This window comes from Stigmatopora nigra, chromosome 7 (genome assembly GCF_051989575.1).
Source record: "Stigmatopora nigra isolate UIUO_SnigA chromosome 7, RoL_Snig_1.1, whole genome shotgun sequence".
Taxonomy (NCBI): domain Eukaryota; kingdom Metazoa; phylum Chordata; class Actinopteri; order Syngnathiformes; family Syngnathidae; genus Stigmatopora; species Stigmatopora nigra.
The window spans coordinates 4,639,477-4,707,500 of record NC_135514.1 but is presented as its reverse complement, the minus strand read 5'-3'; the positions used below and the strand labels follow the sequence as shown (position 1 = coordinate 4,707,500).

Sequence of the window (68,024 nt, the reverse complement as noted above, 5' to 3'; positions counted from 1 at the left end):
CTGGAACAGAGCACAGCACGAGTGCCACAACGCGTTCTCACGGCAGGTTGTTTTGCCCTGCTGCTCATTTGGACATTTTTGAAACGGTGGGGGATTTGGAAACTTAGAAAAAGAGCTGCTTAGTGCAATGTCAATGTTGCCCTACAGAGCCATCAATTATTACGAGAAGTTTTCCCTTTGAATGAACTGAAATTACCTTTTGTACTTTTAATTGTTCAATATGTGTAATCACAAAAACAATAATTCTATGGAAAACCACCCACATTTTGAGATTTTAGAGGCAAAAAACAAGTCCAGAAAGGTTTCCTCCGGGTACTCCAGTTTCCTCCCACATCCCACAAAACATGTAGTAGGCTGGTTAAGAAGTTTAATTGCTCCTTTGTATGAATGTGAGCATGAATAGTTGTCTATCCCCCTATCCCCTTGTGCCCTGCGATTGGCTGTGAGGCCAACACACTAACCACTTGCCCCACCGGGCCGCTCTTCGAAAGTTTTTCTTAAAAAATAATTTCACTAGCCCATTGTGATGTTACTTGTTGATGTATACAATTAGGAGCCTGTCATCCAATTTTCCCACTTTTGGAATATAATTTCCTGCATAAAGTGATGAATTCAGAGTCCTATCCACACTATATACTGTCCAATAAATGAGAAATTACGCAATTTTAATGAACACTTACTGTCTTTATTTAGTTGTCCACTTATGGCATTATGTTAGACATCATATGTAAACCCTTCTAATTATTTTTAAAATTTAAGGTAGCACCCTGAAACTCCTCTATTGACCCGCCACTGATTGTAAAAACAAACAGTATGTATTTTTATTTTGTTTCTATCAAATAACATGGCCATAATGATAAAATAATTTAAGATTAGCTTATTTATAACATATATTACAGCAGTAGTTTAAGCAGTGTGTCCCAGTGTTTAGTGTGTATGCCTCACAATTCTGAGAGTTCAATCCAAAATCCAGATCTTACTGTGCGGAGCTTGTTTGTCCTCACCGGGTTTGCATGGGTTTTCCTGGGGTACTCATGGTTGGCTAGGATAGGTTTGAGTACCCTAGTGGAGATAAGCGGTATGGAAAATGAATGAATGATTAATAGTTCATAATTGAAGCATTTGTGGTTGCTATACTATATGTAAGAGAAGATACATGCATCTATGAATTGTAAAATAACATTTAGCGCTACCCCACCTTAGTAATTTTTAGTCCCCAGAAGGCAAAAGCAGGTCACAGTGTCAAAATATTCATTTTGAGACTGAAGCCCTGGTACAATCATCACATTTTCCCAGTGCTGAGTAATTGCCCATAATTGTCAAATTGACTGGTCATTAATTTATTTTTAATTATTCATATTTTTTTTTCCTTAATATCATCCCATCACTCTTCTCCATATTGTCCAGCATAAAAGATCAGGCCTGTTAGGTGTGTCATCTTTAATAAAGAAAGCAGGCTTTGGATCCAATTAATTTCATAAGCTGAACTCTCCAAGAAAAAAAACTGAAGGGCGAAAAAAAATCTAACAAGGCCATTTCTACTGGACGTAATTGAATCTGATTACATCGGTTTTAATCTGAGAAATGCTGCCCGCAGGCTATGCATTTGTCATAAAAGTGACTGTCCTAAATAACTGATCTCACTCTGGTAAGCTCTTGTACACACCTGTTAATGCTTGCCATTCAATAACTCATGGATTGTAGTTGTAATATTTCCTTACTGAGAATATCCACATTATGTCGTAGGCTCATGTATTATTTTTATATTTTTCTTCATATGGTTGGGCTCTCAATTTGAACCTTTAAACCTTACAGTGCTTGAAAATGTACTGTGGTTTAACAGAATTAAAGTCATCATCGTAAAAAAGAAGCCCAAAACAAAAAAAAAAGGAGAAGGCAGTTGAGTGGTCTAAAGTCATTAAAAAATATGCTTTCCCCTTTTAGCTTGACCCTCCCACAGCGTGTATAACATTTTCTTGGCAGAACGGCCTTCTAGGGTCTCTGCATGAGGAGCGCTTGAATCAAATGGCCCATTACTTTTGCAGACTCTTAAAATTGTAGCCTTATGATCCTCGAGGCCAAATTCTAAAGGGACACCAGAGTCACAACCCGTCCCAACCAGTTCGGCGGATTAGATCTCCTCCAATTCCATCATATTTCGAGCCATCATCTCGACCCTTCAGACCAACTAACTGCAAATCAGATGCGGCACCTCAGGCCCAAGACCTGCCCGAGTTTATCCATAGCCTTGAGCCACAGCACTTGACTGACCGGTCTTGATGCCCTCAAACCTTAAAAAGTACAATGGCAGCAAGAGAGCGAGACCGGTCGACCCAAAAAGACCAGCATGAGCAGACAATCGAGGGTCACATGATGATTGCTTCCTAGTTCTTGGTGATGAAGATCCCACATAATGAACATCTGGATGCCATTGCAACATTCAGCAACAGATATGACTTTTGCAGGATAGAGCTGGTTAACAATGGCTAAACACATACAACAGTATAGTACACATACTGAAGGGTGTAACTGTGTTAATAAACAGAGCTCATTCAGACAAAAATATAGTACAGGGTGACCCAAAAAGATGCGTACCCATGAAAATTTCTATTTTGACTTTGATTAAAAAGCTATTTATTTCAAATTACAACCAAACATTATTCAGTTTATGGAAGACCATTCAATAGAGTTTCAGCTATTTCTGTCAATTTTTATTCAATTTATGGCTTTCCCAAGATGTGTTCCAATTGTCCACCATTCCATTGCAAGCAAACCTGTACTCGTCTGACAAAGTTGTCAGTCACTTTTACACACTCCTTTTTCGGGTTGACTCTTATTTTTGCTGTGATGGCAGTTTTCAGTTCCTCAATTGTTTGTGCATTTCGTTAAAAAATGTTTTTTTTTATCCAATAAAATATGGTTACAGATCTTTTTGGGTCACCCTGTATATAAAATATGACATAATTTCTGAACTATGAGATGTACTTTGCCTGGTCGGACAAGCGGATAGCTTGTTGGTCTCACAGTCCCGGGGTTGTGCACAATTTTGCACTTATCTCATGTTCTCTGTGCACAGCAAATATATGCAGCTCACAAAATAAAATCTAACCTGAATTGTAAAAAAAAAATGACACATTCCAGTTTTTTTCTGTTCCAGCAACACAACTTAGAGAGTTGCAGCCTGTCACTGACAAGACAACAAACGGCAGTTACCGATAAAATTATGATTAACACTGTGTCCAGCCAATGATATGAGGTTTACGCCATGTGTAGTTACTTCCACGACATGAGTAAATGTTAACGATATTGATTGGCAGCGTTATTTGCGCGTTATGCCTGTGGTTTGCAGGTTAGATGGTGGTGCTGAACCCAGGCTGTGGCAGAGTCACTCAACAAGCCAAAGTAAACAAGAAATGCAGTTCTTTTAACATGGAATGGCTGTCAGAGTATGAGCAAGTAGAAAAACAAGCGGTGAAATTGGGTGAGAACGTCTCCTCTGCAAAACAACACAAAGCAAAAGTTCTAGGCGAGTTTTCCAATGTAAAAATATTGCATATAAATGTAGCCTTGACTATCTCAAGTGACACATTCAGCAGAAAAGTAGTTGAATGAGAATGAGAAGTGAGAAGGACAGATGTAAAAAATAAAGTAAAATTTCAGTCAGATTTGTGCATATTCTAGTGACATTTATTAAGATGTTTTATTCATAGATGTCATTTATTAAACGTTATTATGACTAGGTCATTTATGGGTAGTATACATGCACCTGCTCAAGGCAGGTGTGATACTGGTGTTTGCCCATAGTGAGCACTTATGATGTTGCTCACTCGGGTCCTCAATCTGCTCTGGGAAGATATCTGTATGCCTAGACATATAAAAAAATAGAAGGAACATTGGTCTAGGGCAGACATGGGCAAACTATGACCCGCCGACGTTGTCCAAATAAGGTTTTCTTTTTTTTCCCCAAGATGGCGCTGTCACGCGGAAGTCAGTGGCAGTAGCTCTGTCCACTCTTATTTGTTTTTTGTGTTTTACAGCCCCTCTATCTTTTTTTAAATTACATTTTAATATTTCTTAATACACATTCCTTTTTACTTTACTTTGTACTTTAATGATGAGTGATGAGTATGTTAATATTTTAGTCCTTTTTTTCTATTTATGTTTCATATGTACTGTTAACGGTTGCAGTTTTTTATATGTATCGTATCTTGTGCTGACACGGCCCATCTGTCAAGTTTTTAAAGTCAATGTGGCCCCCGGGCCGAAAAGTTTGCCCACCCCTGGTCTAGGGTGTAGTGTATCTTTTGCCCGAAGTCAGCTCGATTCCCGCTGGTGATGGTTTGATTCGGAGGAGTGCGGATGGTCTCTCTGAGTGCCCTATGACTGACTGGCGACCAGTCTAGGTTGTAGTCTGCCTGTCTCCCAATGACAGCTGGGTTCGGCTCCAGCAACCAATGCAACCCTTTCGAGGATGTGAGGTATGGAAGATGAATGAATGAATGAATGAATAAACGAATGTTATTAAGGTACTCACTACTGCAAACAAGAACCAGAGCAAACGTCAACTGCTGCTAAGTATATCTTTAACACTTGCAATAATTATTGCCATTTTGAAATGCAGATTATTCTAATTTAATGGTTTGATTCGGTTGTGTAATGTTTTGACCAGTCGGAATATCCGGTATGTTCTACAAACTCAGTCGAAGGCAGGTGTCCAAAGAATTAGGTCCACAATATCAGAGTCTAGCATAACGGAAACCAGTAAGTTGACAGCAGAATGGCACATTTGTGGTGCAGAGGAAAGAAGGAATAGCCAGCAAATCAAACATGTTGACCAGTCTTTTATCTAATTGGATTACTGTTAGCCCATGTATATTTTCTCAAAGCATGATAAATACGGGGCCGCTTCTATTTTTCTGTGTGTGTGCTTTCACCGCCTACATTTTCTAAAAGCGCTTGGTGGGTAGATGTGACGGATGAATGTAGACTGAGTGACCTATATGAAGAAAATTACCAGAAATGTCATTCCAGTGTATATAGGCCTCATTTGGAATGTTCAAGACAACTCATATATTTACGATTTCATTGCTTCCAGACATACATACTGTTGTGTATACATGCCAGATCAGAATGAGGGGTTAATACATTAGTGGGATAAAGGAATCACATTATAAATACTATCAAACTATTGAACATATTTATGTAATGCATACCAACACAAAAGTCTACAAGCAACAAAAAAAAGAATTAGTTTTGACGTTCTTAAGATAGAAAACACATACTGACATTTACACGGATATTACTTTTCTCCTGCAAATTTGATCTTTTTACTCTTTTTGGGACAATATTTGATGTAGTGAATGCAGACTGTTATTTAATTAGGTGACTCGCTGTTTACAGGTATAGTGCAGTGTGTTGTCAGGCCAGCTCATTCAGGCCATTGTTCCTGCTCAAAATACTGTAGATAATGAGCTATATGCAGACAAATAACTGGCGACATTTATACAAGTACACATGGACACAGATGTAAAATCACAAAGAGTATGATTTCACTGTGACAAGGAGACGTCAATTTTCTGGCATAGATTTATCTCACGCTTGCCTACCTTTATTATTAACCATTTTCTGTTATTTTAGTCCTTGAATTTTACCCATGCTCTGCAGCTGGTTTGACCCAGTAGCAAAAGAACGTGATAAGACAGGTGACCATTTCATTAAAATTGAAAAAGTTTAACTACTCAGTGCATCGAAAATTAGGTTTCAGTTAATAACCGGGGATAATTTTACTGAAATTTCCCTTTGCTCCAAATGTGAATACAAATGGTTTAAAGTTTGTGCTCGGGTCCACCCTTACAATTTTTCTGGTCATATGTTGAAAGGTTTTTAATTTTTTTTCCCTATGGAATAGTTTGTGCGTAGTTATGTAGGCAAATTTCAGATTCTGTTTCGTGTTTCAGTGTAAGTGAGGCACCAAAGAATGTAAAAACATTCTATATACAAAGTTTCAAGAATTATATTCACTTATGTACATATTGTCATATACAATTATTTTTTTCAAAACTATTATACCCATGGTGAACTGATGGTTTGGGTGGTTAGCACATCTGTATTACAGTTCTTGTGTAGAAGGTTTGATGCCAGGTAGGTCCTCACTTTGTGAACCCCAAAAACTAAAGAAAAAAAGATTTTAGACGAAAATAAAGACAATTTTTCCAATTAAATACAATTTATTTTTTCTAGGAATACATTTAGCAAAATGTACTTGTTTTTATTCACTATTATTCATGTTTTATTACATGTTCTCTTTTATATTCATTACAAATTAATTATTGCCCATACCCCTAATCAACACATATTTCAATTAGTGAATTCATTTGATTGAAAACCATTTCTATATAGTTATTATACTTTGCAAAATATGTACGTGAGACACTGGATCTCAAATGTGGGTCCCAATACTGTTCCCTGTTGTCAATGGGCAATGCCAAGTTTGAGAATTCGTTTATAAAACCATTTCAGGTTAAGAAAATTTGAAATAGTGCATGAAATGAGTAAATACTTTGAGTAATAGTCTTTTAAATAATAGTCTGTATGTCCCTTTAAAAGGAAAATCTGTGCAAATCTTCCAATGTTGAGTCATTTTTTTTTTTGAGACTGTCTTGCTTTCATGTTAGAGCAGAAGTGAGGGATTTAGGTCAGATGCAAATCTCTTCCTTGTAATAATTTCAGCATGTGTTGATCCATCTGGAGCCCACAGCAGAATAATAAGCACAAGCCATGCTAGCATGTGCCGACATTCAAAAGGCGGCAAAGACATGCTCAGCAGCTGAAGGCGACGTCGTGTGCAGCTTAGCCTAACTAAAATAAAACACGGCAAAATCATCTTCACAAATATGAGCTAAACATGGCCAGGCCAATATCAAACTTACATTTCATCATAATGTGATTTAATTTGACGATCCTTTGAAATAGGAAGCTGGAGCAACTCATAGCTGGTTCCTTTTGCTGCAGCAAAAATTAATTAAACACGACTTTGGGTTAAAGTCACACATGTCATGTCGTATTTCAGGGAAAAAAACCCAAGACCAAGCACACGGCCTCATATCTAATTATGGAAAAGTTGCTGAGGCGTTGGTGCTTCTGCTTGGTATTTCTGTATGGTACCCGCACAAGGAACAACAGGCTGTCGGAAAAACTGCACTCATCACTACCTTGGAGGCTAAAACCTGTGCGACCTCGACAAACCGTGAAACATGGAGGTCTCTGCAAATTAGTGGAATGATCATTTACATGAGCTAAAAAAATGGATGGCAAGACCATGTGCAGGAAGAACTGACTTCTTCATTCCACCTCGATGACCTAATTAGCCTTATAACATAATGCGGGACATTCATGTTATCTATTTGTGCATTTATTCAGACCATTGTTTCCTAAAATGGATTCGATCAGGCGTACATAGAGTACTAAGTCTAATGGCTTCAGACATACATGTATATAGACTGACAAAAATCTATCAAAGTACCACTATGGCAGGTTTTGTGCCGAATTTACAGTTGGATTCAACTTCTTATAACTCCTAGTCCTCTATCTGATGCGGAAAAACACTGAAATGCTCAGTATAAGGTTGGCTTTCACTGGATATAAACTGTGATATCCCAACTTAGTGTTGAGATTGGCTATTTTTGGAGTATCGGAGAGTATTGCTTTTATTGTCACAAGATCGGATCAGATCCAGTAGTTGCATGTTTTTTGGGACCATAAAGCTTTTCGACTGCAGTGAATCAAATCACGAGTCAAAGATGTCTACTGACTTGGACAAATTTCTCTTTGGGGACTACTGATGGTAACTGAGCATGGAGTATAATAGAGCATTTCTTATTGAAGTCTTATTAAAGTGAGTCCTGGTGGTATCTCTCCACAACGAGGGCTCATTTAAATATTTAGACTTAATACTTCATAATTAGACTGCTTAGACTTAAAAAAAAAAAAAAAAAAACTCAGAATATATTTCCTTTTCTTTTGTTATTCCAAACTCGTGACTTTCCAAAGCAGGAAACCTTGAATGACTTTAAATTGGTGTATAGTCAGATTAAGAAAGATATTCACAAAATGTGGCGGACAACAACGTTTTTTTATTTTGTGGTATTTGTGGTTTTGAACCTGCGTGAGGTTGAGTAGTTTAGGAGATAAAGAATAAGCACAAGGATGCTTCAGGGCTTTTTTTTGGTTCATGTAAACAATCCATCCATGATAGCCAACAGGGGTTTATCCCCCCCCCCCCCCCCCCCCCTCCCCAACTGAGCTACAACTTACAATTCTAAAGGCCATTATTGTGCATTAAGTGCACTTCAGTTAGATTCATGGCAAAGTATTGAGCAATACTACAATGCTATCTTCATTGCACATACTCCATTGAAAATATCTTATGATACAGTAAATACAAACCATCTTGTGGATTTTCCTTACATACAATTGCACCACAAACAATTATTTTGTCTCTAAGAAATTGAGTATTTGAGCGCCCTCTGTTGCCTGCTATCAGCACCCGTTTCACTTAAATTTCGTTGAAAGCCCCATTTCCCTCATGTCACATGAATGACCTGTGAAATACCCCAAAATGCGCCAAAACGTGCTCAAATCACGCGGAAAACAACATTTTCTGATTAAATTCAAATTCTGGAGCTTTTCAGACACTCGAACCGAGCCCAGGGGACTTATTTCCCCGTCAAAACACTACAATACGTCCAAATTCGCCAACATAGTAATAGTTTGACTTTCAAACAATATCCGAATGAACAATTTTCATAAATGTTTACATCTCGAGGCCTAAATACTATATGAATGAACACAATAAACCAGTGTTTTGAAAAAAATGGACAACAAGTTGGAGAACAACTGTGATATTGAATAAATGGGAGGAAATTAGGAGAAATACACAGCTAATTATTTCAGCAATGGTTCTATCCACAACGTTGTGAATTAAAGTACGGACATTGCTTGCATGCACATGCTGGGTGAGAGTTGGTGGTAACGCAAATACGAGCTGAGCATAGGCCAGACGAAAGGGAGGATGGGCAGACAGAGACAGGCGGCAATCCCTCAGGGCCTTTTGCTGATTGGCACTGATCACAAGGTCCTAGCAAGGTGCAATTTAACGTGAGAGAGTAAACAAGGTCAAAAAGATGGTGCTGTCACCCAGGCTGACTGTGACAAAAAAGGTGGCAGCAAGTGTTTCAAGGTGATGACTGAGGCACTTTGGATCATCACTATGATGATACTTACAGTAACTTTTATTGAAATCTGAATATGCAAGTAAAGCTTGATCATTTTTTACAACTCCTGTCACCACTGTGTTTGGGTTTTACATTCATTCATCTTCCATACCGCCCATCCTCAAAAGGGTTGCGGGGCCTAGGCCAACTGTCTTCAGGCAAAAGGCAGACTACACCCTACACTGGTCGCCAGTCAGTCGTAGCCCACACAGAAAGAGAGACAACCACTCACACTCCACCGACTGGGAATTAAACCCAGACTGCCTGTACTAAAGTCAGGCGAAAGAACCACAGCACCATCAGGTGACAGTCGGTTTTTACAGTTTTTCATCAATGTTAAAGCACATTTCACAAATGTCTCCTCCATATTACCCAATGTCTAAAAATAACACACTTTTCTAAAGCTACATAACCATAACCACACCTTTCTGCTTCGGAACTCAAAGTTTCACATCAAAACAACTGCGGTTAAGGTGCTCAAAAAAGATAAGACTGGCATATTCATACAATACAGAAAAACTATTAAAAATACAATGTTCACTTGGGTAAAAACATGCAAACTCCACACAGGAAGACCTCAGAAGGGTGAGGCAGGGGTTCTAACCGAGCCATCCTTGTTCACTGATTTGAACAAAAATTATTTAGATACACAGTGGTACCTCAGGTACCTTAAGAATGTTTGTACAGGGTGACCCAAAAATATGATGTACCCATATTTTATTCGATAAAAAAATCAATTTTCTAACGAATGTCTCAAACAATTGAGGTACTGAAAACTGCCATCACAGCAAAAATAAGAGCCATCCCAAAAGAGGAGTGTCTAAAAGTGATTGACAACTTTGTCAGACGAGTACAGGTTTGCTTGCAACGGAATGGTGGACATTTGGAACACATCTTGGGAAAGCCATAAATTGACTAAAAAATTGACAGAAATAGCTGAAACTCTGGTGAATGGTCTTCCATAAACTGAATAATGTGTGGTTGTACTTAGAAATAAATAGCTTTTTAATCAAAGTCAAAATAGAAATTTTCATGGGTATGCATCCTTTTGGGTCACCATGTACATAACACCTGTTAATCATATTTCTTTAAACAATTGATGACACTAATTTAGTGGTGCCGCCTGATGGTCTAGTGCAGGGGTCGGGAACCTTTTTGACAGAAAGAGCCATAAACAATTAATATTTTCAATTGTTATTCATTGAGAGCCATACTCAGAATTTACTAGAAGTAAAAATACATGAAAACACGTGCATTTTAGTCACTTCACAGCCTTTAAAGTAAAAAAAGTCTCAGAATTATGTTGACAAAATCGTTACCCTGATGCTAATCAATGGGATGGATGCATGCAGAAAGGTTTAATTAAAACCTGGAAGATTAAAGCAACTCTACACGTAGTATCCAGATTTTAGCTCACAGTTTAGCGGAGAGCCATAAGCACCCATCAAAAGAGCCACATGTGGCGGTATGATTGTGAATGCGAATGGTTGTCTAGGTTGTAGTCTGCCTTTCGCCCAAGGTCAACTGTGAAACGCTCCACAATCTCTTGTCAGGATGTGCGGTACAGAAGATGAATGAATTAATTTGTAGGCCCAAGTTAATTCAAAATAAAACAAGCTGGAGCCTATTAGGGAAATACCGAAAACTGGTTGCCAGGCAATCACAGGATAAAAACAAGTATTCACCCAGATTTCTGTTTATATTCCAGAACTAATTAAGCAGCCGAGGGTTATCCCAACAACCTTCTAGTTGTAAGACAAGCACTCTAACACCTGAGCCGTGCCTTTCTGATGAGCTGAGATGGTGCATGATAATGTATGCAAAAAATTTGCATAGACTGGCGGTCTTGCAATCCAAAGGTTGTAAGTTCAACTCTCTGACCTTGTGACAATGTTAGTGTCCTCATTCAAAATACCATCCCTCAATAGTTCCTGTTGTTTGTGTTATCAGCAGTTTAAAACATGTTTTAAGGAGCTTTGAGTAACGCAAAGGAAAAATAAATACAAAATCATATTAGTGGAAGGGTTTTTATCAAATAAATACTGTCATTTGCAATCAAATACTCAAATTTTATCTCATTTTCTGAACCGCTTTATCCTTACTGGGGTCGTGGGGGGTGCTGGAGCCTATCTAAGCTTATTTCGGGCCACACTCTGAAATGGTGGCCAGCCAATTGCAGGCCACAAGGAGACAAACAACCATTCACGCTCACACTCATACCTATGGGGAATTTAGAGTGCCCAATCAGTCTACCATACATTTCTTTGGAATGTGGGAGGAAAACAGAGTACCCGGAGAAAACCCATGCAGGCCCAGAGAGAACATGCAAACTCCACACAGGTGGACCGACCTGAATTTGAACCCAGATCCTCCACTGTGACGTTGACACGCTAACCACTCAGCCGCTGGACTGCACTCATTGAAAAAGCAATAAATGAGTTTATTGAGCTAACTTTATGAAAGCTAAATGAATTGTTGTCATTGGTTTACTTAAACCAGTTGAGTTGAATTCATCATCAGGGAAACACGCACAATTTATACATAAGCATCTCAAAACTTTTTGGAGAATACAATACCAATACGCCGCTTACTGATGATGGTTAATGCATGAACAGTGGATGGTGTTGACATTGAGACATATCGATCCACATGTGAGAGCAGTAGGTGCCCAGGGCACTTTTAGTCTATTTGAAGAGAGAGACAAGCAAGTAAAGTGAGTGGATCAGCCTCAGGCGAGACGCTGAACACTGAATACTGACTGGTTTAGTTGCCTCCATATTGATTCCATACTGGAATGGCCAGTGGGCCAACCAATGCCTCTGGTCCTGACTGTCTGATTGGGCATCGATTTACTAACGTCAAATCATATTTACTTTAAACCCGACAAACTAGCATGAGACTTTCCTTTGTCACTGGCTGTACACCCACCATGTGCCACCACAGGTCCATTCCACATAAAAAAAACCCTCAATATATTCTGGGTGTAACTCTGAACTCAGACTTGAACCACTTTGAGATAGAAAAACTGGCATTAACATTTGCACAATGTATGATTTCAGCTACTTTAATCAACTTGAGCTTTCACAACTTCTTTTGTCACTCAATATGTGTGCCACCACAGGTCCATTCCACACAAAAAAACTCAATAGATTCTGGTTGTAACTCTGAACTCAGATTTGAACAACTTTGACATAGAAAACTTGCATTAACATTTGCACAATGGGTGATTTGAGCTACTTTAATCAAATTGAACTTTTACCTTCAAGTTAAGTGTGTACAGCCCAACCATAACAGGCCATGACTAATGGAGTCCCAATTTAATGAGTCATGGCAACAGTGTTATTTTTCCACTAAAAACTGAATTAAAAAGTTTGACGTGCTGATATGACAATAAGACAAAGATGGGCAATTACTTGATGGTGTAGTTGTTCACTTTTCTGTAGGCAACATGGGATTGATTTCCAAGCAGTGGCGGTTTAGGTTGTAGTCTGCTTTTCAAACGTCAGCAAGGTTAAGCTCGAGCATCCCCCTGACCAGGATTAGCTTGTTGAAAATGAAGGAATGGCTTCAAATAAAAGAAAAAAAATCAACTCAAAGATGAGAAGGTGGTAAACCCTAGTGGAAAATAAAATTACTAATCACAGTAAGGCAAGAGTGGGCTGCTGTGGGTGCAGGTTTTTGTTCAAACCATTCCAGCACAGACAGTTTAAGTTTAACCAATGGGGTTTCTGCTGAAACAAGAAGCACCTGACTGCAATCCACTGATTGCACTTCTAAGATACCAAATTTGTGGAAAGGTTTCCTCTTTAGAGGTTGGAACAAAAGCCTGCACCCCCTATGTGGAATAGTTTGCCCACCTCTGGCCAAAACAGGGATTTAACAAATTTTAAACATTATGCACCTGCAATTTAGTAGGACCCTTTTCTATTATTTTGGCAGGTTTAAAAAGTTCAGGCTAAAAAGACTATTACAGCACAAGATACTTTTTTTTTTAAATGAACACAGTATTTCTTAAATGCTCAGCATCTCGGGTATTATTATGATTTGAAAATAGTTTAAAAAGAAAAACAACACTACTTGGAAAGAATAGAAGTTCAACACAGAATATCTTCTGGGATGTGAGTGAATGACTGAAAGTGATAATTTTGCAAGAAGCCAAAACATTTTGATTGGGAGTCCTAGCCGGAACCATTCAATGTCAGCCGATCCCAGGCAAAATGGATTAGTTATCTATTGTCAATAGCACTTACTTGAGTGGCTTGGTGAGGTGAGTGGTTTGTGCATTGGTCTCACAGCTCTAGGGTCCGGGGTTCAAATCCAGGTCATCCACCTGTGTGGAGTTTGGATGTTCTCCCCGGGCCTTCGTGGTTTTCCATTCAGGGTCTCTGGTTTCCTCCCACAATCTAAAAACATAAATGGTAGGCTGATTGGACAAACTAAATTGCCCCAGATATGGATATATATATAGATATGGATGAGTGTGCATGGTTGTCCGTCTCCTTGTGCCCTGCGATCGGCTGGCCACCACGCCTCTGGCCCGGAATCAGCTGGGATATGCTCCAGCACCACCCGCGACCGTAATGAGGATAAAGCGGTTCAGAAAATGAGATGAGCTATCACTCTGGTACCCTGTGTTCATGTTTTTGTGACCAAGTCCTTTTGGGTAGTAAGATTTATTGCATTTCATTGCTATTTCAGATATTGGCCCACAGGGGGAAATAAATCACCACAATTAAATTCTTCTATTAAAAGGGTCGGCAAATTTTCAAACATTGTGGTCGAAAACTTCACATTTAAGACAATTAAAATGTTTTATTACAACAGTAAGGTTCAGACAAAAACAACAACAATAAGTAAGATATTTAGCCCCCTCGACCACCCTCCCAAACCCCACCACACCACAAAAAAATCAACATTAACAAGATGGTGTCATCCAACTCCATCAAAACTAATATCACAATACAGTTTCACAAAACCAGTGCATTTCTTTGATCCGTCTTACACACTGGAACGTTAAAATACATACTAAATTCCAGCAAAATTCTGAAGAAAAGAAAAATAAGAATCTGTTTCACTTACATATCCACCTTTAACCCTAAATCTTCTAAAATAAACTATCAGAAACGCAATGCCCTTTACATCCTGCACCTTATTCACGCAGAATCAGAAGATCACTGGTTCTTTAACTAATGTGCATATGCATATACACACAAATACAGTGCAATAAGAATACATTCTTTACTGCTTTTACCCTTTGAAGGCTCACATTGTTAAAGTTTGCATGCCTGGAGTGTAATGCTATCTGCAGGCCAGCACTCCGAGTCCACAGTGTGTACATAGTCATCGTAGTCAGTGGAGAATACTAGCGAGTGCACGTATGCTGCTTTGTCTGAGGGCTCTGGATGACCGGTGGCAATGTTGCACTTGTAGGCATATTCTATTACCTGTAACACATGGGTTTCAGATGTGAAGAACCGATAAATATTGGTTGCGTATCAAAATAAAAATCATCATGCTGTACAAGAGCTAAAATGTTACCTTGACAGCAAGTTCGAGAGAGACCTCCCTGATGGAGCTGAGAGGTGGGTACAGCCTTCCCTCAGACAGGTCCGTTTCTGTCACTTGATCAGCAAGGGCCTTTTGTACAGAAAAGATTCAGATTCATTAACATCAGAATATTCCGCACAGACACAAACCATCATGCCTAAGATAAGTACATTGTCCTTTTATTGTGCAGTGAAATTGTTTTATAAACATATATATATATATATATATATATATATATATATATATATATATATATATATATATATATATATATATATATATATATATATATATATATATATATATATATATATATATATATATATATATATATATATATATATATATATATATATATATATATATATAATCTTGCAAACTACGCAATAGAATAAGATTCTTGCTATAACTACATTGTTCTCAGCCTGTGCACAATCCCACCATTTCATGTATTTAGAAAACCAATCATCAAAAATATTTGACAACTATTTGCATTTCATCAATGTATTGATTAGGTACATATAGTTGCTGCTTGAAAATATTTATTTCATGTATGTTGTTTTCGTCAGAAACTATATTAGAGGCTGCATTGTTGAGGTTAGTATATAGATGCGGCTATTATTCAGTGTATATGTGTTGGTCATTATAACGAAAGAAATGTATTGATGAATGGAAACAGTAGTGGCTAGAGTCAAATGTCAATGCTACCTCTGCTGCAGTAAGAAAAATATCTTCAGTGATGTGTGGAATACCGCAGGCGGTGACGCCAAGGCCTACACCGGGGAAGATGTACGCATTGTTTCCTTGACCAGGATACAATGTCCTCCCGTCCGGTAAGGTGACAGGATCGAATGGACTGCCACTCGCAAAGATGCCCCTTCCCTGCAGTGCAAGGCCAGCATTGTCATTGAACTATTGCAAGTGCATTTTCGATGTAGAATAAATGGCAAGCTTTGATATGTTTCCACAATACCTCGGTAAATGTGTAACATTGCTCTGCGGTGCATTCAGCTTTACTGGTCGGGTTGCTGAGAGCAAAGATTATAGGTTGTTGGTTGAAAGACGCCATGTCCCTGATGATATTCTCTGTGAAGGCGCCAGGAACGGCGGCCACACCTGAAAGACAGATAGTGACAAACAATACAGAGGGATAAAAAAAAATGATGTTCCTAAAAAGAGGCACGCTTTACTTGAGTATAAATTTGAGCCATTAAGGTATTTTCTGGTCAATAAATTTTGAGTAACTTGGTCGTTACTGCTATTTTAGCAATTCTGGAAGGCAAAGTGAAAGATCTGTCTGACATATACAGCCTCAATTCAAATATTAATTCCGTTAAACACGATTTATTCCTCCCCAGTTGTCTATTCTTTTCCTTCAGTAGTATTTCTTTTGGCTGCGATGCTTCCTGAAAAACGAAATAGCTGTCTTCACAGCTGTTATTATAAAACTCCCTTTTTTTTTTTGGAATAACCAAAGTCGCGGCCTTCTTGTGCAACAATGAAAAATAAATGTATTAGTACTCGGGACCTCGTTTCCCTGGCAGCCTGAAGGTCTGTTCTTTGCCGTCGAGTTGCATACCTAGTGACTGCATAGTATACAGCTGATATACGCATACCAAAAATAAATAAATATTAATATATATGTATGTGTATGTATGTGTATATATATATATATATGTATGTGTATGTATGTGTATATATATATATGTATGTGTATGTATGTGTATATATATATATGTATGTGTATGTATGTGTGTATATATATATATGTATGTGTATGTATGTGTATGTATATATATATATATATATATATATATATATATATATATATATATATATATATATATATATATATATATATATATATATATATATATATATATATATATATATATATATATATATATATATATATATATATATATATATATATATATATATATATATATGTATATATATATATATATATATATATATATATGTATATATTTCATCTTAGTTTGTGCATTTGACAGACTTTAAACAACAATTGTCATGTTTACCAATTAAAACTGTAGGTTTCAGTTCATGAACCACATCCTCCAGGTTTGCCATCTGGGCGTGCTCGTGCGCAAACATCTCCTTTTCATGAGTCAGGTGATCTCGACCCTTAAAAACGTGTAGAATGACAAAGAAAAGGAAAGTAACGATGGGTGATTCACAGAATGGAAGTAATTGCTTGATAATTGTTTTGAAAAAGGCTTTACATCCTATTGAAAAATGCAAATGACTGTTTCAGCTTGACGCTTGTGTTGGTACTTAAACCATTTAAACTATTTGATATTTAATATGCTTGAAAACATTTGTGATTGTAGATAAAATGAAGCAATATGGATCCAGAGTAATACATCATTTTTCATTCATTTTCTGTACTGTCTGTGGGCAATGTTCCCCCTAAGATGCACGCATGCCCAATTGTGCACTACTTTCGTGTTCTCCACACCCAGCAGACATATGAAGCACACAAAATAAAACTGTGTCTGCCCATAGCGAGCATTTATGATGTTGCTCTCACTGGTCCTCAGTGTGCACAGGGAGGTTGTCTTATTGCATGGACATATGAAAAATCAGAAGGAACATTGCTTGTGGGTCCTACTTATCAAAACACACATACTGATGCCCAGTCAGAAAGATGGGCAATTCTACACAAATAACATTGAATTGAAAGTTAACTTCATTTCTTTCACTTTAGAATTTGGAAGTAGGGGAAAACATGTCAGAAGTAGTTGAAAATGCGTGACCGGATGTTTGGTCGCCGGTCAAATGTACTTAGATATGAAATAGTATTTAGATATTAAACTCTCTCTCTCTCTCTTAGATATTAAACTCTATCTCTTAATTATTAAACTCTCTCTCATGAATATAATTTTGAGAGCTGGGCTGGCTTCAACAGTAAACTCTCTGTCACCATTTGACCGGCGACCTAAAGACCGGCGACCAAAAGGGAACAAAAGACCGGTGAACAAAAGGGACCAAAAGACCGGCGACCAATAGACCGGCGACCAAAAGACCGGCGACCAAACGTCCGAGCACCAGAAAATGGAAACGCTAAACAGGCAAGTGTAGATGAGTATTTTTTTAGGATTTATGTATTTCAATAAAGACACCTTGACAATCAGGCCCTTGGAATCAACCATCCAGATCTTCTTTAAACTGTCTTCCTTTAAAAGGCCTTCTTTCTCCATGGCCAATGTTATAAGCACAGCAATCCCCATTGCTGCCTGGTACAAACATAACAGTGAAGGATACATTTAACAATTAGATTTTAACATTTCATATAACTGTAAAGGTAAAAAGGACTGAATATTGATTGACAAATGAATACAAACAAACAAACCCTTATTTGACTGATGCCAAACCTACCTCCCCTGCACCTTGGAACACAATTTTATGGTCACACATTTTGCCCCCGGTGATGCGGAGGGCTGCTAAAAGACCGGCAACTGCCACTGCAGCAGTGCCTGGGAGAAATTACAGGGGAAAACCATTCAATTAAATATATGAGGTAAATACATTACCTGCAGTCAAACTATATATTAGCAGTATGTAAAATTAGCACAGGTTGACCTATGGAGCGATGAGGCCTTCTATTCATCATTTTCATGTTACATGCTGTTGAGGATTGTTAATTAACTGCTCCAAACACTTTAATGTTGCCTTAAACAATAATTAAAAGCGAATAGATAGAGGGGACATTGCATTAGTTTTTTTTTCTTATTATTTTTTGCAGAAAATTAATAGTTGTTTCTAAATAGACCAACAGTTATATATATGTTAAATGCAACACACCTCGTTAGTAGCCAATATTAAGTACTATTCAAATTGAAAGGGGAAAATAAGCAATGTCGGACATGTTTTAGTTCTATTAAAGGAAGCTATGGAAGTACACCTGAATGAAGTGTACACTTGGGATTTTATAGAGTACATAGATGAAAAATAAAATGTGTATACATGCTACAAAGCTGAGATGAGAACCATATTAAGTAGACTTAAAAAAAGGTGAGGAGGCAGAATTTCAGCAATTTTCCCAGTTACCTTGGATGTCATCGTTGAATGTGCAATAAATATCTCTGTACTTGACAAGCAGGCGGAAAGCATTTAAGTTGGCAAAGTCTTCAAATTGAATCAGACATTGCAATCCATACCTGTAAACAAGAGAGCGTAGAGAGTTTAAATATTTTGTTGAAAAATATTGTTTTAAAGAAACAATGGATGTGAAAAAACACCCAATGTTTCACAGTGAAGCGCATGCAGAAAGTGCTGTTTTGATTAAAATCCAGAGGAGGGCACTCTACACCACAGTTTTGAGTGCTAAATGACCGCGTTGATGCTCACGATGTAATGCTCGGTTTATGAATATGCATGTCATCCATCATGTCTAATGAAATTGTTTAAAAAAAAACACCTCATCAGTCAAAGCCACAATACAATGGCCAGCTTTTTGAATTTCAAACTAATGCCGGCGAGCCAACTGATAGTGTAGACCAGGACTATGGCTCGGAAGCCATATTTGGCTCTTTTGATGGGTGCATATGGCACTCCACTCACCTCTGAGGTAAAATATGGACTCTTCTGCATGAATACTCTCATTGATACTCATTGATTCGCAAGAGCGTAACACTTTCGAAAGAATTCTGGGATTTTTGTACTTTAAAAGTGATGAAATGACTAGAAAAAGGCAGACTTTTTTAATTTTTACTTTAAAATTCTGAGCGTGGCTCTCAAAGAATAACATTTGAAAATATGAACTCTTATGGATCTTTCTGTTAAAAAGGTTCACGGCTCCTGGTGTAGAGGTTCAATCGTCTGGGGGCGTTATGATTGTGGTTGTGAATGGTAGTCTGTCTCTCTGTGTGGCCTATGGCTGACTGGCAACCAGTGTAGGGTGTAGTCTGCCTATCGCCCAAAGTCAGCTGGTAGAGGCTCCAGCAACCCCTGCAATTTTTACATTGTAAGGTTTGCAATGATGTGTGGAATGGAAGCTGAAGAAAAAAAAATGATGCCTGCTTCCCTGACGATGACTTACAAAGAGAGGTCAAAGGTGACAAAAAAGAAGAAAAGAACCAAGACAAAAAGGCCACAAAGTGCTTTTCCTCACAAGCAGTGTTAACCAAGTTTCTTAGATATGTAATCAAATATTTGATATTGCAACATGGGTGCCAATGTAAATAATAGATGTTATACAGAAAAAATAAACTCAGCGTTATGAGCCGTTAAATTAGATTTCAGAGTGATATCTAGTTGGGAATGCCAAGTTCCCATGACTTTCACCAGATGGTCCTTCTGTGAAGGAATTCACAGAATGTTTACAAAGACTGCTAAAAGTATGGTGTAACAAGGGGGAAGGATAGAATGAACTGGATGAACGTGTCACTCCAATGACTTTCTGTCCCATACCTGTCAACTTGTACATTTCCTCTATTTTATAGTTTTTTTTTTCTTAGTTCAAATTGTGTACGCTGTATAACAACTTTTCTATGGGAATTTTTTAAAGTATGTTTTTTTGTAAAACCAATCTCGTTTCAGCTATTTCGGCTCCACTTTGGGGAAACTTTTAGACCTTTAACTGTGCCCTATGTGAGTAAATATGTGCTGTGTTACATTTGTATGGTTTATTATCAAGGGGAGCAATTGGCCGAGGTTGACAGATATGGTGTTGGAAAATTTTATATTGTATGGTATTATTATATTAAGCATTGTATGAATTTTCCATAACAACAATTGTCATTGTGTGAGTTCTACAGTTAGAATCAATGTGAGGCTAACTCTTTTACAAAATAATCAATTCATTCAGTGGCCATAATAACTAAACATAGCATTTTTGAGCGCATCTGTCAAGCTGCAAATATCTGCACATAGTACATAAGGCAATTAGTTTCTTTCTATTCTACTGATCACAGGGTGATATGGATTTGCTGTGTCATGTCAGATGTTCAATCATATCAATCTGAGTTATGCTATTGACCTAAATCAATTCCTCCAAGATCTACTTTTCAAGGAGTAAACCTACCACGATCTACCTGTTTTGCAGACCACCGACAAAGCAATAATAATAATAATATACCCCGCATTATACTCTATCAACATGTATGGCAGTGGCAGGGAATAAAGGTGAAAATCTACTCACAATTCATGGAAAAAACTTACTCCTGACATGCTAAATTCATAAGAGCTTAACTAAGGAAACCGACAGAGGGTAGCGATCAAAATGTTATTGTCGTACGATCTATAAATAGTTCCTTGGCAATCTACTGGTAGATCTCGATCTACCCACCCCTGGACTAAATGCTAAAAGTTTCTTCAAGTTCCCACATGCAGGGTAAGCTGCTTGAACACTCTAAATTTACCCTAGGTGTGAGTGTGAGCTTGAATGGTCGTCCACTATCTTGTGCCCTGCGATTGGCTGGCCACCGATTCAGGGTTTATCCTGTCTACTACCCGTAGTTGGCTGGCATAGGCGTTTCAGAAGATGAATGAATGAATGTTTTGTCTTAGGTCACCATCCCGTTATAACAATTGATGCCCAAATCCAGGCAATTCCTTAGTCTCACCCATAGCAAACATACATTGTGACTGGATTAATTATGATGACATATCATTAAGCTTTTTTTTCCCAAAATAAATGTGTGGAAAACAAACAAAGATTGAGCAAACAAAACAACAACTCTTTTCACTCTCCTGAAATGTAGTCGAAAAACACAGAGGGTACAAGAGGACAGGATAAAACAGCAGGGCTCATGTTTCAGTGAGTGTGTGAGAAAGAGAGGAAATTGGGACAGGTCATGCAAACAGAGCCAGCTGCCACCAAAATTCACTACACACCTGCAATGCTGTCATGCAAACATGGAGGTGAAATCTTTTTTGTCATCATCCCTAGAAACGAAATATTTTTCTTCTGGCTGTCATATTATACTATTTTCCCTTCAGTTTTCTGTGAAAATGGAAATGTCTTAAAGAGAGTGCCATTGGTTTTTCTCTTTCTGCAGCACTACAAGAATTTGATGCCTAATTCCGGGATTGAGCGCTTGGCTGCCAACACAGCAGTCGTGCTGTAGAGAAAATCTGTTTTTTATCAAGCAAGGAGCAGCTCAAAAAGCCCTGCACGTAGACTGCATGAAGACAATGAATAATGGGACAAAGAAGGGGGCTATAAACTGCATTGGGGCTTGTAGGAAATGAAGAGAAGCAACTGAGGGCGCTGACCTTTTGCGGTTGTGGCTTCCTATTTGGCAAGGTCATCAAAGTTCACACACACACAAACATGCACACACAAACACACACAGACACACACAGACACACGCACACCAGGGTTACCAAATATAAAATGGTCAGCTGTAACAGGGCAACTCTTCTCCTGATTGAGTTAAAAGAACAGATTATGCTGTTTAGTTGTCAAATGGAGGAGTATCATCTTTTTTTAGGATGAAATGAGAGGGTTTGAAATCGTATGCACTTCAACAAAAATATGATGATAGACAAAAAAATCTGAACAGACATCATCTAACCGTAAATGAATTATGAGGTTGTGGAATTGGAAAAAAAAGACAAAATCATCCCAGTTTAGAATCTTTTTGGTGTTAGAGTTTGCCAATGAAGATAGAGGGAGTGTTTGGGTTTTTATAGTTGTCTGTCTGTGCGCGGGTGTTAAGTGTATGCAAGACATATGTGTTGCCTATTTAACTCCACAACAATAATTGCATTGAATTTCAAATTGAATCCTATATACTCATGATTTGCCAATGGTTAACTGAGAAAAAAAACTGTATAAGATGATATAAATTAGTCAAAACCAGTACCTGCATTGCAAAATTGAAAGGAAATACATTTATTTAACTCAGTTTCAACTGTGATGCAAACACTTCTACTGTAGAACTAATGAGGCCAGACCGACTGTATGCATTGTGGATTCATCACATTTTTATATAAACCCAAGTAAAACAAAAATTCTATTGCAATCCATACTTCATCCAACGACTGCAAATATTTCCATGATCAGTAAAAAAGAAAATATCTGTAAATCCCACACATTACAAAACCATTTTTTCCTCCTGCTGACTAGAGCCCAAGTGTTCACTTACACTGCAATTTGACTTTACCCAGTCTGAGTTTGTGGCTGCTATAAAAAGAAAAAAAAGATTTCAGAACACCAGCAGATTTATGGACTGAAGTTTAATATGTGTGTCCAGTTCTTTGTCAAGAGTGTGCTAAGTAGCCAGGTGGGAAAGTCCTCATTCTATTTGTTGGAGTTGAAATGGCTACAATTTTAACAAAACCTTCTTAAAGATGGTGCACAGCATAACCTCATTTAGTTTTGTCTTTATCTGAGCAGTTTTTTAATATCATTTTTGTGTGTCCACAAGTTCTTTAATATTAGTTAGTTGGTAACTATATGTTGAAGAACAAGTCAAGATTCTCGACTTTTTTCTATTCATTCATTCATTTTCCTAACCGCTTTATCCTTCCAAGGGTCGTGGAGGGTGCTGGAGCCTATCCCAGCTGACTTTCAGTAGACAGACAACCATTTACGCTCACACTCATACCTAGTGGCAATTTAGAGTGTCCAACCAGCCTACCATGCATGTCTTTGGAAAATGAGAGGAAACTGGAGTACCCAGAGGACACCCACGCAGGCCCCGGGAGAACATGCAAAGTCCACACAGGCCAACCGACCTGAATTTGAACCACGGACCCCGTAACTGTGAGGCCGACGTGCTAACTACTCACCCACTGGCCTCCCAACTTTTTTGTATTTATTCATTTTTCAGTTTGAGTGCAATCCTCCAAGTTCATGCTGCAATTTTCATGCCATTTAACCTGAAAAGTGAATGCACGTGTGTTTCGAATCCCTGTGAAGCAAAAGTCTTCCAGTGTCACTTATATTTAGTATAGTTGAACCCAATGGGGCATGATGAAACATGAGGCAGATCACTGTCAGAAGTTTTGTATTTGTCACAATCTTGCCGGCACTTATTTTTCATTAATTTTTTTTTACCGTTTATTCTAATTAAGTCGTTTAGGGGAATCGGCTATCCCCAAGGTGTCAAAATAATGGCTAGCGGAATTCGATCTGGCCTTGGGGTTATATTGCCTAACAAGCACTTTGTAGCTCATTCATACAGTACATACCGAAGCAAATGCTTTTATTTTTTCAACACTGGCAATGTAAAACCAGAATTATGGTACTTTTGTGATCAAGCACGTAAAATGGTGCACTTTACTCAATTTTCTACCCACGGTTAAAGTCATTCTTTCACCCAAATTATGTTCTGTATCAGCACAATGATCAGTTACATCTAACCTAAATCAAGAACGAAAAATAAACCTGATGTTGTGACATTATTGTTGATGCAAGATTTCAGATATTTGAATGGAAACCAATCTTCCACACTAAACAGCATTGCTGAAGTTACTAAGTTGATTGATATTGTGCATTTAGATCAATCAGATTGGATAGTTACTTAGCTATTTAGCTTGAATAACTCTGAAAATCAACAAATTTTTCCAACTGCCAGGTGGGAGAGGTACGTTTGCCTCTCCCACCTGGGAGTTGGAGTACAAAGAATGACCAATTGCTGGTGAAAAGATGGAATGGCGAAAGTAGGAAAGAATGCTTTTGTGATGAGGGGAAGGGTTTTAACAACTGAATGGTGCTTGGAGTTATTGGCGCCTGGGAGAAAGAGAGTGGGTTTGTAGATTTATTAAGGCCTCAGTCTTGAAGCTACTTTCGGGATGGGTGTGACTGCTACTTAGATGCCGCTTGATATCTGTGTGCCATTCAGTGGAAAAGTTCTAGTATGATTGTGTTAAAAGTCATAGTTATTTTTCAACATTGGTTTCAAAATCCATATATTGCTGCTATGGCTAAATGGGAGTAGCAGTCAAGGAGTTCATGCTTTTTGTGTTTGTCAGAAAAATAAACATGTATATTACTTATAAACCCTTAGAGCTATAATCACCCAGTCTCTGAGCCTGTAATTATTCAGTTTCCACCAATCTGGCTACCTTTCAGGAAGAATCTCTGATGTTGCCTGTAGTTAAGAAGCTACCTAGTTATTAGAGTTGTGGCCTCTTTTTGCCGATTCTATTTCTGTTCTTTCCTGACCTAACTTTGCCAAAGCAAACCAGTGGCTCTGATGCTTCTACAGCTCTGTGATATCTATGAGTATGCTCAGACATATAAATAAATACAATTTACAATAAACTGTCCTCAAGGACACGGACTCAGTGCTGTGACCTAATTTAATGGCTACGAATAAAATCTCTAGCTATAGGTAATGTCTTTTTTTGTGGCGCTGTGATCGCTTTTCAATAAGGTTTGCTCATCGGGAACAAAGCTGGTTATTATGCACAGTTTTGAAGAGCTTGGAAGCCTAAATTCCACTCATAAATGTTAAATCGTTCGCTGGTGATTTGCTCACCAGAATTCTGAATCTCACGAAATGTGTCTGCGTTCCACACCGTATGCATATGGTAAGCTTCAAATGACTTAAGGGCACGTATGTCTTATACATTTGGAGAAAGCAGGCAAATGAGGATTTGGCAACTCAAGTGAACATACCTGTCTGACACTGCCTTCATGAACTCATCCAGCAGATCATCATATTCCTGGCCTCGCACCCTCTTATGCCTATTCCCAATGTACAGTGGATCCTGCAACAGTGTCTGAAAAACACCAAACAACACGCGACATGTTTGTGGTAAGTCTTGATGGTAATGTTAAGCATGACGAGAACAAGCCACAAAATTTGTTTCGCAATTTAATGCTTTATATACATGTTTTATGTTCTTGCAATTTTCCCTAGGCCGCAAGGCCAAATTCTTTCAGATTTAGTAGTTTGAACTTTTAATCCCAAAATCTTGGCAGTTGCGTTCAAGCCTAATTTGAGGACGCATCCTTTACGTCCCATCCAGTTTGAATATATAATTACACAGTAGCTCTGAAATAAGTAAAGCAATGAGAGAGAAGTCGCCACCATTAGGAGGTTAGAAACTATCCCAATGATAAATTATTGGAGGGATGGCGAAGTCCGGTCCTCAAGAGGCCATGTCCAGTCTGTTGTCCATATCTCCCTCCCCTTCCACACCTGAATCAAATGATCAACTCCTTAGCGAGCTGTCCAGAAGCATCATACAGATGTGGAATATTTGATTAAGGTGTGTTGGTGGAGGGAGAATTGGAAATGAGACTGGATAGGGGCTCTCGAGGACAGGACTTGGCAACACCTGCGCCTAACCCTAACTCTAACCTTAACCCCAAACCTAACCATAAACAAGGTTTAGGTTTATGGTTAGGTTTAAGGTTTTTGTAGCTAAACCCCTTGGTTTAGTGTTAGGCTAAACCTAACTAGGGTTAGATTAAACCTAACTAGGGTTAGGCTAAACCTAAACCTAAACCTACACCTAGGCCTACACCTAGACCTACACCTACACCTAAACCTAACCCTAAATGTCACCCTAAACCAGCACGTTAAAACAAACCCTAATGGTTAGGGAGACATGGGAAACAGACTGGTTAGGGGCTCTCAAGGATCAGACTTGGCCATTGGCCAAGCTGACAAGTCTTTTCCTGGCGGGCATATATTGGACAATCACAGGCAGCAGTTCGCCAAGGTAAATTGTAATTTAAGAACGCAAAACGTGATCTCTTGATGTTTCAAAGTGGAGCAAGAGCAGTGCCACTTTGGTGGTCATTTCAAAAGTGATGCAATCGCGTGCAATGAGAAAAGTCATGGGCAATAATACAAATTAATTGCTCCAAGGTTTTATGATGTCAGTCATAGTAATTGCTGTTGTGCTTCTTCAAGGCAAGAAAAGAATGGTAATTTTAACAAAACAGACCATCACAAAACCTGAATCAATGGAAATAAGACTAAGGATTCATTCTCCCTTAACCAACCTCCCGACCTTCTTTCTCACTGTCTCAATCAACTTCTAGCCCAGAGCTTAAAAACCCAAGGAGTATAAGTGCTCTATTCAGCCCCACTGAGCTCTTTTGGGCTGTCATCTCTAAAGAAAAACACAAACATGGAAACTTCAACCACAGCAATGCACACTGAAGTCTAATCTGTTAAAAAAAAGTTCTGAAAAAGTGGCATGAGTAAGCTTGAAAGAATAGTCTTGCCCTGACATTTTTCTTACCCATTCTGGCTTTTTGTAATCCTAGGTTGAATACAGAGCATCAAAATGAACACAATTGACTTGTAATTTGACTATAATAATATCAATATTTTTTTTTCAAATTGCATTTTTTTTACTTCATTGTCAAGCCTACTATGTTCGAATCTTGGCTCAGGCTATCCTGTGTTTATCTACTTTTGCTTGTGTCTTTTCATCTCCCTTATGAAAATATAATTTCTATGCCAACTCCGATCGCATGTTAAAGTATAACGTGTTTGAAAAGCATGAAATGAGAAGGTAAATGGATATTCATTGACACTGTGTAACAGTTTCAAAGAACACACAACAAAAGCAAATGTTGTTTTTTTTAGAGCATGGGTCTCCAAACTATTCCAGAACGGGCCGTAAAGGGTGCAGGTTTTCGTTCCAACCAATAAGAGTAAACCTTTCCACCAATCTGGTATCTTAGAGGTGCAATCAGGTGCACACTCACACCCATCCCCATGGGCAATTTAGACTGTCCATGTCATATTGCCGATGTGTATTTCTTTAACCACATTTAAATTTGGAGTGATTGAAGTTGAACTGGACGAGTTGAGGTCTGTCTTGGCAAAATAAATGACAGGCTAGCTTCATCTGTGTCACACAGAATCCTTTAACGTTGCTATGCCTTTACCATCATAACATGGATTACATGTATACAGAAAGATGTGTAAACATAGACTTAAATGCTAGCAATTTTTAGTCTGTTTAAAGCTACAGACACATGTGGTACACAGTTTTGAATATAGCTCTGTTTGCTGGCTGGCAGGTACTTACTTACACGAATTGGCACTGCTTTCCCAGCTGGCAATCATCAAGGGTAATGTTAATTCTCTAAAGGGTGTTGCCTCTTTCGTGTGAGATTAAGTGCGGATGGTTGGAATATGTGCCTTCTAACGGAGGGCGTGGAAATAATCTATAATTTAAGGAGCAATTTAAGAGTTTCGTTTCCAAAATTATCCAGTTTATTTTAAACATGATCACAGTCCTTTCCCCGCTAATGCACATACCAATCAACGGAACTATTTATTCATTCACTCATAAGGGGCCTGTCCCGGCTGACTTTTGCAGACTACACTCAAGACTGGTTGCCACTCAGCAGCAGAAGGACACACATAGAGACACACACTCACAATCATAACACCACCAGTGGGAATCGAGCCGGCGCCCTAAGTCAGGCGAGTCAAACCAATTCCGCAATGGGCCAAATGGGTGCAGGTTTTCCTATCAAGCAATGAAGATGACTCCTTGCCACCAATCTGTTCTATGTCAACTGTAACTAGTTGATTGCAGGCAGTTGATGTTTGTTTCAGCAGAAAGCCCATTGGTCAAACTGTCTGTGCTGTTTGAGCTGAAAGGAAAAAGTGCACTCACTTGAGCCTTTGTGGAATCAATTTGACACCTGTGCTCTACATCATCAGGCGGCGGGAAGTGTGTATATTTTCTTAATATCAAACAATGGAGAAAGGCAATTGATTAGTTAAAACTTAATGCTCCAATGTAAAATGTCAAGTTTTTAGTGTAAGTGTATATAGTGGCGTAGGACCAAAAAACGTGCATACTTTGGTTTTGTTCAAACCAACCAAGGTGAACACTATAGCCAAAAAAACAAGTGCTGAATTGTCCTCAGTCTCTACTTTTTTCATCACGTACCTTCATTTGTTTTACAAGTAAAAAACAAATGACTGAAAGCACTTTGGATTAAATGAATGAATGGCAAACTCTGCCACAAACTTTTGCAGTAAAAATGGTATTACAATTCAAATGTGGTGTATGAATTATTTGTTTCGAGCCGTTTTATTCTTTTCTCCCAGAAGTTTATCCCTATTCCTCTGACTTTGTGTAAATGGTCTAATGGAACTATAAGGCTACATTTTTATCGGTGCGACTTTATTCATTCCCATAAGTGTCGCCATGCAGAATGAATAATGGCAGAAAAATCTATAACCAAAACCATAAAACATAATATATGTTTTAGAAATGGGCAGCCCAGTGGATGAGTGGTTTCCACATCAGCACGTCAGCCTCACAGCACCAGGTTCCTAGGTTCAAATTCAAGGTCATTCTACCTCTGTGGAGTTTGCATGCAAAAGGCAGACTAGACCCTAGACTCGTCAATAGTCAGTTGTAGGGCACTCTACAGGGTTGTGTTCCATGCATGTACCTAAATCAGGGGTGGGCAAACCGCCGTGGGTGCAGGTTTTTATTCCAACCGATCCAGCACAGACAGTTTAACCAATGGAGTTTCTTCTGAAACAAGAAGCACCTGCCTGCAATCCACTGATTGTACTTCTCAGATACCAGATTTGTGGAAAGGTTTCCTCTTTAGAGGTAAGAACGAAAGTCCACACCTACTGCGGCCCTTTGTGGAATTGGTTGCCCACCCTTGGTCTAACTGCTTAATTTTATTTTATGGACAGCTCCTTAAAGAGTATAATAATGTCATAATGATCTAATTCATTAACAGCTCTAAGTAAGTATTTAAATAAGTATATTTTGTCTCTTAATCTCACCTCATTGTCTGTGCCCACATCCAGCATAACAGGCAGGCATTTCTGAGGGGAAAAGCCTCCACAGGCTGTGTAGAGGGCCAGTTTCCCCACTGGAATTCCCATGCCATGGCAGCCGAGGTCTCCCAAACCCAAGATCCTCTCACCATCCGTCACGCACACAGCCTGTCAACCATCAAGACAATGTGACTTGCACTTAGGAGAATAGCATTTCTGTCATTGCTAGGGGTAAAAATGCATCCATTCTGTCATAAATCAAAACTATACTTTTCATTAGTCCATGCCAAATGGGGTGAAGTGAATAAGGGCATATTCGCACAAGGAAAGTCCATAGTTCTCCTTCTTTTGTCCAGACCATAATTAAATGGATGCTTTTTTGGTTTGGTGAAGTTTCATTTTTACATTTGATAGAGTCCCAGGACTTGGTAACAAACCAAGGGATTTATACAAACATCATTCTATCATTAAGGAGGCCCGACAACTTGTGTGATTAGTGTATCGGCCTCACAGCTGTGGGGTCCTGGGTTCAAATCCAGGCCAATTGACCTGTGTTTAGTTTGCATGTATTCTCCGAGCCTGTGTGGGTTTCCTGCAGGTACCCCCGGTTTCCTCCTATATTTATGTCTATGGCTGCTGGGTCAACATTTAAGCCTGTTGGTCAATTTACTGTTCTTACATTTTTGCAACTTTCTACTGAAATTTTAGGGGTGGGTTCTGCTCGGTAGAGGACAATGGGTTGTGGAATGTCTGTGATGAAACAAATACCCTACTGTTGACAGCTGTGGACAGGTGGTTGAGGTTTTAGGTACATTGAAAATACCAAGAATAGTTACTGTTTTCATCATTTGGCTTTAACCAGATGATCACCAATATGCATTTTAACCTCTTTGCACAGGTTGATGTAAGCATATAAAAGTAATTTGGATGACAATATTATCCAGAAATGAATGGATTATGCTACGATTATCCTTAATCATGGACTTGTCAAAAATGGCACATGTTAGTTGAACGGAATCTGCTGTAATTATGGACTCTGCCTATTTCATGTAAATGCAAAACTTAAATTTTGATTTTTGCGGAAAAGGGAAATGAGCAAATATGTCCATTGTTGAATGAAAATGTGTTACCGCTCTACCTTGAGAACATTTCATCTCGGTAATATGCTGCTTTGTTTATTTACTTTTTAAAAATCTGAGATGATGTAGAAAGCTATAGAGTATTTTCTGTCTCTTCCTAATGCCCTCAACTCAAAACCTTCAGTACACAGTACAATGGAAATGTATTATGACCAAATACTGAAGGCTCCAGGCATTGCCACAGTTTGACTGGTAGATTACCTTTACATTATTCTCTGGCCAGTTTTGTAGTATTGATGCAATGTGACCACTGTCATGGATGGAAATGTATAGCCCCCTGGAACACAAAAAAAATGTCATTAGCATATTGCTGCCTCTGACGTGAAGTCAGCTGGGATAGATAAAAATTCAAGGAAAACAATAAAATAATTTTTGTTCACTTTAAATATGTTTGTGATTTGAAATGAAAACAGTAAAGACACCCCTATTAAAACCTTAGATGTCATCACTTGAGGCTTTTTCCTCCAAAGCGGGGCCGTATTAAATGTTAAAGGCATGTTGGTGCAACAGGCTTAAATGTTGAGCCTGCAGCCATGAGCCACTGTGAGGAGTTTACTTTGGATCTCTGAGGCTGCCAAAATTTTCATTCATCTTCATCATTCCATCTTCTGTTTCCTATTGGAGGGGAGGACCAATGTCCTTTGCTGGGAGACAGGTCTAAGATAAAGAGATCATGTCTACGTGTGAGGTCTGGCTAGAGTATGTTTTTTCCCCAGGAAACCCATATGTTGATGATAAGGGACATCTCATCCCTGTATCAGCAATAGTAAAACTGTCACTATTTGTAATATTCATTTAAAGTCAGTGCCAAATGAAATAAAGAATACAAAATATGCAATTCAAGAAACCTGAAGAGTTGTCAAAGGGTTGTAAAAAGAAAATAAAGCAAGTGTCCCATAAAAGTGAATTTGCAGCTTTGGGGAGAGGAGAGAAATGTTTATTTTTCTATGTACTGTAACTATCAGTAACTATCATTAAATCAGTGGGGGGGAGGAAAAAAAACAATAAATTACAACATGCTACTCTAGTAAAATAGTCTTAGTACAAAGATCCATCCAGCTGCCATACCATCCATCATTGAAAGGGTTGCGGAGGTTGAGGGAGCCTTACCCAGCTGTGTTTGGGTGAAATGCCGACTACAACCTAGACTGGTCACCAGTCACTTGTAGGGCACACAGGGAGACAAACAATCATACGCACCCACAATCATACTGACACCTGCAGGAATTTGAGCCTGCGCCTGCATGCACCAAAGCCAGGCGAGTGGACCTCTACAGCACGAGGCGGCTGCACTATTACAAGTGTGAATATCAGGATTTTTGTTCACTTTATGGTAGTCAATAGTTGGCAGTAAAATATTTACAGGGCCTCTAACAGTTATACATTTGTCTTCATATTACGTAAAATGTTCACTTAATACAAGTAGGTGCAGGTGTGTTCATAATCCATGTTTTACTATACCACTTGCCTGAATTAGACCCTTTTCTATCTGAATTACATATGAAACTACATTTTAGCTGCCCACTAGGCAATCCCAGATTATAAAATCAGATTATGTGCAAAATAGTAGCTAAATCCATACAGAAGATATTTTCTTAAAATTACATAATGTAATGAGGGGCGCCCTGGCGGCTTGAGTGGTTACCACGTTGGCCTCACAGCTCTGGGTTCAAATCCAGGTTGGTCCACTTGTGTGGAGTTTGCATGTTCTTCCCAGGCCTGTGTGGGGATTCTCCGGGTACTCCGGTTTTCTCTCACATTCCAAAAACATCCATGGTAGGCTGATTGGACACTCTAAATTACCCCTGGGTGTGTGTGTTAGTGTGAATGATTGTCTGCCGGCTTGTCTCCTGCGATTGGCTGGCCACCGATTCAGGGTGTCCCCCGCCCCTGGCCTGAAGTCGGCTGGGATAGGCTCCAGCACCCCTTGCCATCCTAGTGAGGATAAAACCGTTCTGAAAAACAATGAATGAATAATGTAATTAAAATATTATGATGGACTTTGCCTTTGATCAAATGATTCACAACTTAGTAGTAAAATCCATGCAAAAAAATGTGACACCTTATATTTTATATGATCACCACGCATAAATAGGCATAATAAAATTATACCCACACACAATTTAAGGACCAAATGCAACTTTTTATGTGTGTTGTATACAGGGATACCTAAAATTCCTGCAAGGCAATTATGTGGAATGTGAAAAACTGAAATAACATTGAGAAAGTTTGGCCTAAAAGTATGACATTTGCAAAACAACTGTATGAGAAAATCAAAGCAGACAAGCATAGAGCTGGCAAAGCCTTAATCTCTGTCTGACAATGTTCACGAAAACATTTCAGTTGACGTATCCCTCATCCATTTCTCATTTTCGGGCCCTCTGAACTTCAATGTGCCGTTGAACTCATACCATTTGACCCAGATAAAGTAGAGCAAAGCTGTTTTAGTAGATGACACACCACAATCCCCCTCTCCCTCCAACACACACACATACACACTCACACACACACACACATACACATACACACACATACACACATACACACACAACCAAGTTACTCTTGGCAAAAAAAATACAAGGGAAGCAAAGAGGCCAAAGAGAAGTTGAATAAGTGACATCATCCATCATCACTATATAAAAATATTACCTACAGAATAAAAAAAGGGTATAAGAAAGTGACAGACTCATTTGTGTGCATTGGCAAACACTTATCTCGTACCTCTAAGGAGAAAGTGAGACAAAGGCTAGGATTAGAAAGGATTTCTGTGTGAATTTTTATGATATTTATTTAGTAATTGTAGTCTGTCTACACTTCATAAATGGATTGTTATTAAAGGAAGAGGAAAGCTTTGTATTCGGCCCATCTGTTCAATCGCATCTATCAATCAGAAAAAAATTATATTCAAACAATTTAGTAAAAGATCGCGATTCTAATGTGTAATGGGGGAAAACAACAATTAAAACCAATATTAATAGAAGTATGCGTAATGGCTGTGAACTGACATCAAGCGTAGGTATACCGCACCTAGTGAGGGAGTTCATGTTGTGAGAGTTTAATTGTAAAATATTCATAATGTACAGGCAACAATGGAGTTGGTCTCTCGGACCTAAAATTGCTATAAATTGCTTATTTAATACCACAGAGAAGGAACTGTTTTTGGTGTTTTTCCCACAATGGGTGAACTAGAATTTTGTGTGGAAAATATATACACATAATACATTAAATTTTGTAAAATTTTACAGTAGTATTCGATTTAGTGTTTGATGGACAAAACATGTGCAATGGACTGCTGCTAGGGAAATAGCAGTGCTTAATGGCTTTTGCCTATTTTCTAGATGAAAGGAGGACCACAAAGCAATGAACTGCCATGTCTGGTTTCCCTTGTAAGAGCGTGGCGAGAACAGAGAGGGTAAAGCAAACAACCTGATGACATGAAACAGCATAGAGGCTGACCTGCAGCTCGGCACAAAACCCACTACAGAGACTGGGGAAAAGTGGTGCACACTCGACCCCCTAACACACTGAGCCCTAACCAAAAGATGGCCTCCAGTCTTTGACCCATGTCCAGACTAAACATAACCAGTCACCATACTTTAGGATCAATGCATTTCCTTAACCTTCAGTGTGCTGGACACACTCCATTAGTGAGCCACATGAGGTTGAGCTACCTTACTTTGAACCATAAGAAGGGTTTGATTAGAGTAGCAGGATAACGCATTAACGTCACATTCTTTGACTATGATGTCATTAGGCATGAATTCTACATAATGGACGTCAATTACATGAAAGGAAAGGGATGAATGAATAAATTCACATGTATCCATTACAATATGCATCTGCCCTGGCGGTCCGGCAGCTTTAATGGTTAGCACATCAGCCTCCCAACTCTGGGTTCAAGTCCGAGATGACCTAGATTTTGTGAGAATTTATGGACTGGCTAGATGAAAATTGAACTTTTTGAAAGGTGTGTCCCTCAGTACATTTGACATAAGTGTAATACAGTCAAATAGCCAAACACATTAGTGGTAGTAGGACCTGGACGGCTTCAGTATGGGATGAAATTATAAATTATTTTCACCATGACAATGGTTGGTTGGTAGTCAGTTTCTGAGCTCCAGCTGATGCACACTCGGGTTCTGCGGCAGGCCAATGAGCCAAAACATACAAGCAAAGAAATTGCTGAAGAACAAATTCATTTTTGGGAGTCGCCTAGGCAAAGTCAAGACTATGAAAGCAATGCTGTGACTGGGGGGACAATGCCTTAAAAGGCTGTTAATGCTCAAAAACCCTTCAGTGTTTCAATACAAAAAAAAAATATATTCTGCAGTGTTCCGAACTATCTCCGTGGAGATGTGGAAAAACTCTTTGCCTTTAATAGAAAACACTTTAGTATTTCAATTGTTGCTGCTGGAAGGATCCAACTAGGTTTTGAAGGGGAAATTACATGTCCAACTACACTGGCTAGACAGCTTTGTTTTTTTTTTCAATTAGGGAATCACATTTATAAACTATTTTTATGCATACTTGTTATGTGCTTGATTAGGTCAAAGAATAAAATGGGTAAAGTATGCAAAAAAATAATAAAGATTATGGGAAAGGAGCAAATACATTTTTATGGCACTGTGGCTTCAAACATTTTTTCCTAGAATGAAAACAAATAAAAAAAACATTTAGGAACCCTTTATCATCCATCCCAAAAAAAGCCTGACAATTTGAGAAGGGGACAAAATACTTTCTCATGGCACTGAATATAATTTGCAAGCACAACTAAATAGCATAGTCATTGAAACATCATGCTGATTTTCCCAGTTGGAAATCTTTTTTTGTCAAGGACTAAGGAATTGTGAACAGATCCAAATACTACAAGAAAAATGACTTCAAAATATTAGAACCTGTTCCCAAAAGTAAAAAGGAATTTCACCTTTTAACTCAAGAGTGACCTAAAGAATATGTCTAGATAAAACATTCACAACCATGACTCTAGAAGAAGGATAACACCTTCCCACAGCACAGCTTTGATTCAAATTGAAACTCTTTACTGACCTGAGTATTGCTGTGTACAAGCTTTGCCATCGAGGGTCATAAATATTGTGCATAGTTTTAACTGATTCCTGCCACAAAACGTCTTCCTGTCATATGCTGTTGACATTGTAGATTTATGTAAAACATTTTGTGAAACATTATGGAAGCTTTTTGTTTTTTCTTTGGCATTCATGAACTGCAACGATGCGTGCTATTTAGAGATGAACACACATAAACGGCCATTGTACTCAAAACTGCTCTCTTCTACAGTGTGAAAGTATGCACAGTATGACATTTTGCAATAGCACTCCAAAATGAACACTTTAGATTTGTCTGCCAGACTTGCTGCTGGGATGCTGGGATTAGTACCAATGTTGGAAAGTTCAAATGGTCCTCACTGAGAAAAAGGCCTTTTCCAGTAAAACATTTAACAGGCGATGTGTTTTTTTAAATGAACACATTCAAGTGACCACAAATAACACTGTTGAAATGCAATACAAAACCACATTTTAAAATTTGGCACAATTTCTTACGAATAATTTTACTTTGTTTGCCTCTTTGGACTGGGGTCTACTTGACAGGGTGTTGATATGTTTTTAGTTGTTTGATTTAAAATGTGCTTAACAACCACATAAATTAATAAAAGTGGAGTCCTGTATAACAGTGTCTGATGTTTGCAAGGGCCAAATGTGATGCTCAAGGCCACTGGATCACCTGTTGTACTGACTTCCTATATATATACACATCCCAAAAACACGCAGGCTGGTTGAACACTCTAAATTGCCCCTAGGTATGAGTGCGAGCATAAATGATTGCCTGTGTCCTTGTGCCCCTGCTCCTTGCTACCGATTCAGGGTGTCCTCCGCCTGGTGCCCATAGTTAGCTGGTATAGGCTCCAGCACCCCCCACAACCTTTGCGAAGATAAGTGGTTTGGAATATGAATGAGTAAACCACAATTGTGCTTTTCACTGGTTCTGCCGTCTGCCCATCAGGTATGGTGGCCTGTGGAGGCTGTGTAAACAGTGGGCTAGTTGGAAGTGAATTTCGGGTAGCTGGTGGGTTGGTTAGTCATTTTTGTGGGGATAGCAAATTCTGTGGAATCACAAGACTATTTGATGATCATGCAAATAAAATTATGTATTATAGTGACCATTTTGAATATCTTGAATTCCTGCATTAAGTAAAATCCCACACTATATCAAATGAATCACACAAGCACGATATATGGCGTTATTCAATGTGGTGCGTGACCTCAAGTTACTAAGTGGATCAGCAGCATTATACAACTTGTGTCCTTTCAAGACGCATTCATAGTTTTCCATGAAGTGTCTAAGAAGGGTTTAGAAGGTTTGGTTTTACATAAAATGAAATGTTTCCATGTAATATGAGAGAAAGTAGCTTAGCCCGGGCCCATCATTTTCTTACAAATGGATTAGACAAAGCAGACAAGTAGTCTGTGATACAAGATATATTTTGAACTTTTTTGATGTTGTAGTTCAAAATCATTTTGGAAAAAATGACTAAAATACTTAGGATACAGTGCAAATGACCAAATACTGAGAATCTGAACACTACTGATTCTTACAAAAACATAACACAGACTTATATTCATAACCTTAATTCATCTTCCATGCTGCTTATCCTCACAGGGCTCACGGGTGTTGGAGCCCATTCATCTGGATAACTATGAGCCATAAGCAGGGTACATCCTGATTTGGTTGCCAGCCAGCTATTTTTCTTCTAAAGATAAAATTAACATTCATAGTAAACTAAATTGCCTTTTTGGAGCACTTAACATAACCAAATGTTGACAAGATTTGGCAGATCAATAGATAGAATGAACATTTACAAATGGTGGTGGTTTGGAAAAATGCTAATATTTCCTCAAGACCACTGTTTCTTTCCTCATAGCACTTTCCTAGGTATTAAAAGCAAATTGAACATGTTACTCAACTCTCTTATCACTTTGACATGAAATGTGACTGTGCTGAAGCTGTGCTGTACTTTCTTTCCTGAGAGTTCTACTTACTTTCCCTTTACACCATCTCCTCAGTGTTCAACCCTCCAAAGACAATGCCCTCTTCTCTTCTACGTCCACCCTGCTTAGTGTGCCCACATTTTGAGGTTTTTCCATTCTACCACTCAACACATTGCCTGAATCAGCCTGTTTTTACACAGCCAGTTAAAGCCCACACTTCATTCCACCACAGCCCACTGAAATCAGCACAGTCTGCCAAACAGCAGCATATACTCCCAGTTAAATAGAGAGTGTTTTGAGTCATAATGCCCACATCTGAATTAGCTTGATCGGTCTTTCATCGTGTCATAGGAACACTGACTGAGTGTAAAAAAAATATAGTATATAAATATATATTAAAAAAACACTCTTTCCTGAAGGTGAAGAAAACAAGAACCTGAGTGTAAAATATCAAATTTGGACATCAACACTGGATGACTGTGTGATGTCAAAACTTTAGGAGTCAAGACAAGGGGTGTGAATTTCCAATTTTTCATTCCAGGCTTACATAAGAGGGAAAGCAGCCCACCACAGCCGCGAAGGTATTATTCCATTACAGGAAGGAAGTGCAAAAGAAATCAGAGCCACAGTTCTGATGAAACCAGATGGTTATTAGATGAGTTTCAGCCCAATGATTTATGACATTTGCCCAATAAAAATGTCTTCGCCTTACCACTGACTTTTTGAATGGCAGGGAAAATTAAAGCAGCATAATCCCAACTATACAGTCTGTACAATATTTGTAAATGATGTAGTGTATTCGCTGCCACACTTTGGCGAACCACAATATATGAGACTACTAGCATCCAGACAAAAGGACATAAAAAGACCAGACAGAGTATGGCTGTTTCCTTTATGACCTAACATTCCCAATTAAATTCTCAGAAACGTATATTCCCTGTGCTTATAACGCTGGCAAAAAACACATAATTCCCATGTTTTCTTTAAATAAAAATGCAAAATAAATTGAATTAAGTTTAGTGTAAGGTTAGATTAAACTTATTTTTGAGTATATCTTCAACATAATTCAAGTTCATTTAAATTTGTTTATGTTATATTACGATTCACCGGTGCTAAAAGTCTGCCGCACAGACCCCTAACCCGGATAAACATATACATTATATTACATTATAATTATTATTGCGTTTCATGATAAAGTGATGAAAATGTTTAGTCCTGAGGGTACACTAATATTTGTTCTTTACACTAAGCTTGGCTATGAGCTGCACCCACCAAATTTTAGAAAAAACACTGTATGAACATATAAATAAAAATGGCACTTGACTGTGATCTGATGTTGTCAATATTGTAATGTGGAATATTTACATCAAAAGACATGCAGCTTCTGCCTGGAATAACTCAGTTATTTGAGTTATTTATTTCAGGTAGTTGCATTTTTAAGACATATGCAGTCCAGCAGTTCTCAACTGCTTTAAATTGTAAGTAACAAAACAACCAAAACCCCTAAATTCCAAGTAGGAAGGAAGATTAACAGGTTCTAGATAGCAAATCCAGTTAAAAATTGGCAGTTCAAAGAAAATGGTGCAAGGGTGTTATGCTTGAGCCTAAATATACAGTAACTAAGCACTGAGTTTAAGCTGCTTCTGTATAGCATAGGTACTGAATGACCCTGTTTGGAGGTTCCCAATATAAATGGTGCAACCTTGACTTCTTTATATGCTTATTTAACCTGCTGTCACAGTTCCAGTGATGACCCATAAGATGACCACCCATCTGAATCCACAAGGTGAAGTGTTTGATGTCACTAAACCAGGGAGCCCCTGGAACAGCCTAAGTTTCTTTTGAGCATTTTTTAATTTGTGCATTCTTTGGATGGGACACAATAGCCCCACTGACTAGCTTTTCTAACTAAAGGCAACAATCATTCGTTGTTCAACATCCATAGCATAATTGTTTTGATGAGGTAAAAAGTGGCAAAAAAGATTTACCACCAGACACTGTCTTGGGTCTGAGCCAACACACCTATAAAAGTAAGCATGCCTGCTAATCCTCTGATATGTGAATGTATGCCTTTATCCTTCCACCTCTGCCCCATTAAAAGATCAGTGAATCCACCATGTTTTCACACTTAATAGCGCTTGACCTTTAATCTTCTGTACAGAGCTGATGTTGGAGTGTTTAGACTCCATGAGGCAGATTAACAGGTAAAGTCAAGCAAGAAAAGAAAAGGCTGTAGTTTCTGCACAAAAAGCCTTTATACCTGAGTTTGACTGATTAGAGACTGAATCTGAGTAGTGCTGGTGGCCCTACTTATGTAGGGGACACGCATTCTGCACATCCATAGAGGGATTGTTGTCTTTGTCATGCGTACTTTCACACAGCAGATAAAGTAGATTTGGATTTACTAACTTGCACTGCAAAATGAACTGTCAGTAAATGCCATTTAAATGCATATTTCAATGAACATCAATTATGGTTGTGTTGACATTCACATGACATATGAAACAAGATGCATGCATCTGCAGATATAACATAATCATAAGTGATCAAGGTTACGTCCATTCAATTTCAAGGAGTATAAACGTTTTCTTTTCCACAGTGAAATTTCATAAACTCAATGAACTTGAATGAAATAAATTATTGTAACTAATGGTGCACCATTGTCTCTGTTGCAGATCTCTTAACAGTAAACCCTGAACTGATTTTAGGAGTTTACTGCAGTTCGCCGTTATCTAAGCTGCCCAACCATGTGTTGGCTAAACATTCAACCACAACTTCCAAATATGAATCAATGTAGCAGATCCGCTTGTGTGCTCCTATTTTGGTATTTATACATAGTGATTAAAGGGCCACAGAGTGGATTTTTTTTAGCGAGATGTCGTTTTACAATTAAAAATAGAAATGGTCTTTTTCTAGCATCCTCACTATTTGTAGGAATCAAGACTAAAACCCACTGGAAATAACTTTTATATTGACAGCGTTGAAGACAACTTTCATTGGACAATAACGCAATCTCAGTGCACTGCGGGCGCACCATATAATTCAGGGCAATGTGACCTTAGAGCAGCTTTAGGTAAACTATTCCCCAAAGGGCCGCAGTGGGTGCGGGCTTTCATTCCAAATCATTAAGAGGACACCTTTTCACCAATCTGGTGTCCTACAAATACAATCAGTCGATTGCAGTCAGCTGCTTCTTGTTTCCTGCATGAATCTCATTGGTCAAAGTGTCTGTGCTGGATCGGTTAGAACAAAAACCTGCACCCACAGCGCCACTCAAGAACCGGTCATTTAATGCAACCTCACAAAGACCAGTCCTTCTTTTGGTGTCTTTTTTTCTCTAGACATTTTTTCTTCTATTTAAAGATTTTGGGTTACATCAGTTGCCAAGTCTCTGCTATGTGGGTGTGTGTGTGTGTGTGTTACCTCGGTCTTCTAAATATCAGGCCATATTGCTGGCAAGCAAGGCCAACAGTGGGGGTGTAAATGATGGGCATGAATCTCTCGATGTCTGACATGATCACACGGTAGAAAAGCTTTTCACTCTGTTCCTGGAGCCCCATCAAAAACACATACCTGGAAATGACAGGGCACATGTTAATATTTAAACTCTTACAGACTTATTTTCACTCAACAAAGGAGGGCGGAGATATTGAAGTTTTATTTAAGTCAGATGTAACATTCAATCACATAACAGACAAGCCGCAAAGAGACTCTCGCGAGAGAATACAGTATACGAAAGACAACTCGTGAAAAAGTGATTTCATTCGGCAAACCGGATAAAACGTATCAGCTGTGCATGCAAATGACTACTTGTATCTTAAAAAAAAACTGCACATTTTTTTTATTTATTGACTTTCTGGACAGGGAAATAAACGGTCAATATGGCCCAAATTCGGTGCAAAATGATCATTTCTAATCAGAACAGCTCCCGCAGGTTCTCAAGCACAAGGTGACTCTTGTTTAGCGGATGAAAAGATTCCAGACCTTCTCCGTTATTCTCTAGGCTGCAGCAGCTGCGCAATGAATGGACTTGAGATAGTTTGGAAAAGCATATAAGTTTCTGCCATAAGTAATGCCTCTTATTTCTCATCTCATCTCACTTTCTAAACTGCTTTATCCTCATTAGGGTTGCGGTTGGTCCTGGAGCCAATCCCAGCTGTCTCCAGGCCAGAGGCAGGGGACACCCTGATCGGTGGACAGCCAATTGCAGGGCACAAGGAGACAGACAAGCATGCACACTCACACCCATATCAAGGGGCAATTTCGAGTGTCCAATCAGCCTATCACGCATGTTTAGGTAATACGTGCGGAAACCGGAGTACCAGGAGGAAACCCACACAGGCCCGGGGAGAACATGCAAACTCCACACAGATGGACATGACCTGGATGTGAACCCAGGACCCCAAAGCAGTGAGGCCGACACGGAAATCACTTGCTCCACCAGGCCGCAGCTCTTATTTGAACTAAAGAACATTTGTAGACAGTTAGACATTGACTGTAATAGACTAAGACCTGACACCTATCCAGGTATTTTAGTCCACTAGCGAATCAAAGACTTAGATACAGTAAGGGCAGGTGACAAATGGACATCCACCCATCAATCATTATCCATCCATTTTCATTCTAGTAAGTCAAGATTAGCTTGGCGCTTAGCCCAGCTGACCACAGTTGAGGTACACCATAAGGTCCTTGCATTTATATGCTGCTTAAGGGTTTTTACATTTGTGGGAGCTGAATCCTATACTAACACGCAGCTTTTCCTGTAGACTAGGGTGTTACCAGCTCCCTGTCTGTTTTAGATTAAAGGCCAATTTAAATGTTAATGTGGCCCACATCCAATCTTGACAATATTGAATACATTTATATTATATTGCTTATGCTGCCAGGAAAAGTCATATTTGAGCAAAATTTATACATTTTTAAGCATCCCACAGAGGCATACTAAAACAGATTGCTGCATACTCATTTTGAGCATTCATTTTATTTAGCTGTATCTTTGTTCTCGTTTTCCTGGCCAGCCAAGAACTAGGTTTAATCATGCATGGTCAAGTTTGGTTTGCACATTTATTATTCTGCAATTGGTTACTAATCAGACCTTTGAGAATAGCCCTTGCCGTGGTATTCATACTAATTTCCTCTTTATGAAAGCCGGTCCAGTTACAAAGTCCTAACTCCTGACATGTGTTGAATAAAGAGACATTATAATTCTTAGTGCTGTTGTGATCATACAAAATAAAAACTCAAGATATGGATGAGGACTAAATCACAAATAAGCCATGAATGAAACAAAACAGCCTTTAATGTCTAGTAGTTAAGGCCAGTATACACTTTGTCCATCGTAGATTTGAGGATAAGGTGCATGAGAACCAAAATAAGGATTCATTAAGCATGTTGTGTCGTTGGTACTATGGTATTGATCGGGAGATAAAGTGCATTGTTAATATCTTTTTTAGTCATTATCAATGACTATGTAAATAACGAACCATGCAATGGTTGACTAATCAAAGGGAGCCTGGAGACTGACGCAAGTTGACAAGCAGATAATATCAAGGACTTGGCTCACTATTCAAAGGAGTGAACCAGGGTCTAGTTCAACTTGCGGTCTCTTATAGTGACAAACAACTCAAGTTTTTTTTGTGTGTGTACACATTGCTGAGGGATGAAGCATGCAAAATGCAGCTGATGTTGAATATTATGGTTCCCTGTGGGAGTAAAAGGGAGGATACATGGAATTTAGGGCATGGGATCTGTTTAAAGGAATATTTTACGTCCACGATGAAACTACACAGATATAGATTGTGCACGAAGCCAGCAGAATCCTCTGGGAGGTCTATCAAAATTCCAGCCACACGATAAGAACGCACTCAATGAGTGTGATTATCCACTATGGAGTAATTAAATCTGTTTTTAAAACTTATACCTGTCCAGGTCATCTTTCTTCATTTCATAGTTCTTAAGTACTCTGAGGAGCTGAACTTCCTGAGTAATGAAACAAGGTGGAAGCAAGCCGTGAATCCCCATCTGTTTACGTTCCTCCAGGGAGAAGGCCATGCCCTGCAAATACACACACAAACAAAAAACACCCACATTTTAACCACCATTAATGTCACGGCAAGGCATGCAGAATAGTATAAATACAAAAAAATAAATTGAGTGGAAAAATCAGTAAGAGAAGCTGCGTGACTAGCGCCTGAACAAATGGCAAAATAACTGACATGTTTAACACAAAAATCTTTACAGCATCAGCAACAGCGAGTACGTCGACAGGCACTGTATTTTGTTTATTAAAAGGGGAATCGGAAATCTAAAGGTGTAAAAAGTGTAATTTAGCGGTTAGTCTGCATCTCTAATTAGCATTCATGCCTCTTTGTACATCTTGAAATGACTACTCTTCAATGCAAAATCTCAGATGACTAATGGAAATACAGTCTCCCAGAAAGAAGAAAAAAAAAAAAAAAAAATTAAAAAAAAAAAAAAAAAAAAAAATATATATATATATATATATATATATATATATATATATATATATATATATATATATATATATATATATATATATATATATATATATATATATATATATATATATATATATATATATAATATTAACTAGCTAAATACCCCACATAAATCCTAAAAACTGAATAAAAAATGTTTTTCTGGTCTGAAAAAACAGCATGGGGCAGGTTTATATCGGTGCATCATTAAATAAAAATATATTATTTTATAATAACAAGAGCACGGTATTGCTTTTGGACATGAGTATGAGTTCGTAAGCACAAGGGTTGCTGAAATGTTTTACAATGCAGTCTGTACTTAAGAAACATCAAATTCGCAGATCCGGAGTTGAACAATTATCAGAAAAGATTTCGTTTTTCAAAGAGCCAGATGTTCACATAAAATGTTTTCCCAAAAAACACTGACTTCACATAGGACTTGCTTGCTTCATTTGAGACATTAACTGGCCCACAATGCAATTCTTTCAGAGCTCATTGCTATCTCTGAACATGCAGAGCATGTGGGAATGTTACAAGCACATGATAAATTAAAAAAGGCAATTGTGGACTATAATGTCCACATTGAAGATGACAGGGGCCTTCATCTTGGAGTTTGGAAAACCCACAGACCCTGAGCAATACTTACTCTTTGACTTACAGCACCCACTGGAACATAAACTGGGCGTTATCAGAGCCCTACAACACTGAGCTGGTAATGTGCCAACCAGCCCACAGGCCAAAATGAAAGAGCATAAACACATGAGGGAGGTCCTCAAAACATGTGGCTACAACAGATGGTCACTTCTGAAAAGTGGATCTAAATCCAGTAGAGAGAGGTGGGTGAGAAAGAAAAAAGTGCCAGATGCAACAATGTTCTCACGATGTACATATTGGGTCTTTCTGAGTGAAAGAATTCCAACCAATTTAACAGTCCATTTCAAACATGCTAACACTTTGATATAAAGGCTGGTCAGTACAATCTAAAACCCAAACAATCCATATACCGAAATATAATATAGTGCATGGGTGGCCAAATCCGGTCTGTTTTCTATATCTCCCTCCATCAACACACCTGAATCAAATAATCTGGATCGGTATCAAGCTTCTGGTCAGCTTGCTGATGAGTTGATCATTTGATGTGATTGGTGTGCTAGAGGAGGGAGATAAGGAAAAAAGACTGGATGGGGGCTTAGCAGTGGTGTGCCGTCAGGGCCTTCAAGGGCTTCTCTGCTGGCCTAAGAAATATCTGAATCACAGACTGATGTTAATTATATTTTGCCCATGAATACTTATTAAATAATTCCAAATTGTCTGTTAGCTTCTTTTCATTGCTTTTCCTCCTGGTTGCACTGCTTCTAGATGTGTTTTCATATTGAAGCATTTAACCAATCACATTTCAGCCATTATTTGTTCCCAGATTCAAAAATCGACCTCAAGGCCTTCAAAATCAGTTCTGCGGGCTCTGCTGCATTAAACAAGCGTCGACCAATCAGATTTGGGCTCACCACAATGCCTCCTCGCAGGCATAGGGATATGCCATTGCCTTCTCGCAGGCGTAGGGATACGTCATCGCTTTCACCAACTATGATTGGCTAATGATAGAGTGGGCTAGCCAGAGCTACTGAACTGTATCTGGAGCAAGCTGCAAAAGCAAATATATTTTTGTGTTGATTTAAAGCCATTTTCAAGACGGACTTTTCAAGAAAAAAAAGCTGAACATCATTAAGAAAGGTCGGACAACTCCAAAGCAAGCAAGCCTGTCACAACCGTGAACCAACATTTTCAGCACTAAATATATCTAATATATAAGTTGTATTTCCACAGGGGAAAAAAAGAAAATGTGCTGGCAAAAACTTTATGAAAAGCTTTGTGAAAAAGGATTAACTGAGAAGCCAAGGTGGATGTGTGAAAACAAATGATGCCAGGTAAGACTTTTCTCTCTAACTTCAGGTTTGCAAAAAGATTTTCCCATGCATTGTACTGCTAATCATTTTATTTTTTTAGATATTCAGTCTAAAAAAAGTATTTTACTTTAAAATATGTTCTCGCTTCCTACTTGAATCTTAGTTCTTTAAACTTTAGTGTCTTACAACTGTATACGAAAAAGAGTGAATACAAATCAAAGCCTAACGATTCCTCTACCACAACATCCCACAAGCATCAACTTGCCAGCATGACAACATTTGGAAGTGTTGCCATAACAGCATTTATGGAAACAGCGAGAAATTTCGTCAGCATGAATGCCTTACGATCACCCCCTCATTCCCATACGCACACCAGGCCTTCAATGACCTGAGATTGCAGCGTGACCTCCAAGTGTCATCTAGGGAAAGTAGCCTATTAGTAGACTATTGGAGTCACTTTCTAATGTCAGATGATCGCTGCTCTTGGAATAGAACATGTTTTTATTTTGGGACCCACCCCTCCAGGGAAATTCACTTTGGACACACTGCGCCAGAATTCATGGATATGTTGTTGACGTATTGAGTGTTGTTTGTGTTAGCGTGAAAAGGCCTTCAATACTAACACTGAAAAATGATGAAGGGATCAGTTGGAAGGTACACATTGCATGTAGTTATTCAGTGTTTTTATTGTTTTGTCATGTATAATATTGCCAAGTGAAAAAGGTATTCCCTCTTGTGAAAAAACAACAACATATTTTCTTGCCACGTCTACTTATTCTAACTTTCCATCAGTTTTTTAGGTGACAAGTTTTGAGTCTGTCAGCGGGAGCCAAATTCAAGACTCTGAGGGATATAAATGGGAATAATAATTAAAACTTGTCCACAAATTTGAAAGCCAGAGTGAACACTTAAGATCTTAATGACAATCAATTTAGAGTTAAAAAGACCAACATTCTCCTTTTTATATGATTCACAGTCTTAGAAAAGAGTTCACAAAATGTGCGGTATAATGACTACCGCCATGCTTGTTTGAACATAGATTGCCTGACGCTTGACTGCTACCACACTCATTTACTTGATCTTTGTATACTAGGGTGGGGCAAAATAGACCCCAAAGCTTCCACATGTTACAGACCACATCTAAAAAGACCACAACGTGTGCCAACACAAGCGATGCCCGCAGCATCATGTTCCATAAACCAAAGCCAAAATAATTCAGTTTATTCCATTTAAGACTAATTTGCATGCCCACCCCAAACATATATTCATCTCAAAGGAAACAGCTTATTAGTTGACCAGCTGGTCAAACATGAAAGATCAAAGTCGATACCCTTTGAAAGTGATAAAATTCCTTTTCCGTATCCAGGTGGTTTGAAATGGTGGGTCTGCTGCAACTTTTGAGGGTAAACATTGAAAAACATGAACATTAAGCTACTTCAACCTTTTCATTCCCATCTCTCACAATCGTACAGAGGCCAAACAGCAGGACACTCCCTTCCTTACAGCTACAGTCTGGAAAGAGTTACTGTAAATTCCTTTATGCCACTGTTTGTTTAACTTCATCCAAGGGAGAAAGTTCCTTATCAAAATAGTCACGCTGTCACAAAAATATTCTCACAAACTATTGTCATAAAAATCGTCTGGTTGCTGAGGCGGAATTTAACTGACAGTGAACTTCATTGCAGCCACGAGGGTGGTTACGCTCCTATACCATTTTTGCAATAACAACCTGTTGACAAATATGAATGTTCTATAAATGGACTGCTGGCATTGTCTCTTGACCTCGCTCCTACAGCGGCACATGCTCATTTTCTGTTTTGAATGGTTTGGAATGAGACTCATGGTGCATACTCACAAATCAGATGGCTTTATTGTGAGAAGCAAACACTTCTAACCCCATCTTATATCCTCTTTCCAGGTGTCAAAAGGTGGCGTAAATTTGAATATTAGTGGGCATGTTTCAGTTTCAAAGAAGCTTCCAAATATTTGGTTGTTTCCTATGGCCAACTAGTCTTGGCAATGAAACCTTCACCCCACTCAGGGGCCCGAAAACAACTGTATGATACCAGCCAAACTTTGGAATGTCTATTGCAACTTGCAGAACAAAGGAACACCTGTTTGAAAAGCAAACACAGGGACCAAGTAAGGAAGTAAAACACAAGTGTGACTATCTACGAGACTTTGAATGACAATACAAAGAAGATGTTTAATCACTGTGAGCAAAGCCAAAAGGGCCATAGGCTAGTGAGAGTATACATTTGAGTACATAGCAGGACCAATTCATGATTGTATGAAGTTAAAATCAAACATTTATCCTCATTGTCCTGTTCAGATTCATGAAACCAAGACCCCAAAATCTAGAAAATTATTGATACTATGTAGGATCTTAGCCACTTGATGGTGTAGTGGTTCACTCGCCTGTCTTAGGCACGGGCAGGGTTAGGGTTAGTATGATTGTGAGTGTGAATGGCTGTCTGTCTATCTGTGTCCTCTACGGTTGACTGGCAACCAGTCTACGGTGTAGTCTGCCTTTCCCCCGTCGTCAGCTGGGATAGGGGGGGGATTTCGCCAAGGTTGACAGGTATGAATTTACCATGGCTAATGCAATAAAAGTGGGTGCCTGTGAAATCCTTTGAAACTCAACTATACTTGGGTAAAAAAAAACATGCCAGCCACTAATTTAGCAATGCTGCTCTACTGCCAAGGTGTAATGGACGTCGGAATAATGCTTCCAAAAACAGCAAAGGTTAAACTGCCAAATACTGATGGTGTCACATTTGTTTGAGAGAAATCTCAAACGGAGGAGAAGTCACCAAGTGCACATTGACCTCTGTATCAACAGTACAAGGTGTGTTTGTACTGTGTATTGAAATAATGCAACGCTTGTCTCACGTGTGAAATTTGGGCCAGTTTAGTGGAACGGAGATCTATCCAAATTACTCAGTCATGATTTCTTTTTTATAAAAGCCACCCCTATTTCTTCTTCAAGTGTATATCTCTGTTATACTCAATAACTCATGAAAAATATGTCCCACATTGCATTGATACAGTATAAAAAGTGTATTCTATGCTTGCTTTTTTATATCAAACAATAAATTAAGTTAGTCTATCAAAATATTTTTATTTTTAACAATTATAGTTAAGAAAAACTTAAAATCAGCCTGTGCGGATCAAGATTTAGAAAATATCCAACTAAATTGTCATGAAAATGAACAAAGAATTAGAATATTTATTCATTGTCACCAGGATGTTTAGCATCAGGAAATATTTTTTCTTCTTGGCCAAAATGGCATCTGAAAATTGCTTGAAATATTAATTTAAAGAGCATCTTTTGGTAAGAAAAGGAAATGGTTGTGGTACATCTAAGGCTATGTCATTTCTGTTTTCACCTTCATATAATCAAGATTGATTTGAGAACACAGTGCTTTAAAAGGTTCCACCAAATAGAACCTCACCCCCATTTATAAAACTTTTTTTAAATGTAATGTACATTTAAGGATTTCAATAACTTCTCGTGTATATTTCTTCACTTCCATTGAAACTGTAACTTCCAATAAAAATGTTGATTTTGAAAACTTGCTCAATGACAGCCCGATATTGTATGACAATCAAATAGACAACGAGAGCACGCTCTAAGCTTGTAGAATCTGGATTTGGTTCAAATGATGATGTCAGGATTCCTCTGTCAGCAAAACTACAGCAGCTGACAAAACAGGCAAAGTCGAGCACTAAGTTTTCCCACAAAAACCTCCACAAGCACTATCTTTCATAACCCTATAACACCGCCACATCAACTTCCCATGAACCTTGAGCAAGCCAGACCAGTGTTGCACCTCAGTTATTCCCACTGATGGGTGTAATAAACCCAGTCTTTCTTGCAGGTTATTCCGTCTCGCCGTTTGCTTCATATACCTGCCCCAGATGTGTTTGCTAAGCCATTTTGGACAGAAAAGTTCATATGGGAGGCAATTACATATCGTGAGTTGGCAGAACTACAATCTCGCTATGAAAGGTAATCCGAGAGGAATTCACGGCAAAAGCTGCCCCACACTGGGAGGTGGTGATAGCCAACAGCTGCCGGAAAGTGTGAGTCACATTAGACTTTCCGTCATGATCTCCCACATCAGTGTTTACAAACACACACTTTTTCTCTTTTGTGAATAGTGGATATACGCCCAGCGTATGTTGTGTTTATATATCCAAATCCACTAGGCAAAAACGACTCCCCAAGATAGAAATGACACCAGATGAGATATGACTTCATTTAAACAAACAAACTGTAGTGTCTTCTTGTTTTATCAGCAGTGGCATGTGTGTCTAGACACTGTGAAAACAGCTGGTGGGGGTAAGAGAGTGGCTGCCCGAGAGGAATGACAAACTCATCCCAGAGTTGTAAGAGTCGGGATTAGAGGATAGAATTTAAATAAGAAGATAAATGACAGGAAAAACAATGCCAAAAGGGAGAGAACAAATGGGACAAACGACATGAGATGAGGTTATGGTCACTTTTTTTAATTAAAAGTCAATAACACTGTCCTACCATCGGACTGCCAAGCACAGCATTTTGCTGCAAGTAACTGGCCACTGACAAGGCCTGTATTTACAGTTCCTCTGGGCCCTGTTCTGTGGGTGGCTGTTCTTAGAAACAAAACCACCAGGCCCCATTTGCCACAATAAAATGGAAATAGATGATGACAGTTATAAACAGAGGAAAACATGGTAAAATCAAATACACCTGGTAATGTCTGGTACTACCTTAGTATCCGTTGTAAGTAGAATTGTATTTCGGAAATACATTTTGTATAGATGGAAAACAACTTGTAATATTTATATGTAGGTTTAAAAAGTCAATGTCTTCCTTTAATATAGAAGTATTATTGAAATAGTTTTGGAACATCCTGTTTTTAATCTGTTTCACTGAGACAAAAGGTAGAGAACAGTGCAGTAAAATCCATATAACAATCAATATATGAGCAGAAAAGGGTGAGGGAAATCATTGACTGACATGAATAAGACAGCAGAAGAGGAAAGGTGTACCTGGGGTGGGCTAACCGGTCCTCGAGGGCCACTGTGGGTGCAGATTTTTGTTGCGACTGATCCAGTAAAGGAACTTTAACCAATTACATATCTGCAGAAAACAAGGAGCACCAGACTGCAATCCACTGATTACACTTATAGGACACCTGATTGGTGAAAAGTGGTCCTCTTTATGGGATGGAATGAAAACCTGCACCCACTGCGGTCCTTTGTGGAATAGTTTCCCCAAACCAAGTATAGACAGAAGACATAAAGAGCAGGCAGGAATGGTTAAAAGAAGTGGGTGAGAACATAAAACACAAAATACTTCCCAGATAAAGGAAAAATCTGACAGTAAAGAAGCCAAAACTGACAAGACCAGGTGGAGATAAAAATGGGACATGGAGATAGTTAAGGTAAAAATGTGAGACAATAAAATACAGAATTTCCATCATCCCCCCCAAAAAAACATCTGAACCCAAATACCGACATAATCTATATCAAGATCAACTCAATCACACATCAAGGAGAAGCCGCTGTATTATTGTTTCTTCAGTTATCTACATCAGGCCTAAACCTAGAAGATGTTATAGTTTCTCCATAATGAACAAAAACATTATAGAAAATGAAGAGGCCTGTTACCATAAGGTAACAGAAAAAAAAGCATTTCAGTGTTATGTGAGGAGTGAAATGAATAACTGGATTGGGACTGCAACAGTAAGTGAAACATGCAAGAGGCATTAAGCTTTGCTCAACATAACTTAATATAATGTGTTTTCTAATGTCAAACCCAGAATGCCATCATATGAATTTTTAGCCTGCTTTTCTTTTAACTCCTCCGCTTTCATCCCTGCTACACTCCTTCTTAATTTAAATCAGCCTGGTAGTTTTCATGCAATCGTGCTGACAGCAAAGTAGACAGACAGACGGTGACCACGGTTTTAAAAAAAAAAGGGCCTAACTGAGGATGCGGGAGTGAGGAATAAAATCAATGCATTCATTCATGCCAGGATGCACATTTATGTGCATTTGCTCATGCTTACTATCGCTAGTGTTTGATCTGCCAAACATACAACCACCGTGAAACTCTATCCAGATGGACTGGTTCCAACAACTACAACAAATAGTGACCTTTCTTGTTCCCCTTAGCAATATCTATACTTATATTTTTCCTGTGGTCCTGTGTTAATTATTCTTTTTTTCCTAGGGGCTACCTCGACATACAGAAAGCAATGTGTGTGTTTTAGAGTGCATGGCTGCCTTCAGTCATCAACTTACTGATACATATCTCTATCATACCAAATGGGGTCTGGGAATCAGTTTCAGTTATCTAAATGATCCGCCCACTTGGAGTCTTTTAGCCAGTGCTATCTGATTACAGGATCAAGTTAATGCAACTTTCATCAATGGTGTTTATTTGTTCGTCATACCTTTTTATTTCATTGACAGCTTCTAAAACCTATTGCTGTACTATGCATGATTTTATGATGTATGTTTCCTCGCACCAGGCACTGTTTTATTTAGTTACTGTTTGGATTTTTCATATTTATCACAGTTATCTTAGATTAAATATTCCATATTAGTTTTAAAGCAACTTTAATTGTGCGCATCTCCTCTTGCACGCATAAACAACTAAGTATGAAATGTATCATCAATGACCTTTGTCCATGTTTTGCTTTTGCATGTTTGTTAACATACTGGCAGAGTAGATTTTTTTTGACACAGAGAATAAATACTTCAGTATTAACCAAGAACAATAGAACTATGTCTTGTTACCTTTTATTTCCCTTCACTCAGGTCTATTCCCGATACCATGTCTCCTGGCCAACCACCAGAGCCTAAAAAACCATCCCCATCTGTGAGCACCTCGCGCTCACCTCTCAGTTCTGGGTCCATTCCAAATATATTCAGTTTCAGCAGCTGGATTCTGAATCAAGATACTTGATTGACTAACTTTGTTGCTGTTTTGTAAGTTTGTCTTTTCTCCTGTGCTTAAACGTACACTATGGTGATGGCAAGTTTGCCAATGGCATTCACAAAATGCAACGTGACAGGGAATCACAGGCCAGTTATCCGAAACTGTCAGTAGACTACTATATATCTTGAATTTTACCACCCGTGTCTAATTTTTGCATTTGTTTTCATTCCACCATCCTTTAAGCACAGGAAACTGTCAAGCATGGGTGTCACAAGAGCCGCCATCAATCATGAGTGTGGTTAAATGAAAACAACACATCGACCTACCTATACCTAAGTGCCTGAAAGAAAGTCTAGGCTAAAGACCCAAAGTGCAATATATATTGGTCCTAAGTCAAGAGTTTATGAAACACATGTTAAGGGCGGAACTTGACAAATGACCATGTGTTAAATGATCTGTCGAATGACAGGGTTCCTAACATAGTTCCCGTCTTGACATCCAGATAACAAAAAAATCACTGTGCTCTCACTGAAGTTTATGGTCCTGGATGATCATCCTTGGGTGTTTTTATTAATTCCAATCTTTTAATGTTGTCTTTTATATATATATTATACAAATAAATAATTAATACTGCTAAATTTAGTCTGTAAAAATAGATGTTTTTTTTTTACAGGAAAAAAAGGTGGAATGAGTTCAACGATCAGATGGCATAAGTGAATTTGGAATAAGAGGAAGGTTACTTAACCTCTTTGGACCTGGCATCCACATGTGTGGACATCATATTTTTGGTTGTCACAAGACTAAAATGTTACATTTTCAACAACAAGGGCCTGGGGTCCACTTATGATGTCATTTTTCTCAGAAAGTACGTCATGTAAAAAGATAATTCTTTGTTTTTACACTCATAAGGTCCCAATTAGCCTAAATATCAAAGAGAAAATAAAAATGCACTAACAAGAGTCTGGGTCTTAGGAGGTTAATTTGTACCTGTGGAAGGTTTTGTTTAACAGGCAGGGTTATAGCATTACAACAAAGCATGCATTTGACCCCCAGGCAGCTACGTGATCAAGTGTTAAAATAAAAAGTGCTCACCATTCATTCAACAAAAAAGCAGCATGCATAAGTAACGGGATAAAAAAAATATTTTGGTTTCGCCAATGTGAACAAATCTGTTTTTATAATACTGTGACTTGAAGTGAATGGCTATTAATGTGCGTGCAGATCCATACAAAGTAGCGCTGATGTCATACCATGTGTTGAGAATGACTGACTCGGGCCATTGTTTTAGGAAGGTGATGATATTTAAATGGCCCGTGAGTAACTTTGTACATGAAAAACTTGGTCCAAAGGTTCCCTCACTTTAAAGACCTCAAATATTTAGGCCTTTGAAGCGTTTAGTAGTAACATCTGGTTAAATATCAGCCAAACAATTTTTGTGTGCACACTGCTAAAAAGTAGTTGATTCAAGATTTTTTCTTCACAATAAATCCACCAAATATGGGCAAGCATATTTTTTTCTCACACTCAATATGGACACCAGGCGGGGACACCCTAAATTGGTGGCAAGCCAATCGCAGGGCACAAGGACACAAACAATCTTTCCTCCCCACTTTTGTAGCTATGGCCAATTTAGAGTGTCCAACCAGCCCGCAATGCATGATTTTGGAATCTGGGAGGAAACCAGAGGACCCAGAGAAAACCCAAAAACCGAAACACGGCCGGGAAAAACAAACTCCGCACGGGTGGACCGATCTGGATTCGAACCTAGAACCCTAGTACTATGAGGCCGACGCGCTAACCCCTCATCTGCCATGACGCCCGTTATTTAATTAAAAAGTGGTAACTTGTGAATGTACAGACAAGTTTGTAAGTCAAATAGCCTTGAAAAGCAAACTACTGTTGACTTAAGGAGGGCGGCCTTGAAAGCCATGTACACTCCTTAAATGCAGCTGATCCTTTTAAGGTAGCCTTTTCATCCTCCTCATTTGACTCCAGGTCCCTTATAGGTGCCTGAGTGTTCCTGGGAAAGTGTCCAAGCCTCAGAAGGATTCATCAACTCTTTCAATGTTTGAGTTAAACATTGATTCACTGAAAGACCAGTGGCACTTGGGTATCCGGTGCCCCTGTTGAGACAATAGGTTATTTAACAAATTTGCCCCTGGAAACTCTGACATATATATTAGTTTTTATGAACTATAAGTCACACTTTGTTTATAGTTTAGTTGGACATGCAACTCATACTCAGGTGGAACTCATAATATATTAATTTTCTCTTTATCTCTTTCTGACAGCCGCAAGATTGTTATGTTTTGTTGTTTAGGCGACAGTGACCCGGCAATATATTGTTTACAGATCCCTATTTAGCTGGTTGTAATCCATTTTACCATCATTACTTTAACATATTTATTGTTGGTTTCTAAAAATTGTCAACAACAAAAAATGTCACCAAAAATACAACTCATACTTGTGTTTGGGGCATTCTTTGGCTGGTGGGACTAATACTTGCGCAACAATTATTCCGAAACGTAAATGGTTTCTGCCCTCGAAGACATGTAGATTTATCATTCTGTGTACAAGCATCTGACCAGAATAGATAAAATACCGTTAAAATACATGAATGAATAGATAATGTTGTTTTTATACATATGTTGCCCAGATAAAGTTCATCTCATCTCCAGCTGCTTTCGAGTTTCACTGGCCATGCTTTGTCCAACAGACTTAACAGGTTGACATATCGCTTCTGCTGATTTTCTCGACTGACCTCATACTACATTTGAATTGAATCTTTTCTGAAAGATTTGCTTTAGCTACTCAAGTATGTGTCAGTATTTCATCAAAAAAAGTATATTGTTGCTATAGGCACTGTAATGGCATGCTCACCATACTCATCAGCCATTTCTTGTCTTCACCAAACATTTTTCTATTGCAGATTTGCCAAATTGGCAAATTTTAAGTTTTCTGGCCATGTGTCTTAAACAATGTGAGACCAATAGTTTGCAAAGCCAAACCCTAAATAACACACAGGAGGGTCTAATGACGTCCAGTTGTTGCAGTGGTTTATCCGGTTGATCAGGCAGCATTTCCATACCGTTGCATACCAACACATTTTCTGTGTCCAATCAGATAAGATGGTTCAACAACATATTCTAGGTACTAGTGAAACTTGTTATTTCAATTAATTTATGTAGTTTAAAAAAATGTTTGTACTCTACTCTACTCTTCTGGCTGGTCACCTTACTGCTGTAATAGGCAATGATCCTATGAACTATTGATCATAGGTTGTGAAATTAAACAATTTTAGATAAAATCCCAACTGAACCACTTTAATACAGACCTGGACAATCTAGTCCTCGAGGACTTCTGTGGGTGCAGCTTTTTGTTCCAACCAATCCAACACAGACAGTTTAACCAATTAGATTTCTGCTGAAACAAGAAGCACCTGAAAGCAATGCACTGATTGTACATCTAACATACCACATTGGTGGAAAGGTTTCCTCTTATGAGTTGGAACGAAAACCTGCACCCTCTGCGGCCCTTTGTGAAATGAATTGCCCACCCCTGCTTTAATATTAAACCTCTTTTTAAAGTACATTCTTAGACCGCAAATCTTACATTTTGGTCTTGGAACATTTTGTGTTGGATACACTGGTTATGATCATTTTAAAATTGTTGGTCAGTGACACTCAGCACTCAGTTTAGCGTTTGAGACGTCACATCCTCCCTGGTTGGTTGCTTTAGTATACTGTATATGTGTTTTAAAGAGGTTGTTATTGTTTATCATAGAAGCAGTTGGCGGAATCAGCATGAGCGATGGATTCACACAGATGCCTCATTAATGTGTGATCAAGTATACTAGAGACAGAGGACGTCTGTGGAGTGTGGCCAGAACTCTCGTCCCCACCACAGAGAACCCTTTCTACACCTTGCGCCCCACTTCATCTCTTTATTGCACAGCGAGCGCACACAAAACACATCTAGTATATCCGGTTTCTCCTCTGGAGTGGGAGGAGGAAAGGTTAACCAAATAGCAATGTGAAGCTGTGAGCACCTACATTGCCCAATATGCGCGTATAGTGTGTGTGCAGAGATTAAAAGGAAATCAAAGCCTGTCAATGTGAGGACACGCTGCTTTCAACGCGGCTTCCCTCAGCATCAATTAGCAGGTTGTGCTGTGAGTGCCTCCTGTTAGATTTCAAGTGGACTTGACCTGGGTGAGGTAAACACACCTCATCCCCAGGCACACTAAAATCAGATGGAGGGCAACAATGTGCCACTGCCTGAACCACAGAGGCCCGCCTGTGTTTGGACCCTAACATGCTCTAGTAGTCATTTCCGACCTTCTGCTCTAATTTCCTTGGCCCAGTTCATGCACAGCCCTGACAGTGGAGACTTCACTTGGCTGCAAAGGAAACATTTTGTTCAGCCTTGTCACAGAAGATGAAGAGCTTTTGATTTGATTGAACCACCTCTTAGGATTAGCCAATATAACATTTATAATGGCATGAAATCTGTGATACCAAAGTTACCTTGATATAGAAACTTGGTTATGTTCCAGGTTAATTAATTTTGAAAAGTAACCTAGTTAGATTGCAACATTACTTTGTAGTATAATTCAATAGAAACAAAATTATTTGACTTTTTTATTATAAGGTTTGAATGGGCCTACTTTTGTTTTTCAAGTAGTTTTCAGCTGATAGATTGAACTGTTGATTTTCTAATTAAAATCTCCATGTTAATAATGTATATTATACCTATAAAATGCCTTTCAATACATTATTGTCATGTTTTATGAACCTTTAACATTTTTGTCCCGCAGTATTTCAGCAACTTGTAACATCAAAATATAGATGAAATATTTCTAAATTATTCTTTAATGACCAAATTGCAATTCACATATGATTTTTTTTATTCATAGGTCCTCATATTTTTTCTAGAATGCACTGTCTTGACTGCTTAAGGCTCTATTTTTGCAATTGAGGGGGGAAAAAAAGAGTCCACCATGACTTTTGGCCAAGTGCCATCAAGAAAAAATGTACTCATCTCCAATCACTAGAATTAAACAACGTTGGTGGTAGAGTGGTTAGCATACTTAGCTGCCGTCCAAATAGCAATCAGAGTTCAACTGTAGACCAACCCACTGCAGGCTTTACGAATGTAAAGAATGTGACATCGTAGTTATGTCATATCACAGTCTGTAATGCAAATCTTGAAGCCCCAAACTGTTTTCGCCAATATACAGGCCTGGAAATAGATTACTTCTTACCCAACCAGTTTCAAACGAACTGCGATCGCCCGGCTTAATATAAGGAACACATTACATAAGCACATCTCCTGTACTGGCAAACTCCGAACCTACAGAAAAATATGTATACCGGCAATTCATTCATCATTTGTTTAGGAAATAATAAAATCATGTTCCGAGGATAAATGCCCATACTTCCCTCAGATATACTGTATCCACCCAATTGCCCTCTTAACCTTCCACAAATAACAATGGAATAACCTGATTAGTTGGTGTTCTATAAAAACAAAGCAAATGACCTTTAGATCCCTCCCTCTGGGCAGTCTTAAAAGCATGGGCATGACAAAACAGTGTGTTACATCCGAAGTGGTAAACCAACCTGCCTTCTACATGAATTGGGTTAAGCTATCAAGCCCTGTTTGAATACATTCTTGCCCAATGGGTCCATTCAGGGCAACTGAGTGTAAATTGAGATGTAAACAAACAGTTTACTGGAGCAGAAGTCAGTCTACTCGAAGCATTCATAGATACAGTTTAAAGGAGAAAATGCTTCTAAATTAAATCACATGGTTAAATACAGCTTTACAAAATGTCAGCTGTATTTTTAAGCACATGTTTTATCTAATGTTTCAGTAAACAAAAAGTAAAAAGTATTTTTTCATCTAGAATAAGGAAAAATTTGACAGTGTGTCTTGTAATATTGGGAAAAAAAATGCCCCCAAAATATTCTCAGGGTATGCAATCATCACTTATTTTAGTTTTAAGAGGAATAAGTCAAAGATTCATCTGGCTAGAAAACAATTTATATACCTATGATTTTATACCTATGAATCTCTGAAAGAAGAAGAATATAAATAATTATCCACTAAGTTTGAATATGTATATATAGAACATAATATATCCTATAAAAGTACAATGTTAAGCCATAGTTGAACTATATTTAGAACAAGTTTGAAGTACCTAAGCACTATCCCGATGACCTGACTTTATCTCCTGAGTTGAAAATAACTGTCACTGGATAGGTGACGAATAAAGTACTTTGTCTGCTGTATGTACGGTATATATATTTAGCTTGAATCATTTGAACTCAACTTTGTTTGAATACAAAAAAATATTTTTCCTAAGCTAAATTATGATTACTACTCAATTTTCTGTGCCACGCTGACAAAATATTTGTCTTTTTTCACCTTATTGATTTGATCTTCAACCTGCACAAGGGACTAAAAACTGAAAATGTATTGAACGCCTATTGCCGTCAATGTCAGAATATGAGTTAACCTTACACACTGACTTGGCTAAGCTTTTCTGTGGAATTTTGTCTATTCAATACTGGCAGATTCATCAATGGACAGCACCACAAAATGCCCAGAGGTGCTACAACACCACAAAGGCCATGTGTTTATCATCATTGGTTTGTTCATTTATTGTTGTTTGAATATTCATTGGAGAAAAGCCAACATTAAACAACATCCATTAATCAGCATTACACAGGAAATAGACCGAATTATTGCTTCCCTAAATCATTGTTTTACTGGTCAGTCAGCACCATGGACAGAGGTCACATCTGTTCAAATTGGACAGATGACCTCCGAATCTCTGATGCTGTAACCCAAATTCAAGAGTTCACTAGAAAAGTTGCCAAGGGTGCTATTGTGCAATGTGCGTTCTCTGCAAACAATAAAGCAGTAGTTAAGTTCGTTCGATCCCAGCAATTCACACAAAAGCTTTTTTTCCAACAACAGGAAAACGCAACCATTCTCTTTCTTGAGGAACTGAGAGTCGATCACTTAACGTCGAAACTAAGAAAACACCCCGGCCTAGTTCCTTATTTTGTTTGCAGGAAAATGTCTACATAAATGTTTTGTGTGCAGTGTGCCTGTCGCTTTTAAGTCACATCAACATTGGCACACAGGTCTCTGTAAATCTAAATATAGCCGTCTAATGTTGATACCTAAGCCTCTCGCAAATGCTGCGTTCACTTGCTGCTCCAGAGTCAATCACACTAGCTACTTTGATCAGAATTAAGTAAACTTCAAAGCATATTTGGTGAAATGCAATATTTTTGCGTATGTAGTAAAGATTACTATGAAAGATCAACTAAAACTACACGCACAATCATCTAGCTACTCATACGGACACATTTAGAGATGACAAACAAGTTTTGCCAAGTAAGGTGACCTCTTGTGTAAAACCACTGCTAAGGATCTCAAATCATGGTTTTGTCCCCACTACGTTCACAATGTCGTAGTTGTGGTGTATAAACCACTGATAATGATTTCAAAACATGATTTTGTCCTTCCTTCGTTCACAACGTAGTATTTGTAGTGTATTCCCAGCCACTTTAAAGCTCCTGAACGCACCAAAAACTGTCACCGACATCGAAATGTATTCACAAATTTTACGAAAACACTGCACTTACTTTGTTAAGGCAGGGGTCTCGGGTAACCTCATAGCCTCTCTTCGTTATGTGAACGGAGGGTCTTGTGTTGTCGTTTGACTTCTCGAAGTCGCCGGATAGCTTTTTAGTCAGCTCGTGTGCCATCTTGTTTACTCTTTAAATAGCAACAACTGCAACAGTGCAACAAGTGGATGAGAGTGAACTCACGTCAGCCGCAGCAGGCTTATCATTGCACGCCTTAACACAAAAACAAAATGATAATAAAAGCTTTTTTCATACCACCATATTCTTAAAGATCAAAGTTGCGTTTTGTAATCCATCAGGAGTAGAACAGTAGACGTCATTTGGGGGTTGGATAAACGTACAGGTACCATTCATTTTTTAATGATTAAGGCAATATCAATATTATATCGTTTGTTGACGGCTGTAGTGCTCATAATTCCTATGGAGCTGTTTTTTTAAAGCGTCATTTCCCCAAAAAAGTGCATAATGCAGCAGTTTTATTCTCATCTCATTTTCTGAACCGCTTTATCCTCATTAGGGTCTAGGGGGTGCTGGAGCCTATCACAGCTGACATCGGGCCAGAGGCAGGGGACTCCCTGAATAGGCCAGCCAATCGCAAGGCACAAGGAGACGGACTAACATTCACACGGCCAACACAAAATGAATCGGGTCTTTGCTTCTTATATTGGATTGTATAACTTTATTCACCCCATATATAGGAAATTTCATTGTGACAGTCGCAAGAGGGTAATATTAGATAGAACAACAAAGCTAAAGCACAAAGTACAAAGCAAATCAAAGGAAATGGGATCATTAAGAATCATCAAATCATTAAGACAGAAAAGCAGCAAAAACAAAACGAGCAAGAGTGGACAGAGCTACGTTGTATATATGTGGTGGCTCTTTTCCTTGTTTCATGTTTCTCTTTTTTATTCTCTCTTAAAATATACTTAAATTCATCAGGGCCCATGAAAAACAAATAATAATCAAGGCTCACTTCGGGACAGAGGTCCTGAATCGGGGTTGGAGACGGACAACCATTCACGCTCACGCATACCAATGGGCAATTTAGCAGTAGCGGGCCCTGCATTTCACACCTAGGCCTTCAGTAATGCTAAGTGTGAATCAATGCAACCCTCAATAAGTATTTTATGTCTATAAAACCTTTACTGCGGCCATAGCTGTGACACATAAAAAAATCAATAATAACCTAAAAAATGTAAATATTATTTTGGAAAATGGACGCATTTTATTCAACAAAAAATATTGTTATTTATACACAAAATTCATCCTGCTTAGAAAATGGCTTTCAAACTTTTAAAAAAATGTTTGGTTTTGTCCTTTTAAACTTTAGCTATTCTTTTTATTTTTATTTTTTCCAGCGAGATTAGAGACTTTGAAAGTATAGTTAGTCGTGAATAATACATTTCTAGAGCTATTTTAAATGTTTGCTTTGCTTTTATTTGTTTTCATTAGTGACATTACAGGCATAATAGTCTTGGCACGGCATGGTATGTGTGACAAGAGTGGAACAAGGATATTTAAAGCCAAGGTCAAGCTTGCCTCAGCTATAGTTGTTATGCAACATAAGCCAGTTAGCACCGGAGCATTGAATTGTGGTAGGAACAACGAACTTCAACTGTTAGGCAGACTACTAACCACAATTCACCCATGAAGGCCTAAAAACATTAAAAAAAAATACCCAAAATGAGTTAACATGCAGCACGGTGGAAGTACGTACGTCTCACAGTGCCAAGATCGAGGGTTCAACCCTGTGTGGTTTCCGATCTTCCTGTGTGGAGTTAGCATGTTCTTTCTGTACAGAAAGTGAATAATCATAAGACTTATGAGCACACCTATTCAAACTGAACATTGCAGAAGGAGCTGAATTATAGACACTAGAAAAGGCACCCCATCAAACCTTAAATAGTTGTGAATAAATGATTGATCCTTTATTATTTAAGACCACCGAAAATTGTTGACAACATTAAGGTACCAACAGTCTGCACCTCAAGCTGTATGTACACTAGTCGTGTGCCATCAGGGCCTTCAAGGCCTTCTCTGCTGGCCTAAGAAATATGAATCACAATCTGGAACGAACATTTTCAGCACCAAATCGAATAAAAACGTCTGCCAGAAATACGACAGGACAGGCTCGACTTTAAGCATTTAGTTTGATGGTGATAGAAAAGAAGGAAGAAAGAAAGGTGGATGGATATTGTGTCCAGTTAAAACGGTTTTTTGGTGAGTAAAATGTGGCTATATTCCCAAGTAATATTTCAATTGTATGAGGTTATTGTTGATTATTTTCTATGTGTCGCAGCTGTAGCTGCAGTAGAGGTTTTATAGCCACAAAATAGCTTTTGCTGAAGGCGTCACTAGGAAATGAACGGACCGCCACTGATCTACACTACTGCTGAAAACAACCTCAACATTGCAAAGACCTGAATTCAAAACCAAATATTGTTTATTTTTAATACATTTTAGTCTGTTGTTTTATTGCATTCATTTGTTAATCTCTTATAAGTCTATGCATGGTTTCCACAAGTGAGTGATCGTAATCAGTATCACTCCAAGTGTTACAAACCTAACTCAACCTTAGTTTGTGTGCTTATCACTTGAATGTATTTCTGGATAGAAAACATCTGCCTTCCGCTTTTTTTTCAGACGCTGGAAGTTATTTTGGAGGTTTTGGTGGGATGCCACTTGGCAGTACAGGAGGATGTGGAATGCTGGGAGAGATTTGGGAACCTCTTTGAGCTAGCGTAATCTTCATGTTTCTTTTAAGGAAGTGAATTGAGTGAGTACAGAGTGGCCTGGATTATGTCAATTCAGTCAGAGGCTGTCTGTCAGTCTGTCTGTCTCCAGTCTTTTAGAAGTAACTTTTACTTTTTTAGCACCTATTTCAGGGGTATTCATATTCATGCACGCATTCATATACCATTGGGGTGGAATAGGGTAAGTCTTTATAATAATGCAGTGAGAAAAGGAACTGCAAAAATATATAGTATTGCATTTACAATACACGATAGAAATAAGTGTAATTAGCTACAGACTGTGTATTGTTATTTTGTATTCTACAACGATATCAAAATTTCAATTTCCAAGTTTACATTTTGAAAAGTTTTCGAGACATTTTTAAGTGATTGAAAAGGTTGTTAAAGGAAAACAGGAAGGCTCTTTTAACAAATTATTTCATATTTTAGTGTTTTCTGTAAGCTGTTATTGGAACAATTTGTTGAGGTAACCATTAGGTTTTTTTCTCTCCCAAGTTATACCAGTTTCAGTGTTGTAATATCCTAATTTAAGCATACAATCATGATTATGAAGTGTTTAACCTATACATGTAAACTTAACACTGAACTCCATTTGTAGAGGTAAAGGTCTACACTATACCTGCGGTGCATCAATATATGTCAGTCATTATTTTTCACAAGAGTTTCTGTTGGGCTACCAGGGGTCCGTAGCAATAGTTTTTAGTCTCGCTAGAAGCCTCCATGTCACCTTCTGTTTTCATTCACATTTTATAAGACTAACCAACTTTGCTGGATTTGAGGTTTGTAGGCTCAGCCTACATTAACACTAGAGTGAATACGTGCTAAGATGTGTAATCATTTAACCAGTACCTTATCGTCATCCACATAACATGTTGTTTAAGGATGTGCTCTCCGGATATTTTTTCTTCTTACACGTGATTTCTCCTTGGGTGGCCAAATTACACAGGAATATGCTGCGAGAAGATGAAACGGTTTTGGCAATGTTATGTCATTACAGCAACATATTATTATACACGGTAAAATGTCAGCCAGGTGGGACATGTTTATCAACAAGTTTATTTTGTTAGCGAAACGGCAAGAACACTTTTAAATGTTTACGCCAGCTCTGCTTTTATTTACAAAAAAATCTTCATCCATTTGGCTTCAGGGTAAATAACAAAAATGAATATGTGCTCAAAAAGATTCACTTTCCATACCACTTATGGGTCAGGTGCATGACTCTATCCCAGCAAACTAAGCAGAACTAGGCAGGGGGTCGCCCTGAATTGGTGGTTAGCAAATCACAGCAGACAAGTAGGAAAACCGTTAACAATCATACTCATACCTACAGGCAATTCAGAGTGATCAACAAGGCTAGTAAGCATGTTTTTGGGTAGAATTGGACCAAATGTGTTGGAAGTTGAAACTGTCACAATTATCTCCGCTTATCAGTACTTAAGCCATCTCAAAAATGCCAAATTTATCACGGTCAAGTTGTTTACTTCAATTTTCTTGTAGCAGCGAAAGATGAACGAAATCAGTCGGAAGTGTATGAGTCTCAAGCATATGGTTGTTCTTTCACTTGCAGCTGCTTCTACTGAAAGCATTCCAACAAACTTTGTAGGCTTCAGTAGATGTTAAGAGGACGCATTAACATGTCATTAGACATAAATACAGCTAGATCCAGTTGGCACAAAGCTATAAAGAAAAGCACAACAATATCTTAGTTTGAGGCCGGTGTATAGAAGTAGTTTTATTCCAATATTACGGAAAACAAAGTTATACACTGCGAATGTCAATAAGTTTTATGACTTTCTAAAAGGATGTCAAAGCGTGTGAATACATATTAGCAAAAAACAATAAACACTTATCACATGTTGATACATTTCCTCCATCTTCCATACCGCATTGTCAAAGGAAATCTGTCCAATCTATTGCGCGACTCTCCACCATGTTCAGTCTCTGACCACAGTTAGCCAGATAACCATTGTCTGTTGTGGCAGTTTCCAACAGCCTTCCGCAAGGCCTGCTTCAGCACATTCAATGTGAGTTCCCACCGTCTGTTGGAATTCTGCTATGAAGGCAATAAACTATGAGTTTCCTTTCCTGCTCTGTGTGAACTGTGGATTAGGACAATAGGTAGGAGCACCCCTGAACATGCCTTTGCCCAAATTTCCCAGGTCGCAAACCTTTTGGCCTTTGTGCTTTTGAAACTATCACAGTTGATATATACGTCATTGGAGATGTTTCCAAATACCTCATTAGTTCAGGCTTTAGTGTATTAGATTTTGGTCCAACAACACCTGTGTCACACACCAACAGCACTAGCAGAGGAAATAATGAGCAGATATTTAGTTGGGATACTGGATTTCTAAGTCTGATGTTACGTTTTCGTTCTCTCTTTCCTTTGGTCTATATACTGACCTTCCCCCAACAACCGAAATCAATGAGCTCTTTCATTGATGTCTGGTCATAATGTCCCACTGTTTGAGCTCAGGGATATTTCAGAAGGTGGAAAAGGGAGCGGTTTAACTGCAGCTTTCCTGTCCTGTCTTTCATTATTAGGGAAAGCTGAGTTGATTTGTACTGTGAGAAGGAGCTTGATCAGAATGGTTAGATCTTACGAAAGGAAAACTTAAACATTCATTCATTTTCTAAACATGCTTATCCTCATAAAGGTTGAGGAGGGTGCTGGAGCCTATCCCAGCTAACTATGAGTACCAGGTAGGGGACATTTTAAATCGGTGGCTAGACTATTGCAGGACCCACTGGATATTGAACCCTCAAGCTCAGAACTGTGAGGCAGACGTATGTCACACTGACATAATATTATAACTCATAAATGCATTTAATATAATAGTTGTTATTTGAATTCTGAACCTTGGAAAATGTGAGTTGTCAATTTAAAAATAATTGTACCCACAAATCAAGGTGTGCCGCCTATTATGAAAGACAGTTGGATGAAATCACACTGTTTTGAGCAAGCTTGGTTTTAGCAAAACAGTCAGGCTCATTGAGACAGTTTGTCCATAGTAACAGTGAAGCTTCTCAAAACAGTTGTATTTGAAGCCACCACAGCAATAAAAAGGTGTCACAGTGTCTCAACAAGTACTGTGTTTTGATGAAGGCATGACAGTAGTGGGCTTATGTAATGTTTTCAAATCTATAAACTTACTAATTACTAACTTTTTGAACTTTGGTATATTCTACAACTTATTTGTACAGTACTTGTTTTTCTGGTCTCGATAGCCTCCTCATGATTGAATGATAAAATTTCCATGGGAAATTAAAAACGCCTTTGAACCAACAGCATCACTTAACTATCGCAACAAATCCCTCTGATTTATCTGTACCTTCCTCCTCTTTCAAGTATTATGTTCTTGCAGGGTAGTGTAAAATGAAAAGAGCCCCTCTTTCCAAATCCTCACTGTAAACAGTCAGAGATATATGTCACATTTAGATTGTCTAAACAGTTCTTAAATCACAGTGCAGACACCACGGATTAGGAGTAGGCATTGGGTTTTGCTAAAAAAATGCACCTTCACTCTCAGTATCAAAAACATGGTATGCTCTTAACAATAAGTTTGAGTGTTCCAGTATTATTGTTTTATTATATGAAAACAATTTTTATTCATTTATTTTCAACAAACACCTCTTATCCTTGTCAGTGTGGCATGGAACTTCAATGTAAGAAAATGTAACTATACAAGCAAAGCAAGAATAAAAGTATGAAGAAATGAATGAGATTTTAAATTATCAAATGAACATTCATGAATGTATTTGTCATTCATTCATTCATTAATTTATCAGGCCATGAATAAATACTATTTAAAGAAATACATATGCAATAATTGAAAATATTTAATCATGAATAAAATTTCCAATTCAATACCTTACTTTATTAATCAATTAAAAAAAACATTGTATCATATTTGATACACATTTTCACTATTTTCCCCATTTACAAATCACATTGTCCATCCATCTGTCCATTTTAAAACTCATTCGCACAATTTTCTACCCAAACCTGAATTCGAGGCTCAACTATACCCTGGCCGGACCTTTGGTCGCCCGGATGTTTGGTCGCCCAGACCTTTGGTTGCCGGAAGTTTGGTCGCCGGACGTTTGGTCGCCCGTTTGGTCACCAAACGTCCGAGTACCCAACTATGGCCTTGTGATATTCAGTCTGCACCTTCTTTTTCCAGCCCACAGTTCTGTCAGTATTTATGTGTTGATAATAGTTTGATGGCCTACTGGTCCCATACAGAGCTATACTGTATGTAATGCCTTCTGCATGTCACAGAGTAGTCAGCTAACAAGCTCCATATGTTGCTGCCATACATACAAATTCAAAGAGGACTCATCTAAGCCGTAATATACTTTGGGGGTTTGAGAGGCAAACAACAATATCATCAGTCATGAGGAGAAATCCCACATCCACAGATAGTATCTGGAGCATGAAAAAAGCAAACAGGTAGTCTGCTGAGTTGCTAGATAGAGGCTTGTTCTCAGTGTAAAAGGGAACTGTGGTGAATATTACAGATGCAAACAAGCATGTGATGTGGAATGGTATTTTTATGTTTTTATTGCTGCAGGAGAAAAATATGGTCAGTTAATGTAAAC

General features: G+C 38.4%; 1 protein-coding gene across 2 annotated transcripts; it reads right to left on the bottom strand.

Moving 5' to 3' along the window:
- Window positions 1-13,892: 13,892 nt before the first annotated feature.
- On the bottom strand, window positions 13,893-61,074 carry me1 (malic enzyme 1, NADP(+)-dependent, cytosolic). Of its 2 annotated transcripts, XM_077721641.1 has the most exons (15): window positions 60,922-61,074; window positions 60,664-60,812; window positions 43,588-43,721; window positions 41,091-41,240; window positions 30,865-30,940; window positions 29,531-29,692; window positions 25,417-25,520; window positions 18,894-19,003; window positions 18,222-18,319; window positions 17,966-18,079; window positions 16,862-16,967; window positions 15,793-15,935; window positions 15,528-15,701; window positions 14,811-14,909; window positions 13,893-14,716 (listed from the first exon to the last, which is right to left on the bottom strand). In XM_077721641.1, exons 2-15 carry the CDS (start codon window positions 60,784-60,786, stop codon window positions 14,543-14,545), a joined length of 1,767 nt encoding a protein of 588 aa, XP_077577767.1. In that variant the 5' UTR covers window positions 60,787-60,812; window positions 60,922-61,074; the 3' UTR covers window positions 13,893-14,542. The 2 variants fall into 2 exon arrangements, with proteins under 2 accessions (XP_077577767.1, XP_077577766.1); XM_077721640.1 differs by lacking the exon at window positions 60,922-61,074 and having other exon boundaries at window positions 60,664-60,903.
- Window positions 61,075-68,024: the final 6,950 nt, after the last annotated feature.

Bases quoted from the DNA above. Each gene is read 5' to 3' on its own strand.
- me1 (XM_077721641.1), bottom strand. From the start codon at position 60,786: ATGGCACACGAGCTGACTAAAAAGCTATCCGGCGACTTCGAGAAGTCA. The intron at 18,320-18,893 runs GTAACTGGGAAA...AATTTCTCCCAG, and splicing joins ATTCAACGATGACATCCAAG to GCACTGCTGCAGTGGCAGTT. The intron at 14,717-14,810 runs GTAACATTTTAG...CATGTGTTACAG, and splicing joins CTCTCGAACTTGCTGTCAAG to GTAATAGAATATGCCTACAA.